This window comes from Condylura cristata, unplaced genomic scaffold, assembly GCF_000260355.1.
Source record: "Condylura cristata isolate star-nosed mole 26May11 unplaced genomic scaffold, ConCri1.0 scaffold00027, whole genome shotgun sequence".
Taxonomy (NCBI): domain Eukaryota; kingdom Metazoa; phylum Chordata; class Mammalia; order Eulipotyphla; family Talpidae; genus Condylura; species Condylura cristata.
This window is the reverse complement of record NW_004567128.1, coordinates 5344567-5416655: the sequence shown is the minus strand read 5'-3', so window position 1 is coordinate 5416655 and position 72089 is coordinate 5344567. Positions and strand designations below refer to the sequence as shown.

The 72089-nt window shown below is 43.9% G+C and overlaps 2 protein-coding genes across 2 annotated transcripts; both read right to left on the bottom strand.

Moving 5' to 3' along the window:
- Nucleotides 1-15801: 15801 nt before the first annotated feature.
- LOC101627346 (melanoma-associated antigen B2) lies at nt 15802-16863 on the bottom strand. The gene has a single exon (XM_004690073.1). The coding sequence runs from the start codon at nt 16861-16863 to the stop codon at nt 15802-15804; it is 1062 nt and encodes a 353-aa protein (XP_004690130.1).
- A 9859-nt stretch (nt 16864-26722) lies between these two features.
- GRPR (gastrin-releasing peptide receptor) lies at nt 26723-52336 on the bottom strand. Its single transcript, XM_004689881.2, has 3 exons — nt 51926-52336; nt 29343-29694; nt 26723-27416 (listed from the first exon to the last, which is right to left on the bottom strand). The coding sequence occupies exons 1-3, from the start codon at nt 52333-52335 to the stop codon at nt 27027-27029; spliced, it is 1152 nt and encodes a 383-aa protein (XP_004689938.1). The 5' UTR covers nt 52336; the 3' UTR covers nt 26723-27026.
- Nucleotides 52337-72089: the final 19753 nt, after the last annotated feature.

The following is a 72089-nucleotide window of genomic DNA, read 5'->3' as shown; positions in this document are numbered from 1 at the left end:
GAATACCTAAGCATATCAATTATTCATGGACAACGGCTTTGCTTTGTGTCATCTTACTCCAGAGGAAGGCATTCCAAGATAAACTTGAAGTCTCACTCTAATACCATTCAGATTAGGTACCTCAGTGGCAAGAGGAGGAAAATTTATATTTTTAAAAAGCTGTTTTGAAATTTCATTAGCATGTGGAATTTATCTTGCTTTTAGCTTTTCCTCTATGGAAAAATGAAACTTGTTCATAGTCTCAAGTTGATACTACAGTTGAGAGTCTAAATTGGAGCATTATTGTAATTTGTAAACCATAACCCCCTTGTCAGCACTTAAGTTCCTTCCAAGGGACTTCTTGCTACTGCAGTAAGATGATGTTCCTACCTCTTCCTTGGGTTGTTCTCCAACCTACTCAATGTGTTTCTTTTGCATTAGTACTCAGGTGACATAGGGGAAGTACAGGCAGTGATATCTAAGACACTGAGTAAAGTTGTCAAGATTGCTTTGGTTCTTACTTGGACCTATGACAACAGGAACCACTTTTTTAAACCGTGAAACATTGACTAGAGAAGGAACACAAACTGCTCCAAGCCAGACGTTGGAAACTCACACATGTATGTACATACACATGTGCCATGCGCATGCACACACACATAAACCCTGGTGATCATCAAATCATGCTATTGCAAAACACAGTTTCTGGCCGGGATGCTTGAGTAGGTCACCATTTTCTCGCAGATTTGGCATCCCAATACTGTGGTTAGAGCTCATAAGCGTGGTTTATAATATAATCTTCTCCAAATTTATATTGGTGAAACCAAGTGACCAGAAAAATATGAGTTAATTTGGGGGCTATAATCCAATATTGGAATGTTAATGGCATTTAAGAACCTCTAATCCTTCCAAATGAGGTCATATCAGAGCTAATAGAGCATCTTGAAAAGATCCCGGGAGGCAGGTCTCTGGGTACCTGTGTACAAACCAGACAGCTTCCACTGGGTGGACTTTCCATTTCAGCTTTGGAGACAAACAAATAATTATCATTTTTGGAATTATAACACTCAAGCTTTCTGAGGTTTTAAAAATGTTTGAATATATTTGATGGGGCTAACTCATGTTTCAGTTCTCAAACATCAAAAATCTATGCTGGTTTTTCTTGTAATCAAATCCACTTTGCTGTTTTTTTCAGAAATATGAAATAAACATTAAATAAAGTGCACCAATCCTAAGTGTGCAACTTGATGAATTTTTATGACCCAGGTGAAGATAGTGTTCCCACTATCTGGGAAGCCCATCCAGGGCCCCTCCCCAGTGAGCTACTATTCCGATAGCAGTTGTCATGAGTTGTGCTTGGGTGTGAAATTCATAGCATGGACGTGATACTGCATGTGCTCATGTGGGTCCGGCTTCTGTCACTTCTCATGGTTAGTGAACCATTCATGTCACTGCACGGTGTCAGTTCATTCCTTGCTCACGGTTGGGAGAAACCCATTAGGAGAATACACCAAGATCAGTGCATCTTCTCCTCTCGATAGGCAGTTGGGTGTTTCGGGTTTGGGCTATTATGAATAAAACTACTATAGACAAGTATGCACATATAAAATGCATATGTGCTCATATGGGGGCTACACTCAGGAGTAACTTGCTGAGTAAGAGACGATGGCTAGCAGAAGTAGATGCTGTCCATGTTTCAACGTGGTTTTATCAACTTACATTCCCATCAACAGCGTATAGAAAAGTCTAGCTGCTCCTCAGCCTTGCCACCACTCTGCATCATCTATCTTAGTGATTTGGGCCCGCGCTACAGAACTTTGGAACTGGGCAGCTTTTCTCAGATGAAGCCAATGTCTCCAGCAAGAGCTGGAAGTGCCCCAAATGTCCCTCAGACCTCACAGTTAGTTTACTCCAGCTGAATTCCAGCTGCCTGTGGTGTGCATGTCTGCTTAAGTGGAAGGCCACTCTGCTCACGTATAGGACAGGCTGGACGCTCTTCCAGGAGCGGCTGATAGCTGTCAAGATTTAGTGTAAGTGGCCAGACTCCCTGGCTCCTTCAGTTAATGAATCTGAGGCAGGGTTTACACCCGTTCTCTGGGCCCCTAGGATTACGCTCTAGTTGCTCACAGCTGGCTTAATCCCACATTCTTTCTTGGCTTCACATCTCTCTCCATTTTGCCTCACTCTCCTCCCACGTTATCAGCCTCTCCCAAATACACAAATGCGCTTGGGTCCTTCTCTAAGATTCTGAGCAAAGATACGGCTGCATAGATGGACAAGCTCTTGGAGAAAATCAAATATTTGGCCTCACGCTGCTTGCTGACCAAGCTGCTCCGAAGGGAGGAAGATCAGTCATTAGGAGGGGTTAATCTCTGCTGGTTCATTCTATTAACCCAACTCCGAGTTTGCTGACAAGGACTCACTTGCCCTGCAATCCCTGGTCCTGCTGTGGAGAGGGACGTGCTGTCAGCCCAGACAGCGGCAGCTGCTGCTGAAGTGGAAAATCATGCAGCGTCATCAATCAATGCCTCACACATGCTCTTAGCTGAAGGGCAATTAGAGCTCCTCAGGATGAAAACTAATATAAGACTGTGGATGGATGGGTTATTGAGGGGACTATCAAACCACCCCGCTGTAAGAGGTGACCAGAGGCGGCGGGAGTGCCCCTGCCGGTGCCAGGCAACAGCTAGTGGGGGGCAGCCTTCTGACTCAGGCTGGGAAGGCGCGCTTGGACTGACAGGAAGATTAGTCATGTTTACTACTTCCTCTCCTCTGGGTCAGCCCATCCACACTCTCCGCACATAGGGTGCAGCTACTCCTATGATCGGCCCTGTTTTCCTTTCAGAACAAGGAAACTGAATCCCTTCAAGGTAGTCGCAATCATTGCTGCTCATTTTCCTTTGGCTCCTCACAATGTCTTCCTCCTCCCTTAGGCTCTGTCTCCCCCTGAGCCATGCCTCATGTCACTATCCCTGCCTCTATTGCCTTTGGGTTCTCTTCCCTTCCTTTCTTCCTGCCCCTGCCTCTCCTTACATCCTTGTTCGATCTGCTCTTTCCCCTTCCAAACCTCTCTCCTTGTTCTGGTCCTCATTTCAGCACTCACAGTAGTTCCCTATATTCTGACAGTGTCTCAGCTGGTTCCTTCATTGTATCCTTGCTACTTGCTATATCCCCCAGGGACAAGCAGCTCTGGGCAAATTCTTCTGTCATTTGTGGCCAGTAACCCAACCCATAATCTGTTAGATTCACTTTCAAGTACAATTCCCTCTTGGGCTTTAAAGACTGACTACTCAAGTCTCCCATCCAGATAGTCTCTATTGAAATCCCACTCTTTGCTAATCAGTTACCTGGGGTTGTAGAGTAGTACAAAGTTCTGCCTCCTTCCAGAAATAGGTGCTCAATGTTGTCGCTTCTATTTGCTGAGAGAGGCAGGAGAAAAAGTGGCAAAGGGCAAAAGTTAGCTGAAAGGCAAGAGGTACTGTTCATTGGTGCCTGGGCCTGTGGCTAGCAGCAGCAGTTGTGGGTGGCCCTGAGAGGGGAGAGGGCTGGTCAGCAGTCTGACAAAATGCATCAGAGGAGCCATGGGCTGAACCTGCCTGGATCTGAGGCATCCCTGATGATATCTCAGGGCTGAGACCCGAAGCCCCCATGTAACTCCTGGCTCTGGATCGTCAACCCAAGGGCACCAAAAATCGGGGGGGGTGGGGGGGAGGGGAGGGCAGCCAGAGGAGAGTGGAAATAGTCTTGCAAACTGAAATTGCAAAGAAAGTTTAAGAAATGATATGCTAAGATAGACCATTGGCAAAATCACCAATCAACGCACAAATTCATTCAAGATGAAATTAGAATAAACAACAGTTTTAGAAAAGACTTGCCCATTACTATGCCTAAGATGAGAGGTTATAAAAAGAAAACTTCGGCCCTCCCTGGTGGCGCAGCGGGTTAAAGCACAGCACTGAGAATCTAAAGCCACTTCCGCATGAGTTCGACTCCCGCCTGCCCCGGAGGTGACCGCATGGCGTGGCAGACCTCTCCTGACCCGCCCACTGCTCCCCTCAGCAGTGTACTTCGTTGATCTGCCTGATCTGCTCCCCACTCTGTTTCTGAAGCCTCTCACCACCCCTGAGCCTCTGGCCTGCACCCCAGTTCTGTATGCACAAATAAATAAATCTTTAAAAAAAAAAAAAAGAAAACTTCAAGAAAAGAACAAGAAATTATAAAACAGACTTGAGAGAACAAGAATAGGTAGATATGAAAAGAACCAACTTCAAATGAAAAATATACTTAACTGGAATTACAGACTCAGTAGGCAAGGTGCACTGAAATTGAGACACATTTGAATAGCGAATTTATGAACTGGAAAACAGTTTGGAATAATTCTAAGTATCCAGAAGGGGAAGTGCCAGGGGTGGGGGAAGAACAAGGAGGGAAGGAAGCACAAGGACTATGGAGTTAGACTACTGGTGAGTTGGCGGGGGATGCATGAAGGTGGCAATGCCTGATGGGGGACCCTACTATTTCCTTTCACTCAGAAAACTAAATAAATTCATTAAAAAAGAATTCATCCAGAATATAGCACATAGACACTGATATCAATGTCAAAGAACAGGTATCCTGGAGGAAGCTTAAGAAACACACGAACACCATGCAAATCTCATGATGAAATAAGGAGGGAGACATTGAAGAAGGCATAGTTAAGGAAAATTTTTGGTAAATAAAGAGACTTGGGTCTTTAGAACAAAGTTGCTTTTGAGAATGAGCAAGATAAATAGCTCTAGGCCCACTTTCCATGGCATGTAGTGGAAATGGAAAATGAGGAACAGCAAGGATAAATAGCATCTCTCTTAACAGCTACCAAACAGATATGACAGATATAATGAAACAATTAGGGAGTAGTCTTCTGATTAAAAGTAGTTGCAATAACAGAATGGAGCAACATATTCAAGCTAGAAATTTATGTGCATATAAATTCCTATTCAGAAGTGAAGGGAAAATAAAAATATTTTCAGATTTTACAAAGGCTGAATTTATGACTTACAGACTGTCACTGAAAGAAATATTGAAGTAAATACTTCAGCGAGGAGAGAAATGAAAGCAAAGGGAATAGTTAAGATGAGCATAGTAGCAAGGAACAAATAGATTGGTAACATATGTCAGTAAGTTTAATTAATGACAAAAGCAACCATTTCTATAAACAAAAGTGAAATTGAATCTCAAAGCAGCAATAAAATGATGGTGCTGTTCAATGCATCATCAGAACATACTAGCATCTTTGCCTCGAGAAAGAAGATAAATAAAACTGAATCATTTTAGCTTAGGAAATTTTATATCTAAATGTGTTTCTGAAAGTTGATGAGTAACCCAACTCTGATATAGAAAAACATAAGTCCTAATACAAAATAATAAACATTAATTATTAATTATTTAAATTAATTTCGTTCATCCAGTAAAAGACTAACAGACTGAATTAAAAGCAAAAACCAAACCTGCTACCTTTAATTTATCAGAAAAACTCCTGAAATAAGAACACACATAAAGGTGTAAAAGATGTTTGGCCTCCCTGGTGGCACAAGGGGTTAAGTTAGCACTATGAAGCTATCACCAGCCACTGTGGCCTGAATTCGATTCCCAGTCAGGGAGGTGACCCACAGGGTGCAGCAGACATCTCCTGTCTCCTGCTGATCCCCTCAGCAGTGTATCTCAGTAGATCCACCTGTTCTGTACCCCACTCTGTCTCTGGTGAATCCTCTCATCCCCTCCTACTCTGGCCTACACCCCAGCGTCTACGCCAAAAAAAAAAAATCACAACTATTAATTTGTGTTATTGTGTAACACAAATTCTGAATATTTTATATAAAATATACATATATACATACAGATTAAGCATATATACAAATACAAGGACAGATTTTTTTTAATAACCTTGTTTACTTGTTCACAATACAGAATTTCTCCCTTAGATGTGATCACCAGTTTTCTCAGCACCAAAGCATCCCAGCACACCCCCACCCTCCAACAGGCTCTCCTCCCCCCTGTTCTCTACTCTCCCCTGCCCCCCTTTCCTCCGGCATAGCTTTCAAGGGTCAGTGCTAGAAAAGATTGTTCAAAAGAGAGCTTAGCATCAATCTTAAAGGGAATCCTGCTCTTTGTCAGGTCAAGACTTGGATCTATATTACTGGATTCACTGTGTTTTCAGGTGGCATTTCTGTCCAGGGAAGCATTTGATATTTTACAAAAACCTGAAGGAATAGTGAGCCAAATTTCTTCACTTTGTAAGTCCCAATATCATGTACTTACCATGTGGTTTTTCTCCCAGGAAATGGATTTTTACAGTTACTGAGAAAATGAATAACTCGTGACAAAGACGTTACTTGTTTACATCAATATTAAAGATGTTTCTGGATTGAGAGGCATTACACATAATAGGTGACTGGCTGAATGGGAGATTTTTGCAACATCAGAAACTAGTGTCACAAGATCACTAGTCACAATAAACAAGAAAATGATGCAAATGAACAAGAGGAAAGGAAGGAACACTAGGAAGTGTAGTAATTTATATGAAAAGGCAAGTCACAGAAAGAGAATTCTAAATGGCTAACAAGTAATTGTATTAAAGTAAAAACGAACATCAACTAACAACTATAACCAGAGACATTCTATGGGGGAGGAAAGGGGAACAGGTTCAAAACTGGGGTAGGAAGAGCACACGGGACTATGATGATGGCACATGTGGTTGTGGGAAGTCCATGGGAATTACAACTGAGATGCAAAAATGTATAAAATGAAGAAAGATGTGAATATATATATAATGACATATATATATATATATATATATATGACAAATACATATATATATATATGACAAAAATGAAAAAAAATTATGTGGTTAATATTACAGGGTTGACAAGTGTGAGGGCCTGGTCAAGGGGGGCACATATAAGGGCAGAGAGTATGCTTCCTCACCTCTTCACAAACACTTGGCAGTTTTTCACTTTTTAGGGGGGGGCAATAAAATGAGAATAAGTATACTGCTGTTTTCTTTTGCATTCCCTGATTACCAGTGAAGTTAACTCTTCTTGTTAGCCATTTAGAACCATCAGTATTTTTCCCTTTCTTTCTGGCTTATTTGACTAAGCGTGATCCCTTCCAGCTACATCCATGTCGCCACAAATGGCATGAGTTTATCTTTTTTGATTGCTGAGTAATATTCCATTGTGTATATGTACCACATCTTCTTGATCCAGTCATCTATTTTGCTTTCCTACAGAATGTGGGGAGTAAGAGTCTTGAAGAAGTCACTGTTCCAGGTCTTGCAAGATTGAAAACCCAGTCACCGAGAAACCTTTCTCTCCAAAATGTGAGTTTTTAGCCATCGATCCACTGAAGCTAATGTTGGTGCCCTTGGGTATTTGCATTTATCAAAACAAATCTTTACAGCAGTGGAATGACCTATTACCTAGCCCTCTGGGTGTGCAGAGTGTGGATATTATTTTGTCTGATGATTCATTTTTGGACCAATATTTAAAGCATTCCATAAACACAGAGTGAGGCTGAAGACCCAGCAAGCCCAGAGTTCTCTGAGTGATTACTCTGGCAGGCAAGAGGGGATGTCATAATTTACAAAGTCACCAACTGCAAAAACATCTAGATCTCCAATGAATATAATTACAAGTTATTATTTTTAAATCAAAGCATCTTCTGCCTTGGGTTCCAGTGATGTCACACAGCCTGTTTGTTCCCCGGGCTGCTGCTTTAGGAGCCAGTGCCCAGATACTGTGCGACAACTTGAAAGGAGCTGTTACTGATCTGCCTACCACATCAGGCATGCAGGCACAGAGCCAATGCTTGCTACTGATGCCTGTTCTGGGCAGTGCCTGGGAAGGAGGGGGCGAGCTAGCAATAGCAGAACTATAGTTTTTGATGCAAAATTTCATAGCTTTGAGATACCCAGCCAGCTCCTCAATCCAGGTTGCTGATTTGAATAACCAGCCATGGGTAAATGAAAGGGTGCCTCGGCAGGTATTTTAAAAATAAAGATACCTGTACCTTCACCTTGGTGTCTCTGGGGGTGACCTCGGGTCTATGGATAAACTAGCTCTGGGAAAATGGAAAGACAGGGAGGAAAGCACACTTGATTATTATTTTTTTAAATAACAGCTTTAGAGAGATATAATGGACAGACATTCATCAAGTTCACAGTTTTAAAAACCACAGCATGTGGTTTTTAGTATATTCACATAGTTATGCAACTTTTTACCAGGATCTAATTTTAGAACATCTTCATCACCCCTACCCCCCACCAAATCCCTGTAGTCATTATCATTCTGGATACAAGTCCCATGTTAGAACTATGATTGCAAGTATTTTTTCATTCTGTCAGTGGTCTTTTCAATTTCTGGATGTTGTCTTTAAAACATGAACGTTTTTAATTTTGACAGTCTAACATCTATTTTTGTTCTTGTTGCCATGCTTTTGATATCATATCTACAAAACTGTTGTCTGATTCAAGACCAAAATGTTTTCTTATGCATTTCATAGTGTTGTCTCATGTTTATGTCCAGGATCCCCTTTGAGTTAATTTTCACATATGGTGTGAATCAGTGTACAAAGTCTGTCTTTCATATGTGGATATCCAGTTGACCCTGAGCAGTTTGTTGGAGACGATTCTTTCCCCCATAAATGTTCTTGGAGTCTTTGCTGAAAATTAACTGACCACAAATGTAATTATTAATTTCTGGATTCTTGATTCTGTCCATTGATTTATGTGTTTATCCATATCACACTGTCTTGATTACTATAGCTTTGTAGTACATTTTGAAATCAAGAAACATGAGATCCTGGAAAATATCTGTAGGTGGTAGCACCCCAATTCCAGCTGTTTACCACTCCACTGAGTAAAATGTCCACAGTGATGCTGTCTCCAGATAAGTCAAAATTCTGAGGTTCATATTTTACTGGATGGTTCCATCACTGCCTGCAAGCACAGCTCAGGTTTGGCTTCATAATGAAAAGATATATTTTCAGAGAACTTTCTTGCCCAAATAAGAGTCTGCACATCCCAAAACTTCTTTCCTCCTTCCCACTTTTTATGCCTTTTGATTTATTTCTCTGGTCTAATTGTTCAGATTAATATTTTTAAAAAATTAATAATGGCAATAAAAAGTCTTGTCCTCGTTTTAATAGAAATACTTCTTGCATTTCCACATGGTTTTTTGGTTATATTTTATCATGATAAGGAAGTAAATTAATTTTCATTTTATTAATAATTAATTTAAAATCATGAATAGATACTGAAGGCCTTCTCAGATTCTATAAAAAGTATTATATGTCTTATTCCTTTGATTTGTTAACCTTCCAACTGCCAGCTTACTTAATCTTCCAAATAAGTTTTTATAGTCCCACATATATAAGGAAGCATCCGACAGCACCATCTTTAAGGGGGTCCCTTCCAGCCCCCCCCCCCCACCACCACCACTCTTGCCTATTTCTAATCCTCATTTCAACTGCCAGTATAAACAGGAAGTCCACAGGCTGCTGCAAGACTCCCATCCTCTAGGATAGAGAGTTCCTGAGAAAGACTCCCTCTGTCACTGGATCTTTATCATCTTCTGGAGTTCTGCTTTCTGACATCCATAGTCCCTGGGTGCCCATCATCCTCTCATACTACCACCCACTTGTTTCCTGTGGGGTGGAGGGTTGGGATGCTTATTTGTAGACTATTTGCTCTTCCGAGGGAAAGTAGGCAACTTGTGGCACCTTCAGACTGTGTTTCCTATAATTCCCCCAAGTGGATCTAAGGTGGGGCTAGCCACAAGGAAAAAACTGATTGAGGTAAAAAGGCGCAAGTTAAGCAGCAGCTTTGTGTTCAGACTGCACGCTGTGGCATCCTGGGCAAGCTGTCACCCATCTGCTGGCTCATCTTGACAGCATAGGGCACAGCCTGGATGCGCAGATCATCCAGCTCACACCAGCTCGGTCCTTGGAGGCTCTGGAACACATGCATGCGCAGTGTGTTCCAGCTAGGATTCACTGTGTGCACAGCTCACAGGCACAAAGCCAGGACCTGGCTGACTTGGCTGACCTGCAGTGACTTCTGGGCCAGCACTAGATGTCGAGGAAATTGCTTCCCCCCCACACCCGCCATAGCCCAATAATAAACCCACCCCCTCTGTGACACATCATCCTCTGCTTTCCTGCTGAACCCTGATAGACTCAGATTTTTATTTTACTTGTTCTCATTAATGGTCTCAGGAAGTCCATGGGTACAATATACTTTGGTATAGAATCACTGAAGCTGAAATTTCATGTTCTTTGTGTCATAAATTAAACATCAACATGAAAATGTGATACAGTCACCTCGCAGAGAATGTTTCTCGAGGGCTAGTGATCATTTCTGCTGATGGAAAGTGGTCTCCTGAATGGAAGCTCCTGAAATTGGTGGTGAGGTATATAGATTCAGCAGCTCTAATAATCAGGTTTTAGTTAAATTACTACATGGCTGTCCTGGGAAACTCTTGGTCAGATTTCCACTTGTGGGAGTTTAAATTGTCTTGAATTGCCCTGTTTGTCTTAACACTCAATATACAATTAGTGCTTTTTCCACTCTTGTGGGAAACAAATTGAACTGGAGCTCGGAAGTTGTTCCATTGGTACTTAGCAAAGTCACACTGCGTCCGTGTCCCCAAAGACTGTTTCCATGCACTGCGGTGAATGAAACAGGGATGGTTCCAATGGCCCCGTGAAAGGTTTCTTTCAGCCCAGAGAAGGCACCAGCTGGCCGTGGGGATGTTGTTGCATTAGAGGGACTTAGCAGTTGCACTTTCCTCTCATGAGATAATAGCATCGCATTTGGCTGGCAATGTGCCCATACTTTCTGCCATGACACTCAGAGGAAATCATCCTCTATGAACAAAGCACTCTGTGTTCACCATTCCCAGCGTGTCTCAGCCCAGCCACTAAAGACATTTGGGGCTGGGTAATTTGTTGTAGACACCACTACCAGATTTGTCCCAGGGAACAAAATCACCCTCCGGTGGAGAACCATTGACATTCTGATTCAGACACGCTTGAACATGGGTTGGGGGGAGAAGACATCTCACAAATGGAGGCCTAAAGCTCCCGTGGGCACTATCTGAATACGACTTAAGGTTGCTTGGGGAAGAAAATAAAGAGGCAGTAGGAGCTGCATGGGGGTCCCCAGGCCAAATCAGTGCTGTAATCTTTCTATTGTCATATGAGATGGGCCAGGGTGGAATAGGATGCCATCTTTGTTAAATTCTAAAATACATAAGATTTCTGTTTCTCTATTTTAGCAAAATGAGTAAATTTGAGCCTAAGGGTTGCTGATTATATTCATTGGTTGGTAGGTGTCTCCATAGAAAATAACCAATTGCAAAGTAATTATTCAAAATTAACCCCTTTGAGCTTGGATTTCCAGTAGTAGGTAAGGCAAACAAGATGGACCCTTTGCTGAAAAAAAATTGAAAATACTTGATTAAAAAATTATGAAAAGATCTGATACCTGATTTTAAAAGAAGGAATATGTAGGTAATAGGCTAAATAAAGATGGAAACCCAGAGAGGTAAGTAGGGCAGGCTTAGGCATTGAGAATGCTGTCCACACCGAAGTGAACTTGAATTTCAGTGTCACACTGTTATGTGGCATGGGTTCAGAAGAAATCAAGGGCCTGCCTAAGAGGAAGAGCCTAAGCAAAAGCCTTTGTCATAACACTGCGAGCTGAAAGGCTAGAGTCGGGCCATTAATGAACGACATTGTCAGCCTCTTTGCACTGAGAAGAGAGGAAAAAGACTCCTGGAACAGGCAATCCCAAGCTTTCTCTTTAGAGCTTGGGCAGGCACAAATTCATATTTCTTGGGTGCTCAACAAAATCTGAATCAATAATCCAGGGGTTTTAGAGAAGATCAGTAACTGTGGTTGGTGCCCACGTTGGATAGACTGGGGCAAATGCCAATTCTCTCTACAAGGAACTCTGTTACAAAAGTCCAAGAATAACAGTAGATAAAATTGTGAGGAATACAAGCAATAGGAAAAAATAATTATGAGAAAAAAATGCAAGGGAAATGAAAAAAAAAACAAACCATGAATGAGAATTACAGAACATGTAAGATCAAGAAGGGGCAGATTAATGTAGATTCCACATATTAGTCACAGAAAATAAAATAGTTAATGATTACTACACTTACAGAAATAACAGATAACTTTAAAAACATGTGCACAGGCAAGATTTTGAAAAATTGGCAAGCATATTTGAGGTAGATAATATGACTCAAAGGAAATTAGACCCAGTTGGAGAAAAGACTCATGAATTGGAAAATTTACCTGAAGAAATTAACCAGAAAGAAAACTAGGGAGATAAAAAAGAGGGGTTAAAAGACATGGAGAACAGCACAGGCTAATATACACCTACTCAGAATTAAAGATGGCAAAGACAGAACAAACAGGCAAGGTAATATCTGAATATATAATAACGTTAGATGACAGGATATAATTCATATTAATTCAATATGAATTTGTAGTTCATGTCCATGGGATATGTTCAGTCTAGAACATAAATACAAAATATTAAAGAAGAAATGCTGACTCTAATCCAGTAACACCAGGCTGTTTTAGTGTTTAGAAATCAATAAACAAGGGAACATTACCATACCATATGTTAACTCAGTAGAAGCATATAAAACATTTGAAACAAATTGGCATCTTTTGTAAAATAAAAAAAGTACTCTCCAACCTTTGGAAAACAGAATAGGAAGGAACTAGCTTAACTTGATAAGGGCAGTCATTAGGTTAAAATAAATGAAATCTCTGTTTTTTGTAAGTAAAAATGGCCATATGACATCGATTTTTATCTCTTTCAAACTGATACAAAAAGCTCCTGCAAATATAATCTATGGAGACATTCTCCCTGTCTGGGTTCAGGTTCAAGGCTAGGAGTCACACATCACTTCCATTCGACACTGTGGAATGGAACATCACAGCAGTGATGTCCTGGTTGGTGCTGCGGTAGGGCAAGGAGACGAAATGGAACTGGAACGGAAGAAACTATCATTCTTAGGGATGTGATTATGTTTATACAAAAGCCTAAACCACATGCATATAAATGAAAGTTAGCATGAGAGTGTATTATAATAAGATTACTTACTTATATCTACATTGTATACAAATTCCTTTTTATCCATTAAAAATGGAAGGGAGGCCCTCCCTGGTGTCTCAACAGTAAAGTGTAGCACTTGAAGCTACTGCAGCCACTGCAGTGCAAGTTCGTTCCCTAGCCAGGGAGGTGATTCATAGGGTGCAGCACACCTCTCCTGACTGCCCACTGCTCCCCTCAGCAGTGTACTTCGTTATTCTGCCTATTCCCCTCCCCACTCTGTCTCTGGTGAATCCTCTCACACCCCACACCTCTGGCTTGTGCCCCAGTTTTGTATGCATAAATAAATAAATCTTTTTTAAAAATGGAAGGGAATGGGATGCTCACATCAAATAGCTTCAAGAATATATGCACCTCAAGTCAAACCTAACAAACAATGTGGAGTAAATGGTAAAACTTTAGTGCAAATGATTGGATTTAACTCATTAGAGTTATACCACATTTCACGATTGGAAGACACAATATTATCAAAGTATAAAGTCTTCTCAAATTTATCTATAGTTTACTTTGTAGCAATCAAAATTCCAACATCTTCGGAAATTGGCCAGCCGATCCTAGATTTTATGTGGTAGAATATGAAAAGCCAAGAAGAGAATAGAAACTTGGAGGAAGGGATTTACCCCTTCCCTCACCCCCCATAGCAGGGCTCACTATAAAGCCACATAAATACGTGGAACGGGCTTTGTGACTTGATGTCATCCCTGCTCTGGGGAGTATGTCCAGAAGGTGAGGAGCAGGGGGCTCTTCTTCCTGGGGTGGCTCACAAGCTCCTGTCCTCACCATGGCGTGGCAACCTTCTTGCAGGTGTGGAGCTGACATGTCTGATCTCTGGAGCTGATGGCTATGATTAGGACCAGCAATCAGGAAGGCAGCAGGAGAGTCAGTGATGGGGCGCTGTGGGGGGCCTACGCCCTATCCCTGTACGATCCCTGTACGGTGCTGAACCTGGTCCTTACCAACTACAGATCCCCTAAGAGGAAGAAAAGGGACCCCTCAGGGCCCCCACCCGTCAGGCTGACAACTCAGGGGGGGCCTTTTCTGTGGTGGCTTCCTCAGGAATTCCTCTTCTGGGTAGCATTCATCAGCCTTCAAACAAGGACCTCCTCTTGCCTCCCATCAGGGGGCTTGGGACATTCCATATGTGGGTACCTTGTCTAGGGCTCCCAGTATTGACAACAGGAATGGGGGTCTGATGACTACCCCGCCTTTTGGAGAGGTCCCTAGTTAGGACCTGGGTTCCTCACCTGAACCCCACTTAGGACCCGGGTCTCCTCTCTCAGCAGCACTGTGTCCACCCATTCACCAGAGGTCGTCCCCTCCCTGGGAGTCGCAGGTACATGGCTGCTGCTCTGCCCACTCTCTTGGCCTGATGAGTTCCCTTGGTGAACAGTAGACTGATCTCCTAGGGCACACTTGGGGTGTCCACCCAGGCACCTGACCAGCCCTGCAATTTCACCTTCTACTTCCCCAAGCCTGCCTGTGCTCTTTAGACCAAGGTCCTCACCATCCAGGAGCCCCAAGGTCAAAGGCGGGGCATGTCTGTCAGCCAAGGCTGCACCGGACCCAAGGGCAGGGCTGTTTGGGCTCCACTGACCTGTGTCAAAGCCACTGGCACCATTAGCTTCCCTCCAGGTCCCCGCTGCCCAGAATACTTGGGCTGACTCAGCTGTCATATCTGGCTGCTCTGTCTCAGGCCTCCCAAGGCTGAAAGTTCTGGGAAGACCTCTGATTTGGGGCAATTTTCCCTCACTAGTATTCAGAGGTCTTCAGTGGACAAGTTTGGGTGAGAACTCATAGCCCTTCCCCAAGGCCCTAGTCCCCACCCTGCCAACTCCCTAGGCCAGACTGAAGGGGTCCTAGCTGGGTACCCTGCCCCAGGCAGCTTCTGCTCTCTGAGGCCCATCCTCTGAGGACTGGTCCCATCTCCCGTCAAAGCCCCTCTAGCCTCAGCGCAGTCCACTTACCCTTCTCGGCAGAGGGACTAGCAATCTCCCCGCTGCCGGTCACAGGGCATCTGCACAGAGCTCTGGAATCTCTGTGCCCCTCATGCCTCCCTCTACCATCCTGCATTGAAGCATATTGCACGGTTTCTCATACGACAGCTTCCCTGGGGCTCTAACACCGTGTTGGCAGTGACTGGATCTTGTGTACAGCTCCCCACAAAGCCTTCCCAAGAGCAGATGCTCAACTGATGTTTGCAGAGTAATATAGTGAATGAGAGTTCTATTTATGATTTAATTTCTTTCACATTCTTGAATAAGACAAGCAAATCCAGATAGTATCTCCTTTAATTTTATTTTGAGAAAGACAGAATAAGGAAAGTAAAAAATTCACCACTTTGACACCATCTCCATCTCAACTTTTAAACGTTTTTCCACGTTTAAAAGAATACCTCTATCTATCTCAATGCACATTTTCTTGCACTGGAACACACTAAAAGATAGGAGAATTTTCCGTTTGGTAAATTGCAAAACTAGTATCGCAAACTTGATAAACAGCAACAAACATGTTAGCCATGTGATACACAATGAAGAATTGAATAAACCTGAAAAGGAGCACGTGAACAATGTGGAAAGACTAGGCGACTAAGCTACCTGTAACTACGGGCAATGCACGGGAGCTATGTATTGCGTGCTCTCAGCCCCGTGGCCCCACTACTTAGAAGGTGGAGAGCCCTTCTCAACCTCAAGGTGAGGGCTCCGCCTTGGGCTTCTCTCGGGCTGGGCCTCAGTGGAGTTGCCAACATTGGCCTGGGCGCTGGTGGTGGCCGGAGCAGAGCCTGCTCCTGCCTGGGCTCGTGCCTCCTCATCTCTCAGAGCTGCCTCATAGCGGGACTGGAAGGAAGTGGGAACCGTATTACTGACTTTGGCCAAAAACTCCAGGACTTTCATTTTGCTGGTTTCAGCGTAGGCTCTCGGGCCCCACAGGAACTCATAACGTGGGGGGTTGCTGCCGGGCACCTGGCGGTATTCTAGGTACTGCTCTTGCACCAAATCTTGGGTGATGAGCTTTCTAGGCTCCCCAAAGATGAAGTGCCGCCTCCCTTCATAGATCCCCAAGACATTCAGGAACTTCCACAGCTCTTCCTCCGTGATGCGGTCGCCACTCATGAAGATCATGCCCAGGAGGGGCAGCAGAAGCCCATTCTTGGGCAGGCCCAGGTCGGCGCTATCCGCATCCTCCCTGTGGGGAAGCGCCATCTTGCTGATGAGCACATAGGTGTGACCAGCGGGGTCGCCCTCCTTCAGGTCGATGCCAAAGACCAGCTCCAGGCGGGCGCAGGTTCTCCGCAGGATCTCAGGGAAGTGCTCCTTGTACTTCTTCTTGATCACTTTCAGCATCTCCTCCTGGGTGATGGGCTCCTTCACCTTGTACTTCCGCAGCAGATACTGCACCAAGATGCCCGCCTTCCTTGTCAGAGGATCTTTGAGGGAGCAGGGGGAGGCAGCTGAGGCCCCCAGGCACTCGTCCTCATCGGAACTCGAGGAGGAGCTTGATGCGGCAGCAGGACTGGGAGACAGGGCTTTCAGTGACTCCTGGTGAGCGCCCGCAGCAGTGGGACTGGGGCCAGGGTCCCCAGAAACAGGCAAGGAAGAAGAGGGGAACTCTTCTTCCATAGCTTCAATGGCCTGAGCCTCCGGGACACCTTGGTGTTCGCTCCTAGCCTGGCGGCGCTTCTCACGGGCGCGCTGCTTACTCTTCTGGCCGCGAGGCATGGCTGTGGGCACCTGTAGGAGGAGGAAGAGGAAACGTGAGCCCCTTCAGCAGGGAGGTGCCATCCCTGGAGCTGGGGGAGGCCCCTCTGTGGTGTCCTCGCGCTGCTGAGGGCCAGCTGGGCTCTGGCTCACTTGCTCAGCCTGCCCCCAGGACTTCGAGGACGAACTAGGAATTTGCCTTTGGCTGCAGCCTGTTGGTGTCTGCCCAGACCTCTTCCTTCTGAAAGAGGCCCTCCCTCTCTGTTCCTCTGAAAAACAGGCCCCTCACTCCCGTCATGCCCAAAACTGAGGCATCACCTCATCCTAACTGGGCTTTCAGGGCTGACAACAGCTCAATGGAGGTGCGACTTTACACAGCCTGCTCTCTTCTGGCTGGCTGTTTCCCTCATTCCTTAGCGGAGATGTTCCCTCTCACCCCTAACAGGGCTGGGGCTCCTCTCTGCTCACTGGGGGCAGCCAGTCCTCAAACAAAGTTCCTCACCCACCCAAATCCTATGAGCTGGGCACCTGGATCTGTCAGCTCTGCCCTGGGCTTCCCAGTGATTCAGGGTGGTGTAACACTCTTCACTGGGGGTTGCTTGTCCCTATTTCCTCTCTCAGGATCCCGTCCACATCGGGGTGGAGACTACAATACCCTCCACATGCGTCCTTGCTCAATGCGATCTCAAAGCTTCAAGTTCAGGGTAGGCCATATCCTGCCAAGGCTGTTTGCAGCCCTGCAAGGACTGAGAACAGGGGTGGCACTCCATGGGGTCCCCCAGTTCTCCATTCAGTCATTAGCACTGTCCTTTCCCAGAGTTCTGACCTTGACCTGGTCAGGACTTCCGACGCCTCACTACTGAGCTAAGGCAACAAAGCCAACATCAAGGTCCTCACCTCCCTGAATCGAGAAGGGAAGCTGGGCCATGCCTGGCGTTGCGACACAGAGCTGCAAGCAGGGGTAGGGCTCTGGTTAGCCCATCTTTGGGGGAGAGGTGCCCTCATTACCACTCAGAGTCATCACCATGAACTCCCATTAGCGTCCATGTCTCCTCCCCACCCCCGCAGAATTGGGTCCACTTCAGACCAAAAGGCCATCCTCTCTCTGGCACCCTCCAAGCCCCACGCTTCAGCCAGAACCTCCTAGACTTGCAGGGTGGGGGGAGATCCCTGGAGGCACTCTTGGTTATGTGTCAGCCGCCCTCACATCTGTACCCTCACGCCTACCAGCTCTAAGCCCCTTTGTCCGCTGACAAAAGCGGAAGCCCCTCAGACCACGTCCTCACTTTCCATTTTCCTGAGGACGGAGGCCAAGGCGAACCACCTCTGGCCACGGCTGTAAAGAGGGCTCCAGGGCTCACGGCAAGACCGACTGCCTGGGACCCCCTTTCGATAGGACCAGGAACCATCAACCTCACACCCAAGCCCCACTTCCGTTGGTCGCGGAGGGGGGTGGGACTGGGGGGGGATGGGGCCTCGCACCCCACCCGGCCCGCCGGGCACCCCCGCCAACAGCAGGAGGAAGTTCGCCTTGCCGCCGGCCTCTCGCGCCCCTCCACATAGCCACAGAGCTGGCGCGGGGTCACAGCTCCGGCCGTGGGCCGGACGGCACGACCTCCAGCCAAGCCATGGTGCCTCCAACTGGAGGTAACCGGCCACGGTGCCTGGGCCTCCTGGAGCGGACAGAACTTGGGTGGGCTCTCGGGGCAGACAGGGTATCAGGACTCGGGGACCAGGGTCCTCACCTCAATACCTAAACAGCCCTAGACGTCCACGCCCCACTGACCGCTGGCCGCTCCACTTGGACCAAGCTTCCCGAAACTTCTGAGGAGGAAATCACAGGGAACCACCCACCACCAAGGCTGCGGGGTTTCCGACGGTGGCTCGCAGGAGTGGGTCTACGGCATCCCGGCGATGCCAATCTGCGCCCAGTCCGCCTCCTTTTACTGACTCGCGTCCGCCCACCTCACACATGCCCGCGTGCCTGGGAAAGTGGGCGTACCACCTCCGACACAGCCGCCTTGGACTCCCAGGCCCGACTGCAGGGCCGGACTCTGGGTGACCTCCTCTGGACAGATCCCCTTCTCACCTCCAATTAGGGCGTAAACTCGCACCCCCCTCCAAGTAATGGGTGCTTCCTTTACACCCCAACCTCTCTTCTGTCACCCTCTGGGCAGAAATGAGAAGGACTAGTTCAAATTTCCAAAAGAACTATGGAAATGGGGACCCTCTGGGCTGGTGGAAGTCCGGCATATCTGGGTCCACACCTCCATTCCTGTTATTCTGGGTCTCTTTCTCTGCAGAATTGGAGCCCAACACCACTAAACCAAGGTCTTCCTCTCCCGGAGACCCCGAGGGCAGATATGCATAAATAACCACCCCCACCTCCACACCCCCCCCCCAGGATTTCTCAACTTGACAATTCTGCTGGGCTCTCCCAGGTCCCAGGAGGGGGACACAGCAGTGCCTCCTGTGCTCAGTGTGGGTAGCACCTTCATTCCTCCCCCGAATTCATCACCTAGAGTACCTGTCTGCATGCTCAGATGGAGCCCACCACCTCCCTGGGCTGCAGAATTAGAAGCCAGGGCAGGCTAAATCCAGCACAACTGTGCCAGAGGTGCAGGGGCAGAGGGGGGCTGGGTCCCGTTGTTCTGAGTTCTTGGTTAGTCTTTACTCAGGGTCCTCACCTTGAAGTTTGTGAGAGGCAGGCACTCCTCTGTGGAGTGATCCTGAGACCTGGGTACTTCAGCTTTTCATGCCCTTGGTGTTTCACAGATTTCAGTCTGCCCGTCTTCCCACTCAATCTAGGGAAAGTAGGGGTAGGGCATTCACTTCAGGCTCCATTAGGAATTGCCACTTTTTAGTTCTTTAAAGCACAGACATTTATGTGCCATGTATTTGTAGTGAGCATGGGCTGTACATATCATACATTAAGGGGGTAGGGGGCATAGCAGGGGAAGTAGTGAGACATCTGGGGGGCAGAGAATCTACTCCCAAGATGATCCCCACACTCAGCCCCCTCCCCACCTTGGCGTGGTTGTTGGTGTGCAACTCAAGGGGTCTGCTGACTGCCTGGTAAGAATGCCTGGGGGCCTCTCTCCAAAGGTACAGGAAGCTTGGAAAGGCCCCGCTTGCAACCAATTGTGTCGTTTCTTTGCAGCTATCCTAGGGTTGTTCCAGAATGCACAGCCTTTCAAAATGTGTGTCCAAGAGAGCAATTTGGAATAACTGTCAAAATTATAAAAGCATATGCTCTTTGTTTCTGCAATTCCATATTTAGAATTTTTTTCAAGAGCAACACTTCCTCATGATTGAAATTATATACGCTATTCATTGCAACATGGTTCAGAATGCCAAAATATTGCAAACCTAAATGTGCATCAGTGGGGATCTGAATAGATACCTTGGGAGGTACAAGAAAGAATGAGGAAGGACCTTATGTGATGATATAGAAAATCTCCAAGACAGGACATGTGGTGTGTAAGCAAAGGCAGAACAACGCAGGCGCGCCACCATTTCTACCACATGGCGGTGAGTGCGGGAAGACATACATTCATTGTTACTATCACATGCACGAAAATGTCCAGTAGCTCCATGCAGAAGAAACTTCTAACAATGGTCACCCCCCTACTAGCGGGGGAAGGGGAGTGATGGATGTTGAGAACTCTGAGGACAGGGGTCAGGGTAGCCTATGACTTTTCACTGACTACCTTTCTATGGTTTTGATTTTCAACCAGGAGAATGGCTTTCTTATTCAAAAGTTGAATGCATATTTTAAAATTTTAATGAAACAAAACTCGATGGTGTTTTGAGGACTCACCTAGGGTGTTTGCAGTAAAATGCAGATTTGTAGGCCACACCCCCAGATTCCATCAAGCAGGCATCAGCAAGCTGCATTTTGCAACAAGGAGCATGGGCCATGTTGGTGTAGGTGGGCCCAGGAACCGCGGAACTGGGGGATAGCTGGCTCCAAACTCTGTTCACCCAACAGCTGTGTGTGTGTGTTCTAATTTCTTCAATTTGTATCTTGTAACCATTCAACGGTGATTTAGAGGCTACCACAAACTGAATATTATAATTTCAAAGAATTATAGCATGTATGCTGTGGTCATTCAAATTATCAGCATCATTCCTAAATCTCTGAATAATGGCTTCTTTTTTTCCTCTCTTTTTAAAAAATGTTTAAATGCAGTACTTTTACATCTTTGTTAATTTTGGGGCGATATGGGGTTTCCCCCCTCAGGTGTGGTCATCATTGTTCTCCCACCACCAAAGCACTATTAATCCTCCACCATAGCCCATTGTACCCTTACCCCCCAAGCCGCAGTTTTCACACACCCCCTCCCGCCTGCCCCCTGCGTGCCTCCTGCCTATGCTTAGCTTTCAAGGTTTGTCTCTCACCCTTTGGTTTTTCTATATTCCACATATAAGTGAAACCAACAGCTGTATTTTTATTGAACATAAAATAGAGGCATCTGTCTACTTCATAAATTATACTTTATTATATTAAGACGTAAGACACACCTCTTAGCCTCCATGACTTGAACATTCCGCTTAGTACACTGGATTTGACATAAAGTCATATAGACCATGTATAATGTGATCGAAGCCCTTGGAACATTTCTTGAAAAGAAGACAATCAGCAAACACACCTCATTGATAGAATTTTACACGGTCACACAGTTAAGTTTGCAATTTGAAAGGATCTGAATCGCTCACATTAATATTGTGAATTTCTTATAAATAATTCATCAGTCTAAGCAGGCTAGGCAAAGCCAAGCCATGACATTATTTATACTAAGTACCACACCTGGAACTTGTTCTGAGTTATTTAACACAGAGCACATTTTTAATGCAATAAATATTTACAGTTAATAGCAACAAGTACAATAATAATTTATAAACTGCGAGTCTACTATTTAAAACAAAACAGAAAATGACATTAAAGGAGTTAGTGCCATGTATTTTTACATCTCAGTGAGCTCACTGTTTCAACAAATTTTCCCTGCCGACTTGGATACAACAAAGGTCCTGTCTGAATTAGTTATGCCCAGATTAGAGAGATCTTTAAAGAAAATCAGTTTTACTTTCTTTATGTTGTGCATTATCAATATCATTAAATCCATTTCAATAGCTAAAATTGAAGCAAAATGATGAAAAATTTCAGATTCACAACAGGCCCAAATTACCTAATGTTTTTTGAACACTAAAGTCCTGAGTTTCAAACTTGTCCGGGAATTAATGAGGTGTTGAAGGTGTGAGGTTTCACGTCCATTAAATGATCCTTTGAAAAGATCATAAAATTAGGTGAGTCATTCTGTGTCATTCTATGACTCTGGGAATGAATTTTAAAATTTAAATTTGGGGGGAATAATCCTATGTTCTAGAAACATAAGGGTAGCGAGTTGGTGGTGTAAGTCCATTCCTGAGCTCATTACCTGGCCCCACAGTTGGGGAGCTACTTCTCTATTCATGGCTACATGTGTATTCATGTCTTCCTTCTCCAGGCACTGGGAAACCATCCTCTGCTAGAACTCTTTCCAGGGCACCAAGTTGCAAATGTGTTGAATCTCTGGGGGCAACTGAACCAAGGGATTTCCCTGCCAGCCCACTCTGTGTTTGCCCTTTGGCCCTACCACTAGTTCCGGCCTTCGGAGAAAATCTAGCATCAGGAATATACTGTTAGCACCTTAAACTTGATTTCTCACCCGGGCTGTCTTCGGGAAGCTATGCCGAGTGCTGGAACGAGTGTGGACTCAGCGTCCAGGCCCACACTCTGCCTTTCAGTGGTGCCCTGTGGCCTTGGGATGGGGACATAATCTTCCTGAGCCTCAGCTACGGCCTCTGAGTATTTCTCCCGTGCCCACATCGATGTCCAGAGATGTGCTCAGTACTGCCTCTGGCTGTCACTGGGACTTGGTGAAGTGAATTGCTTCCTTGCCAACACTTCCAGAGTCACTGACTCCTTTCATGTTTCAGACAAGCATGCTGTGTGGGGAGCGGGCCTCTCTCATCTGGGCCTTGCTTTATGCTGTGTTCCTGCCGACGGGCCTCCCCCAGGCCAACCAACAAGGACCCTTTCATGTCCTCATGCCAGGTTAAACAGACTGACATTGGGGGCGACAGACTACGCTGCAAACTGGGGGACCAGTGATCAGCTCTCCCATTCAGTATCACGGAACAGGCCAGGAGTATCGAGGAAGTCACATTAAGTTGAACCACTCAAAATCCCCTTTATAGGTCAAGCCTGGCCCAGTGTGGGCAGTTTCCTCTGTGTCAGCCTCAGAGTCCCTGGGCCCTTTAATTGAACGGGAGCTGGTCACTAGTAAATGAAGCTGACATTTGCAAATGTCCATGGTAAGGCGGCTTTCAGGCCAGCAGGGAAGGGTTGGATCAGATGAATTTACAAGTGCTTTATAGGCCATGAACACTCAGAGCATGCAAAGTATGTTCTGAAATTAATCATGAACATGCAATATTTTAAACCAGGGCTCTTAAATTTATGTGTGCAACAGTGGAAACCTTAAAAACAAAAAAGATCAATTCCACTAAATGCAGTTCTAAAGGGAAGTCTCACGAGAGAAAGTGTCTTCAGCATGGTACTTGTTGACTGCTCTGGATATGTCCAGCTAGAGTTCATGCTCAGCCCTCACATAAACAAGGGCATCAGTCAAGGCCAAGGTTATGGTAGGACATTAGAGTCTTGTTTGTGTTGAGTTTGGGGGCTGGGGGCCGATGTGGGTGCTGAGGAATGATGCTCCAGATAGAGAATAAAGTAGGTCTTATTAAGGCTTGGTTTCACTGCAGAGATGACACAAAGCCTGGGCCCAGAAAGGTGAAGAATTCCTTTGATTTCAGCTGTTAATCCATTTGATGAAAATTCACTGAAAAATTAGAAAAAGGTGAAAATGTTCCGGTTTCTCCCAGCAATCCAGAGTGAGTCCTAGTTGCCCCCTGACAACGGCTGCTTCCTGCTGTGAGTGTGACGTGCACAGGTGGCAAGTAAGCTTGCCTCCCTCCCAGCTCACCCCAGTGCCCTTTGGGCAACTCAGTCAGGTTCCCAGGATGCGGATTTCTAATTTGGCTTCTGGGAAAAGTGACTTAGCCATCATTGAGTATAGAGATTGAAGATGTCACTGAACTTGTAGTCCCCAAACAAAAGTGATGCCTCTTACTGAAAGCCACTTGGTGCATGAATAGAGTACAAAGTCGGATTACCAACTGCCGCTTTGGGCATATTGAAGACATCATTACGTAAGTGTGCACATGTCCCATGGACGAGTTTATCCATTTCTGTTCAGTGTGTATTTTCATCACTAGCTGAGTTTGGTTCAAGTGAAGCAGACTCTAAACTGTTTATTTACCTAAGGTTGTCCATCTTTCCAGATGAAACCGAATTGCTTTGGGGTAAAGAGAAACCCAGGGCTTGGTATGAAGCAAAAGGTCAGGTTCTGGGCCCTCCCTGGTGGCTCAGCGGGTTAAAGCATAGCACTAAGAAGATAAAGCCACTTCAACTTGATTTCAATCCCTGCCCCAGAGGTGACCCACATGGTGCGGCAGGTCTTTCCTGACCCGCCTGCTGCTCCTCTCAGCAGTGTACTCCATCCATCTGCCTGTTCTGCTCCCCACTCTGTCTCTGGTGAATCCTCTCACCACCCCTGCACCTCTGGCCTGTACCCCAGTTCTGTGTGCACAATAAATCCTAAAAAAAAGAAAGGTCAGGTTCTGTGGGGGAGTGAGAGCGGCCAGAAGATCAGGGTTGAGCCATCCATATTTTTTGGGAATCATCAGATCAACCAGAGGCAGAGGCCTTGTAGGCACCATGCTAGGAGGATCATCTCGCTGTGGAACATCACTCCCTGCCAGTGGCAGCCGTTGGTGGAAAGAGTGCTTTGTTTATTGCTTAATCTATCACTGTTGAGCTGCCTGCCTCGGGGAGGCTCAATTTAAGATAGATTGAAAGGTAGTGTCTGTCAATTGAATAAACACAGATGGCTTTCCATAGCAAAAATTGATTTTTTTTTCCCTCACCAAAGACATAAGCACTAAACATGATTACCTTTGGAAGCCAGGCGTGAAATGTCTGCACTCCGGCCCCCTGCCACACTTGGGCCTAATGGAGAGGTGACATCACGTGGGGACTCGGGTCTCTCTCACCCAAGTGATTTTAGGTTTTTGAGGTGGGGAAAAAATAAAACTTCCCTAGAGAAGGGCCCAATTCAGTTCATCCCAGCGAGTTTTGAGTCAGTCAGTGGATTTACCAATTCCAGGTCACTGACTGCCAAAGACCTCCTCTGGACTGTTCATTTAGGAGTGTCAAAGAGATGATAAGCTTGATCTAAGGATGCACAGCTAGGCCTAGATGTCAGTCTTCTCACAATTTGTCCAGAAGCCATGACCGAGAGTAGACATAATCTATCCACTGTGCTGCCATTAAGGTGAGTCCTACCTCCCAAATGTCTCTGGAAGCAGGGAGTCAGAGGTACTTGAATGGGTCGTGCTAGGTGCTAATAACACCATACTCTGTAGCAACTAACTAGGCCTGGAGTTGTGAAGAAATCTAAGGGTGACACAGTGGAGCAGATGTTGAAGGGAACAGGCTCACGAAGGTTGAGGAAGGGCATCATGAGGTGACGGGGGTGGGGATATTTTCTTAGGTGTGTTTCAAAGCACAACAAACAAATAGGGTGTCAGTCATACAAATGATTCCAAGGAGCCTCTCGAAGTGACAGGATGGCCCATGTCCTTCCAGACAACTGAAGGTGATGTGCATGTAGGGGGTGGGGTATCTGAAGAGGAGTATGGCAGAGATAGCAGCTGTGGGCTAAGGGCTCCTAGCGCCCCAGGGGCATCATGAGGGCAGGGCGCACACATGCTGGAGAGACAGGACCAGTAGCTATGAGAGACTCAGGGGATGTTGGCAATAGCAGGGTCCTTCCCATCGTCCTCTCAATTTAGAGGTAAGAAAATGAGGCTAGGGAAGTGCAACTGAGAGCCAAGGTCACATAGTTGGAGACAGCAGTGGGGTGTCAAGCTAAAAATCTTGCTTCTGTCAGTCCCTCCATGTACCTTGCTCTACACACTGTCCATGGAACTAGGGGACCAACACACAAGCAGTGTGCATGCACCCAAGTGCGTGCACTGGCAGCAGTGACGAGGTTGCCCTCCAGCCAACTTGGCTGTAAACACAGATCTGTCCCCCATCTGCTCCTGGCTTCCAAAGCTCTGCAGCCATGAGCAGGTCCTCCCGTCAAGAGGTAAAAATCGCATAACACGATGTGTGCAAAAGAGAGCTGAGCTTTCTGCCACCTCTTGGTGGAGAAAACCACAGCTGCAATTGTCTTGGGGTGCACAGATACACACGAGGCACATTTGCAGAATTTGCGCTTCTCTGAAAGTGGGTAACACGTTCATTGTCTGTCAGAATTGGCATGTGCTGGCGTCAGGTCTGCTAAAAGCAAGACAGTCAAATTCTTTTACTTGGCAAAAGGAAACATTCAAGTCCAGAATTTTTCATCGAGTTATTGTTCAGAGTAGACAGCCACTCCTGGCTTGCCTACGTGTTTAGTTGTGGTTTTGAGTTAGAATTGCCAATTTCTCCTAAGGCCTCTGGAAAATCTTTAAAAAGTCAACCCTCAGGAATTTGTTTTAAATGGGGCTCCAGTGTTGTCAGTTTAGGGCTATCTTTCCTGACTGGGATGCTTTCAAAGGGTTGACTTTTCAGGTTCCATGTGTGAATAAAAGTTGTTCCTTGAACTCTGACGAGAAGTATTACTGAACAATGACTCCAATCACATTCTGAAAGCACTAGCTTCTGCTTTAGGAAATGACCAGGTGAAAGCTTTCACCAAGTGGACCGCAAGTGTATAATTTCTCTGTGAGACAGCATTGCTATGATTTAATTGGCCACACCTATACATTGCAGTTTGCTGCTTAAAACCATGATTTTCTATTTGGTCTCTTTTGTATAAAGGAATGTTCACTCTATTCACAAGTTGAAAAGGAAAAAGTAAAGCTTGTTGGGCATTTCACAATAATAGCGACCCATATGGGCCTCCTCAACGTGCTCACAGCACTCACGAGCCTTCTGACGGTCTTGGGAGGGTACAGAGATGACATATGTGAGGGTTCTTCAGCAGCCATAAAGCGAAGCCAGGGGTCCCAGTGGGTCAGGCTCAAGGGGTCTAGACAAAGCCCTCATGACAGATGTTGCCGTTGATGAGGCTGAAGGTGGCCACAGAGGGGTTGGTCGTCTTGAAGGACGTCATGCAGGTGGTGCTTCTGATGGTACCATGAGACCGGCTCAGCAGGCCGGGCCGGCAGCAGAGGAGCTGGCTGTTGAACTGTTTCCTGAAACTCTTGCTCAGCAGATAGAGGGCAAACGGGTTCACACAGGAGTTGGTGAAGGCCAGGAGGCGGGCGCAGATGCTGGTGACGAAGTGGAGCATGGAGGTGTCCACCTCAGAGTAGTGGTAAGAGCGGTACAGGTAGATGATGTGGTTAGGGAGCCAGCACACGGCGAAAAGGCCTACGAACACCAGCACGGTCTTGGCAAGTCGCTTCCGGGATTCGATCTAAGGAGTCACCCAGAAAGACAGGAACCGAGGGGTAGGGTGGGAGGAACGCAGAGAAAAACATTCAAAAACAGAGAAAAGATGGGAGGCAAGAATTGGGTAAATAGGTAAGTTCAGAAGGTTACAGGAAAGCTCAGTAGGAGGACAAGAGGAACAGAGAAGTGAGAGAAATGTAGCAGAACAGAAAAAAAGGGGAAAAGGTGAGGAACATAAACACGGAAAAGCCCGGGAGACCACAAGGTAAACCACAGTCAGAGCACACCACTGAGAGCGGCGCGCAGTGTTCATTATGTTCCTGACTGGATGGCAGACGGAACTCCTGCCTGGGCCTCTTTCTGCCCAGGAGAGCATAGGTGCAGCTTAGCAGCCACGTGCCTACAAGTCTTTCTGACTCCCTCTGATGCTCAAAAAGCCGCCAGGTTTGTTCTCTCTCTTGTTTTCGTTTACTGGCAAGTTCTTTCTGGACTTGACTCTATGGGAAGGGTTGTGGGCCAAGGGGGCTGAATACCAACTTGTGCTCCCAATTCCCTAGGCTACGTATGGTAGGATGACATCTTTCTTGTGAAGGAACCCGGGGCCCATCGATGTTCACTTTTGTGAGTAGGGAGGCCGTTTCATTGAGAAAGACCATTCTCTCCCCACAACTGAGTCAGAAGCCCCCCCCCCAAAAATGCCCTTGAAAGGGGGAAGCTCTTCATACCCTGGTTCCTATTGCTCCTACTCAAGGACTAGATGATGGAGGTCCCAGCGGCAACTATGGGAGGGAGTGGGACATGTGGAGGGCATCTTGTGCTTTGGCACTGCCGGGCACACGTGCTCTCATAATTTTCCAAGAGCCTCCCAGCACGGAGGCTACTAATGTCCTGCCTGTGAGAACGGAAGCCCAGAGAGGGTAAGTCATCAGGCTCAAATCAACATGAGCAAATGACTTCTTCTTCTTTTTTTAAGATTTATTTATTTATTTTGTGCATACAGAACTGGGGTACAGGCCAGAGGCTCAGGGGCGGTGAGAGGCTTCACCAGAGACAGAGCGGGGAGCAGAACAGGCAGATCGACGAAGTACACTGCTGAGGGGAGCAGCAGGCAGGCCAGGAGAGGTCTGCCATGCCATGTGGTCACCTCCAGGGCAGGCGGGAATCGAACTCATGCGGAAGTGGCTTTAGCTTCTTAGTGCTGTGCTTTAACCGCTGCACCACCAGGGAGGGCCACAAATGACTTCTTTTTCTTCTGCTGGCCTCATCTTCCTACCCCTGTGTTGTCCCCACGTGGTGACCTTCTTCCCACATCCAACATGTGATTGGGGTTTAAAGAAATCATGCCCCTATGAGCCTCAATATTTTAGTTTTTAAACACCAACAATAATTTCCCAGCGATTTCTGCAAAAGAAATCCATACTTCAAATCTCAGATTCTTAAGCTGTCCCTTGCTTAGGTGTTCAATAAGAAAACAAGATTACAAAGAACACCTGGGGGTGCCCTGGTGGTGCAAGGGGTTAAGTCTCTTCACTATGAAGTTATCTGCAGCATGAGTTCAATCCCGACCAGGGAGTGACTCACAGGGCACACAAATCTCTCCTGTCTCACCTATTCTGCTCCCCTCATCAGTGGATTTCAGTCAATCTGCCTCTTTTGCTCCCCACTCTGTCTCTGGTACATCCTCTTAGACCCCCCACCCCCTGTGCCTCTGGCCTGTATTTTAGTTTTTGCGTGCAAAAATAAATAAATCTTAAAAAAAAAAAAAAAAAAAGACCACTAGAATTCCTGAGCTTCTGCGGCTGCCAGCTTTCATTTGCCATATGGCTACAGATCATCCAATCCTCTAGTTGCAGAATTGGGTGGTGTGATCACCCACATACTGTGCTTGGTTCAAGAGAAATGCAAGGGGTCAGCTCCCCAAGGAATAAATGAGTCAATCCCAAGCACCTACCTGCTTCTTGACGTGGATATTCCCTTCCACAGGCAGATTGTAAGCGCTCTGGATCAAATTTTTGGCAATAAAGTAGTAGTAGACAGAGATGATTGACAATGGGATGATGTAGAAGACCAGGAAGGAAGCCATGGAGTGGATTCTGGGGTGCAGATCATTGGAGTGTGGGTACGGGGCACAGCTAATGAAGGTCTTGTTGGTGCTCTCCTCGTGGAAAGGATGTAGGTCAGAGAACACTGCTTCGGGGATGGCCAGCAGCATGGAGATGACCCAGATTAGGGCTGCCTTGAGGCAGATCTTCATCAGAGCATGGGAGGCCTGGATATCCATTGGCCTGACGATGGCTTTGTACCTGTGACAGGAAGGAGGGTGCATTCTTTGTGAGATGCCTGCCATTGTTATGGATTCCAGCCTACCCCATGGACCACACTGAGGAAGCCATGCCCCTGCATGCTGTGGGAAAGGCAATGCTCACTGTCAGCAAGTGCTGACTCTGACCTCACCCAGCCCAGACTGTGAAAGCCCACAGGGGGCCACCCCAGTACCTGCTTATTCTAGTCCTGGCACGAAGCTTGTCTTTCTCACTCTCTGACAGTTACCTCCTACCCACATGCTCTCTTGCCTTTAAGGATACTTCTTAGGAAAGCTGCAGCTTAGATCATAGAAATTCATGACAAAGCATGATTAAAGATGGACAACGGGGACTAAGAGACTGGCTTTTGGGCAGGCAAAGTCTTCATTTTACGTATTCAAGTACAGGTAAGGTTAGGAATCTTAAGTCATGGGTATTTACGCACGCCTCTTCTCTAAGAGCAACACTTCAGAGGGCATGCCTGCTGAAAAAGTTACACACCGGAGGGGGCATCCCCTCAACTGTCTGATTAATCTTCCCCACCCTCGTAGTCTGTTTCTGTTCCTCCTCTCTTGCAGGATTTAGAGCTTTCTGGTTTCTGTGTTACGTGTGGCCCTGTCCCCGGCAGAGAACTCTGAGAAACAGGCCCTGGGATGAAGTCAGAAGGACCAAAGGTTTAGTGGGAAGTAATACCGGGCAAAGGAAAAAGAGGAGGAAGCCGGGTTGGCGGAGGGAGCTACGAGGCCCACACACAGACCCCAGAGGCCCACAGCAGCGAAAGTAAGCAACCAGCTTGCTTGGCCTGGCAAAGCATGAGAGGCCTAGATAGTCATTGGCTTGCTTTGCCTGGCAGTTTCAGTTTTAGCACCGAAAGTTCCCTGTCCTGGGACATCTTGCAGGCCCCACAAACAGAGAGCTGGTTACACTACACCAGCCCTGAGGGAAGCTTGGGAGCAAACTAGGCCCTTGTATCGTCCACTTGGTTAGTCGTGGGCTGGAACCACCCAAAGAGAGTATGACCTCAATGATGACTTGGCCCAGGCCGTGGGCAGGCATGGCCCAAGAGAGGATGACCAGATGTGGGAAGGTGAGGTGGACCCTGAAGGAGCTGTCTGCTGAGGCTTCAGCTCAGCACAGTCCCCACAGTTGGACACTGAGTCTCTTTCAAAGGAAGCCCGAACAAGGCATCTCTGCGTCTGCAGGACTCACCCCACGATGGCTAGCAGAGTGGGCTGCACACCCATCTGTGCGTGTGCCCCTTTGAGAGGCCCTGGGCTTACAGCCTGGGAGGGGCAGCGCTGTGATGCACACACATTCTATAAAGCTTTGTTCAGTGGAACATGAGCAGCGGTGTGGCCACTGACAGGAGTTGGGACCGGCAAAGTTGATGGGCTCGCTGCAGGACGTGCTGTGTTGAAGCTGCGTTCTGCCTACCACATGCTGGCCCAGCCGCGATGTCAGAGAACTGGGAGCACTGACTTCTATGCCAATGAAACTGCCATTGAGTTGCCACTCGTGGCTGCACCCTAGCCCCTCAGATCACTCTCTTCTCCTCTCCAGGGAAGGGGCAGTGAGTTATTAAGTAGCAAGTCTGGGGGAAAGACCTGTGTGGACTGGACTCAGAGCAACTCCCATCCCCTGGCTGTCCCTGCCTACCAGGAACAACACACTGAGCCTAGGGTAGCTGAGAGTCTGCTCTGGGCCTATGTCACATTCTCCAAAGAGCTTTAGAGGCAATTATTTTTATTGCTGGTGGTCTGTTTTCTTTATCTAGATCTCTGTTCCCAACTCAGACAGGGTATCCCAGACCACCACAGTCTTGCTTCAGTGTACTTGCTTTTCCATTCACAATTTGTCTTAGTTTATTTTGAACAATTACAAAAACCATAAACATTTCAAAGGCCGTTCTATCTCCTTCTGGCACTTTCTCTAGAAACTAGTCATGTCGAATATTTTTAGTCCTAGTTTAAATGTAGGCAAGGAATTTGCACCTTTAATTAAAGGTACATTTTTAATTTACTGCATTTACTTTGATAAATTGCATTAAAATAATTTAAATTAAAAAAGCATACCTTAAAATAATTTAATGTCTAGGAAATAGTATAAAGTCTAGGATTTGCTGCAAATTACTCAGATATATTAACAGATCACTTTGCAATTAAAAAATCAGTGAACACACACAGCAAACAATTTTCAGTTGTGTAATATTCATGAGACATCAAAGGATGGAAGAAATCCCACATACTAAGTGCTTGCCTTATGCCACTCAGAGCATAGCATCTCATTCATGTTCTACATGATTCCACTCGGTAGGTGCTATTGTCCTCATTCTATAGATGCTCTTTCAGGAGAAAACTTTGGGGTAAACCCTCCCTTGAGGTAAAGAAACAGACCAGGAATTTCCCAAATGTGCACGCAGACCATAGCAAGCACTCCCTGGACAACTACTGCTTCTACCTCCTCTTCTGGAGCTCCCAGGCAGGGTACCACCACTGAATGGTTTTTGTTCAGGAGTGATGGCTAGTGGGACTGGGGTGATACTCCTCTAAGCCAATGAACTACTTAACCACTTACCAAGGAGTCTCTCTTTATAGAGGATATAGAGGGCATATATACAGGATATAGTTGGTCACTGAAAGATGCTAGAAATAGAAGATTCTGATATTGGGGAGTGGATCAGGGCAGCCATATTTTCACTATGTGGAAGAGGAAGAAACAGAGTAGGGAGATTGAGAGAAAGAGGAAGCACAAGGCCGCAGAAGAGAAGCTATGACTGGTGCTGAGGCCTGCAGAGGGTCATTGGCTCGAGGCTGTGAACTTTTGAATGTGTAAGCAATCTCCTGCTGTAACCTTATAGATCTCCCCTTCCCCCCCCCCCCCCCATTGGGTCTCTTTCCCAACAAAAGATCCTTATCTAGAGCCATTAGACAGATAATGGTCATTCAAAGTTATCATTAGATTAATTCTGGGACTTAACCCCTTATTTGCTAACCTCAGAAAGAGCTGTCAACTGTACTCAAGAGATAGACTAGTCTCTGTCCCGTTTCTCAATTCTCTTTCTTGTGTCCCAACTTCCTTCATACCCAATGCCAGTCTCCATTCATCTGAATTGCACACTTCAAATTTTAGCTTACATATTTAGTAAGAATAATTCTTCCAAATTTACTCTTCTGAAAAACCCAGGGCTCAAGATTATCATGTCCAATTTCTGAAAACACCTGTACTTGATTTTTTCTTCTGCAAACACTGGAAAGATCAAAAACGTTCTCTGCAACAAGATTCATGTGTCAAGGAGATTCTTGGCAAATACAAGTAACTGGCTCATACACCTGGAATGGAAACCTTTGCCTATAGAAAGCTGTGTCCTTATTTCAAATATGGGCAGTTTGCTTATTTAAGGGCCCTGAATTTCAGCCCTTATATGTCCTTTCACCTACTGAAGTCAATAGGAACTGGTGAACAATATTTTTAAGCATCCATTATAACCCTAGTGTAGACTACATGCAGTGGATGGAGGTAGAGGGAGAATAAAATTAACTAAATTGTCTCTAGGGTAATTGATACATTGTCTGCATTTAAATGAGAATCCTAAAACCTAATAAGATTCAACAAGACTATTAAACATTGGCTTTATTTTCTCCTGAGAATAGAACCAAGAACTTTTCTAAAGAAATGTAAGCCAATTATTAGCTGGCTTGTAAAATGGCTATAATCAAGAGCAATGGAATCTTATCTTCCTTTGAGCTATTGCCCTGCAAATGGAGAACTTGCTGGTGCTTGGTGCCTGTCCAACATTATCTTTAAGTATGAAAGAGATTACAGCTACCCCTTCTGGTCTCCTCTCTAAGCTCACTAACTCCCATGCTCTTTTTCATGCTTTCCTAATATAGTCCAGTTTCTCGGAGCTCTAACATGAACTTGGGAACAGAGAAATCTAACTGTTAAGGATAAGCAGAACAACAAGCTTGATGGTCTCAGGCAAATCACAGACTCTTTGCCCTTTAGTATTCTCATCCCTGGGCAAGAGATAATTCCATTGGTCTTCTATGTGGTAACTGACTCAGGAAAAGATGATAAAACCATTGACAGTGAGGTTTCAAGGGAACAGGATATTCATCTAGCCTCACAGTCTCCCTGCAGATTACTATCTACTTGCAAAAGGGATAATATACCTTTATTTTGGGGGAGATCTAGAGGTCACCCTTCAATCAAGAGGCCAAGCTCAGGGCCAACTTATCCATCAGAGCAGGACCAAGATCTGGGGCCCTTGATACTTTTAGGGGAAAATGCTTTAATTTCTTTTAAAGTTAGAAGAAAAAAAGTGAATTTAATCCACTGTGGATTATATTTGTCATACCAATAGAACCATAAAATATAATTCTTCATATTTCTTATGGAGAAAGGATGTCCTGAAGGTAAAGTGTCAAAGGTCCATGAAATTCTTCAGTGGCCCTGATCAAACTCAGAATCACCAACAGTGAGGAGGCGATCTGAGATCTGAGATCGCCTCCTGACCTCCTGATATGACGCAATGGGAAAAACATAACATAAGCATTCTGGCATGTTCGCAAGACAATTGGCTTGGACTTATCAATACAGTCAACACCATTGTTTTAGAAGAATTTAGGGGAGTTACTGTTCTACCTTAAAAGGAAATTAAAGATAGAACAAGTAATCTTTCTACAACACATTCATGTGTCAAACTGTGTTGTATTATCTTACACATATGCAATTTTACATGCTGATTATATTTTAATAAAATGGGAAAAGAAGAGAGAAAGATAATAACCAAACGCAATGCATACACCTTGATTTGATCCTGATTTGTACAAAATCTATAAACAACACATTGGAACAAGGGAGAACTTGATTATGGAATATATGGAGGGCTTAAGGACTTAATGTGAACTTCATTGGGTTGACCCTGGCATTGGAGTTATGCAGAACTGTGTTCTTGTGCTTAGGAAACACATTGAAATATTTAGGAGTGAAATATCAGGATGTCTGCACCTTACTTTTCAGAGTTCAGCAAAACAAAACAACACAAAACAAACAACTACAAAGAGTAAGAAGGAAATCTAGGCATTATTCATTGTTGAACGTGGGCGGTTAAGATATAGAAGTTCATTAATTGACTGGGGAGAAAACATACATTAAAATAGAGACTCTAAAAATGCTGAGCTCACAGTAAAATAACATTATGTTTAATAATATATTTTACTTCATTTTTATTAATAGGCAACCCTTTTATTATAGTGATAATGTAACAAATGTGTTCTATCTGATTAGCACCTATCAGAAAAGTGTCTTCTCTGTCATAGTCTTAGTGTTTTGGGGGCTTGTAGTTTTAATATCATGACAATCTGTGGGCTTTGTTTTGCTCTGTTTTGTTTTGTCAATAATATTTGTAAGCCCATTTGGGGAAGTTAGTTGAACTAAAATGAGATCACACACAAGCATACCTTGGTCTCAATGCCTCCTTGCCAGAAGTTGAGGGAACAGGGGAGAGTAAAGTGCCAGGGCTAAGCCATCTCCACGGTGGCACCCCCATTCCTGCTGCCCAAGCTACATATAGGTGACATTCTGGGGGCCCTCCCCAGTGGTGCAACGGGTTAAAGTGCAGCACCATGAAGCTAACTGCAGCCACTGCAGCACGAGTTCAATCCCTGGTCAGGGAGCTGATCCACAAGGTGTGGCAGACCACTCTTGTCTCCCCCACTGCTCCCCTCAGCAGTGTAATTTGTTGATCTGCCTGTTCTGCTCCCTACTCTGTCTCTGGCAAATCCTCTCACCACCCCTGCATCTCTTGCTTGTACCCCAGTTCTGTATGCATAAATAAATAAATCTTAAAAAAAAAATAAGTGACATTCTGTTGCGGACTCACTGAGAGACTGAGCCTTAACTTGGATGCTACATATTACTAACCTCTAATTCATTCCTTTAAAGTAACATCAACAGAAGCAAAAAATTTGATACTTTCCTCCCTTCTCCATTAGAACAGGTTGCACCTCTCCTGAAAGTTGTGAACCCCACATTGTAGTCCATTGTTGCAGAAAACTGTAGGGAGGCAAAAATCTGTCTTTTGACAAAAACTTAATCTCTGAGCAGAGCTCTGGCAGGTGTGTTTGCTAGTTACATGTAAACACTCTCTAAGGGCATGTATCAGGAAGGCTGGTCTCTTCAAGGGAGAAAGCTGAACTTAATCTGCAATAGCTTTGCCTACTGTGCCTTCTGCAGTTACCTCCTTAATTGACCTTCCCTGTTTCCTCTCCAAAGTTCTATCTTCGCTGACCTATTTAACATGGCGTTTAACGGGCTGGTCTCCCATATACACAGGAGGGATATGAGTTATTATTAAACTTCTTTTTGGTTTCTCTTATCTGATGCTTGTTTGCTAATTTGCCAGCCTACAAGAGCCCAAGAGGGATAAAGAATGATTTCCTTTGCACTCTGACAAGATACTTTCCAGAAATTTTAGTAAGGTTGTGGGGGGGGGGGGTGTTCTAAGGATCTGCTAAGAGACTTTCTTGCCTTAGGAGGGAGCCAGTTTTAGACTCAGGCCAAGGTAGAGGAGACTGATCCAAGACATGAAGGATAGTCACAATTTCCTTTTTCTTGTTCTTTATTTCTTCAGAGAGACCAAGACAGTCCTGCCCCTCATCCCCAAGTCAAATTCCGAAATCCCCTGTTTGAAAATCACAACTCTCCTCCATTGTGTTCTCACCTATAGGTATCCTCAGCTCTCCAGAGAGCATGCCCTGCTCTGAGAAGGGGAGTGCACAGCAGGCATTTGCTGTCTACTACAGACTGAAGTCGATGCGATCACCTTTCTATATGTCAAGTTCAACTGTAATTACAGAAGGAAGACTGTTTGCCAATAAAGGACTTTTTGTTTATTCCTGCAACAGATGGAGGAGACATTTGCAAGGCAGGGCTGCAGACGCTAGACCTCTACATATTTATTTTCTGTAAAGGGTTACTTTGCAACTGCCCTGTGGGAATTTCTTTCTTAAAACAGATTGCAGAATAATAAGATCAAGCCATACTTGGGTTTCAATGAGGTTGATTCTGTTAAAAGCAGCAATAATAACAGCTAAAACTTATTAGATATTGACTACGAATCAGGTAATTATGCAATGAGCTTTGTTTAAATGATTTTCTACTTCAGTTTTTTAAAAAATCCACTCTTTTTATTGAGATCACAGGGGTTGAAAACGTGATATAATTAAGGGTCACACCTCACCACCACTGGGGTAAACCATTCTCACACCAATCTATGTGGCAGGTGCTAATATTTTTGCTTTTTTACTGATGAGGATCCTGAGGTGAAGTGACTTAACCAAGACTGGCAGGAGCTGAGGCCAGGTGCTGTCCCCTAAGCCTAGCCCCAGGCCCACTGCTTCCTTTCATGATCCTCCTGCAGTTGACCAGGCCACATGGGGTTCCTGGTGTTGGAATTAGGAAGAAAACCAAAGAAATGAACAGACTGTCTGTTCCCCACCTGCTCCAGCTGTGAGGAAAGCATTGTTTCTAGGCAGACACAAAATCCCCGCTCTTCTTTAAAGAGCCTAAGTGATTTAAAGCCTCTCTCTGCCACATAGGCTCAGCAAGCTTTCCTGTGACCTAAGGGCCAGAGGGAATCTGGGCCCCTTGGTGTACCTTAAAACCTTAGGACCTAAAGGGGTTTATGTGTGGGACTTAGGAGCCGGGACTTATAGAAAGGATTCTAAATCACAGCCTGTACGGGATGATCGAATTCCAAAGCTAAGGACAGATCTTGTCAGGGTGCCCGTGAAAAGGGGTCCATGCATGGTGAAGTGGCGAGGCTGCCAGTGGGGGTGTGTAAAATGCCCAAGGGAAGAAGCAGGTAGACAGACACCCCGACAGATGCTGTTTCCAGGCCATCCCTCAAAACTGCTATGGAGGGAGGACATACATCCATATGGGCCCCAGCACCTACCAAGTCAAGTCTTCTCCAGGTAGTCAGTTAAGTGTATATATATACTGAAATGTCAGGGCCAAATTGTTGGGGCTAACAAAGAATTTCTAAATTATCTCAACAAAATGATTTATCTTATTGATAAATGTACTATCATTTTGTGTTTTTTCTTCTAAACACAGGAATCATTAAAGTTCAAAAATAGCAGCATGGCATATGAGTCATTATGAGTAATTATAAAAATGTAACAGCACTATATTTAAAAAAAACTTTCCTGAAAGGTTTGATAAATGGCGACCCAACTTTGTAGCTTGTTGAGTCCCCTAGCCCAGGGGGAAGTAACCCTGGCAAAGCTGGGGAGGTATGGCTGCCAGGGAGAGAGAGGGCCAGGTGGCAAGGGGAGCCCTCCAGCACTTTTGCAGAAGCATGCAGGCTGTTTCTGTTTACTTATGTAATTGAACCAAAACTTATATGTGCCTGGTGCAACCCTCAACACTTTTCAAGAGTGAACCCTTTGAGTCCCAATGCTAGAACATAGGAACAGCTGTTGTCAGCCTCTTACAGTTGAAGAAACCGTGGCACAGAGAAGTTACATAATTTGCCCGAGTCCACACAGCTAGCGAGTGATAGAACTAGGATGTGAGTGGATACCATCAGTTCCTGAGTTCACACTTTCAACCATGAGACTTTAATAACGCCTCCACTTTCCTCACCTGTGAAATGGAACCAAGGTAATCAACTTTACTTGTTGTGAGGAGGAGTGAAGTGAGGTGTTTCAAAAGCACTTGGAAACTACCACGCACTATTTAAATAAAAGGTTATTGCATTTCCTGAAAAAGAATGACTGTCTACTAGAATGTTAGCTGTTGAGATTTTGACAATAACCTTTTGGATCGTTATGAAAATAAGGAACTATCATGCTAATGGTATGCTTGTTCTTTTAGCTAGGAATCCTAACTTTTTTGAAGAAGTCAACACATATTATCTCATTAAAAAATTACAACAGTCTTATAATCTATTAAAAATAGAAACTCTTATCCTCATTTTACAGATCAGAAAACAGACCTGTAAAGTGATTTCCCCAAGGCCATGCCACTGACTGAAAATAAAAAAGAACCTGGGATCCCACTCAGACTTCTCTCCGAATTAATGCTTTTGAATGGACCCCCACTGTGGCTACTGCTTTAGTAAATATCACATCCAAAATATGAAAAAGAGAAAAAAAAATGAAAGGAGAATTATTGCTTAATGGATGTGGGATTTATCTTACAAATGCCCAGGCCCTGCTAGCCAGCAGGGGCATTCTGGATGCCAGCCACCCACTCTGGGCACCGTGTGCATTCAGCCCCAAGGAACCCCTGGGGCCCAAAGGGGCATCATCTTAGCCTTCATGCATTCTTCCTAGGATTAGCTCCAGTGTAACACATGGTACCCAAATGAAGCAAAGTACCTAATACACTTCCAAAAGGAATAGTCTAACAATAAAAAGCTGGTCTTAACCCCTACTTCTACATGGGCCTATACTTGGAACAAAAGAGGTCAAAAGGAGCATGAGCCCTGGACATTCAGTCACATTTTCTCTTGCTCCATTTCTGGAACTTACAAAGACTTGTGAATCCTGGGTCATGACACCATCAGGACAATGAGTTTCTTAAGAGTAGTTCTATGTCTTCTCCATTTTATGCCTACTTAGTGAAAACATATTGGGTTGTTGGAAAAGTCATGACGTATTTTGTCTGTTATTCAAGCAAAACTGCATCATGACTTTTCCAACAACCCAATAGAACTAAGACCAGAGACCATAAACAGTCTTTCCAATTTGTCTGGTTGTAAAGTCTTACTTTAAGACAATGGGTTCAAGATGCTCAAGATAACCTGTTCTTTCCTGCCGTGCTGCACACCAAACACTTCCATCAAGCCCATGTCATCCAAATCCCTGGACACCATCATATCAGCCTTTTCCCAAAGCATTTGTAAAACACTTCCTATGTCTCTAGCCATTTCTAGCCCAGAAGAAAGGCTGAGGTACTGAGGAAGGAGTCCAGCTCGAGCAAAATTTCCCCTTTTGACATTTGAAGGTAATTTACTTACACAAGCCTTTGATGAAAGGCTTTAGAGGAAGCAGCGCCATGATGGCAAAACACTACAAGGAGATAAGCCGACGTCTCTCCATCTTTACTTCCCCAATGAGCAACAGGAATCTGGAATCCAATAAAGCCTCACAACCCTCTCCTTTTCTTCACTTAAACCACTCCAGCATCACAGAGAATCTGAGCCATGCTGGAAAAGGCACAAGGTTTAAAGACACTGCCTTGACAACTCAAATTTCTGATGATCCCAAAAGCTGATGTGATGGTGCCTTGTGCCCTAAAGCATCATGCATGCACAAAGCCTCTAAACTGTTACCCTAGGAAGTCTGTCCTGGTGACTGGACAGGGGCCATGGAGTCCTCTAGGGGCCACTCCATTTACCCAGGAAACTCTTACTGCCAAATGACCGCTCTGCAAGCACTCACTTGCTCCCTCAGCAGAGACAGCAAACTCAGGCCTATAGCCAAACTTGCAAATTTTTCTAGGACCCATGAACTAAGAATCATTTTTAAATTTTAAATGGTTGGGGAAAAATAGAAAGAAATATCCCAAATCAGGTAACAATATAATATGTTGTGATGTGTGAAGTGATAAATTCAAATTTCAGTGTCCATCAGTAGGTTTTTCTGGAACACAGACATGCCCATTTGCTTACCTGCTGGAGGTTGCTTTCCTGCTATAGTCATAAGAGTTGAGTGGTTGCAACAGAGATTTTGTAACCTACAAAGCTGAAAATACTCTTTGGTCTTCTGCAGCACCTCTGGCTAGTGTGTGCTAAAGATGTGAATGTGACCAGCATTCTATTGGTTTCTGCCTGTCCACACTAAAGCAGTTGTTCTCTTTTAAACAGCCCTGCTTCCATTTCACACAGCATTGCCTGCGAGGCTTATAAATTTCTGATAATGAAGACAACAGGCCACTGACCTCTGCCATTGGTCTTCCAATATTAAGCACTCATTGCTCAGAATACTTAGTCAATTTCTCAGCACATTTAAGCCCTAATTTACTATCTTAAGCTTTGCTTGGTACCGTGGATATAAAAGTTTCTGGCTACTAAAGATTTAAACTCCATCTGGGGAAATGAGCTCTACCCAGGCAGTCTGGGTGGACTTAGAGAGCGAACGAATGATCTTGTAGGGGAGGAAAAATCATTTTCCCTCTTCTCTTCCAGGTCCTTGGCTGAGATCCGCTATGACAGAAGACAGATCAATAGAAGAAACACAAGGGTAATAACACGTACTCTTCCTGTATACATGGAGAGACCCAGGAAAACTGAGTAACTCCCCAAATTGCCTAGCTACCACTTAAATGCCACCTCAGTTTAGGACAAAAGATGTTGAGGGGTGATAATCAACCAAGCACAGTGATCTAGGGTAAGACTGTTATGTCAACTGTTACATGGGTGCCTTCTCCATTGATGATTTTAGTCCTCCTCCTCTTTCCTGGTATGGAAAGAGAAACATCTGACAAATGGAGATTTCTCATATCAATGTAAGTGTATCTTAGCAAAGGGAAATTGACTTAGCTTTCAGAAGTTCTCCTATTCTATTGTTTCTTAAAACTATCTAGCTTAACATAATCCCTATGTTACAGAGGTATATTTTGGGGGTGGCAGACACTTAAAACTACCACCAACAGTGAAAAAGTCTCACGCTGACCTATAGCTAATCTGTTTATATGTAGAGGCATAAAGAAATAAGTGAATCACGTGGACATATTATTTTCATGGAAAATTCTTGTCACATTCGAAATACATTTCTTTATAGGCCACATTTTACTGTTCCCCTATTTCTTTCCTATGCAACCTTCAGCCTTCAGCCATCATCCCTGGGCAACTGGCCTGAGAATGTTACAAAAAAAAAAAAGAAAAAAAGAAAAAAATAGTAATAGAATTTAAAGAATGTACCTTAGGAACATTTTGGCTTTCCCTCCTTGGAAGTTCGGCTCTGATCAATCACTTCCTAACTAAATGTCAGCCCTAGCTGCTGTATATTGGGCTGAGTCCTGGCCTAGTTTAATGATCCCACACACTTCAGTGTATCTACATGCTTGGCAGTGCCCACAGCTGCAGGCATCAGCCGAGACCCTGACTTTCTCCATTTGAAGTTGGCCAGAGCTCACATCTCTGACTCAAAATTGCTGAGATAATTTGTGTCTCTAATTGCTGTTCCCACAGATGGGCCTGAGTAGTCCTGTGCTCCTCTTGAGAGAAGTATGGATGTGGGTAGCTTGGAGAGCAGCAGATCAGGCTTCCAAGAGAGGTGGTGGCGGGCCTCCCACTTCTGAGCCTGGCTAACTAGCTTGTGCTGACCAACTCCCTGACATGAAAAGTTAGAAAATTTCTTTGAAAACATCAGAGACATGCCATGGAAATCAGTATTTGAGGGACCAAAACCCCGCAGAAAAGGAAAGAACATAGAGAGGAAGCTGTTATGCAGCATCATTTTCCCCTTAAAGCATTTACCAAATTTCAAGCAGCAATAGAGAAACAGAGATGTGCAGAGCTAGCTACTTGAATATGAAGGAGAAAAATAAATGAAGTTCAAGGTCCACCAAGGAGAGGAACTAAATACACCCCCCACACTTTCTCTTGAGATGCCCAAAGAGGTTCACCATAGTAGTAGGGGGAACTGCAGGACCAATACTCACAAAAACCAAGGCCAGCCTCCAATCTGCACAAATCCCAGTAGAATCAGATATTGCCATCTCTTAACTACCTCCAAAAAGTGAAAGCTAGTCTTGTCCAGAAGATCACAGAATCCTGAGGCTCAAAATATCTATAACTCCTCATATAGGAAATCAGGTATTCAAAGCTGCTGAGAGACAAAACAAAATGGACAAAACACTGAGAAATAAACATATAAAAGAAACAGATTTATGAAGGATCCATGGGTTAGGGTTACCACGGAGGGGTTTTTAAACATATTGGGACTGATTCAAGAAATTAGATGACAAGATAACACCAAATGGAAACTCTAGAATTGTAGTAAACAGTAGCTGAAATTAAGAATTAAGTGGAACGTCAGAAGTAGACTAAACACAGCTGGAGCAGATTAATGAGCTGAAAAGTGACCAGACAGAGGCACAATGAGGAAAATATAGAAAAGGAAGTAGGAAGTTGATGGGACACAGTGAAATGACATTGGTTTAAAATAGTTCTCAGTAACAGAGGACTGACCCAGTATAAAATTCTCTGCCTTGATAAAAGTAAAAACAACCAAAGGGGAGGAAAATCATGAAAAGCTTAAAGTGAACCTGTATTGTCATGTGTTGCTTCCTAGTGTGGTCACAGATTACACAGCGCAGGTCCAGATACGCTCTACCATTGCATCAGGTGTGTTGTAGTCTCTAGCTTCTTAGTTTGTGTAGTTTCACTCCACGAAGTTCACATGACCATGGAGTCATCCAATGAGACATTTCTCAGGAAGTATCCCCATTGTTAAGCGACATATGACTGTAGTCATTATACTTCTATGTAGACAGCACAAACAAAGAGAGGGGGCAAAAGGTGGGACAGAAGCAATAGTTGAAGTGGTAATGGTCGAGAACTCTCCAAAGCTGACTAAAATCTTCAAGTCAGACTTACCAAGTTGTTACTTTATGATGTCAATACATTTCACTATTTCTAACATGTTGATAATTGTTTCCCCAATACAGTGTGTTCTCAGTCAATACATTGCTTAAAAATATAAAGATGAAAGAAAAAGAAAGATTATGAATCTTACGCAGGAAGAATACAAATAAGGCACAGCTAAGTGCATCATAGTAATACTGCTGCAAGCCAAAGATAAAGAATTTCTAATCAATCAAAGCAATAAGCAATTTTAAAGGAGCAATAATAAAAGTGGTATCTATCTTTACAGAGGAAGTCAAAAGACAATGACACAACTTCAAAGTGTGAAAGAACTACCAGCCTAGAATTTTATGCCCAGTGAAAATATCTGTCTCCAAATTACATAGAATGAAGACGTTTTCAGATGAACAAAACCAGAAAATGAATTCCCATTAGACTTCCACTAAGTGAAGTAGTGAAAGCAGCCTTTGGGCTGAAGTCACAGGAATGCAGGGAGGAATGGAGAAGAACAAAAGATCAATGCACGGACGCATCTAACTACAACTGTAAAGCATGTGCAAATAACAATGTCTGCTGGATTTTAAAGTACATGGATCACTAAAATATAGAACATATAGCAACAACAGCAACCAAAGGCAGGAGGCAATGAAAGTGAAGACAGTGCGTCCTATTACACTTGCATTATCTGGAAAACAGGAAAATTCTAATTTTAGCAAATTCTAGTAAGGATACATGTTGTAAACGCCACAGCAACTCCTAAAAGAGTATCAAGAGTTTGTATAATTAACAAACTCATAGCAGGGCGGGGGTGATGAAAATAGAATTAAAAGTATTTCATTAATTTAAAAGAAGCCAAAAGGGAGGAGGAAAGGACAGTGAAACTAACAAAAACCCAATAATAAGAGAGTATTTTTATTGTCAAATCACAAATAGCAAATACATTTGTGTGAAGTCACACATTATGCACACTCACAAAAAACCAACATTGATGAAGATCACATGAAACTCACAGCAGACAGGGTCATGGGTGTCATCAAATGAGCAGTTAAGAGTACCCAATACAAAAGGAAACAGGAAATGTGAAACTTTACAACGAACAGAGGAAAGAAAGTTGGTAATAGCTCTCTTAGATAGCCCTGTATATTTGATAATGATCAAAAACATTTATATGACCTCAACAATGAGTTATGAAGTTGAAAGGAACTTTCTAACCTCTCATTAACAAGCCAGTTTCAATCAACCATGCCAGAAAGATGACTTAGCTTTCTAATTTCTCTCAAAACTATTGTCACTTTAAGAGGAGATAAATGAGTACAAAGCCAAAACATTTAAGCAAACAAGAGCTATGTGCCAGGCAGTTAATTAACAGATGTCAATATAATGTTACTTTTCTGGATTTTGCCATGTTTGTGGATTTTATCAATTTGTAGCTTACTGTGATTTCTAAATCTGTGGTTTCTCAGTATTTTAAAACATTCATTTCTTTAGCTAACATTTTTATTTATTTATTTATTTTTCAAAAAAGCACTCTCCAAACAGTCCCCCCAAACCCTGATAAGGTCTTGCTATCTAGGTTGGAACTACTGTTCTAGTGCAGTCACTGCTAATCATCAAGTGAAACGAACAGTTTGATTCAGGATCCATAATTCAGTTCATTCAGTAGGATGTGCCAGAATTCACTCACTCCTCTGTTCCTTCCTTATGCTTCTCTTCCTTCATACAATCAACAAACACGTATGAAGCATGTACTACATATCAGGGGCTGTTCCATTGTCAAAGGAGCATGTTTATGAGTGAGAGAGCCTCTCCCTTTGGGGGAATTTGTATTCCAGTGGTGGAAGACAGACAGTAGACAAATGCACAAAATAATTCTCAAGGAAATAATGCTGGGTGACATCTACCAAAGATATGTACCTCATACAAAAAGTATGTGTGACTGTTTCTAAGAGATTTATTCATAATCACTCCAAACTGAAAACAACTGTAAGGCCCATGAACTGAAGATTGGATGGAAAAGTTGTAGCATACCCATGCTGGGGAATAATACTCAGCGATAAAAAGGAACAGACTGCTGATACATGCGATGGCAGGAGTTGAACAAAGCCAGACTCGAACAACTAGACACCGTATGATGTCACTGATATGAAATTCTGGAAAAGATCAGTGGTTGCCAAGATCTGGGGGTAGAAGAAGTGGAGAGATTGCCGTGATACAGGAGAAAATGTGTGGGATGATGGAAATGTTCTGTGCTTGGAGTATGGTGGTGGTGTAGTTTACCAAAATTCATAGAAATGTGTGGCTAGAAGTTTACTGTGTGAAAGTTACATTTTGGTCAAGCTGAGAACAAGTCTATGATGGAATTATGTTACCATTTCCTTTAGATTGAGAGGCTGATGAGGACACCTCCTATTGAACATGATGCTTAAAATATCAAATGAACAGCAATTCCTTAAGAATCAGCAATTATCTGATACTAACCACCAGAATTTCAAAGACAACTGTCATAAATAAAAGCCTTGTTCTATAGTTGGGAGGTAGAAAAAGAGAAATGGAGACTTTTTTCTTTTAGTCTACAAAACATGTGTTTTAATTAAGAGAGAATTTATGCAAACCTCACAGACCAGGAGGGTCTACAAGTACAGAAATGCAAATTGAATCTATTTTCAAAGGATGTTATTGACAAGCAGTTCAAAAAAACCTCGCCAGGGAGCCCTTTCAGGCTCTGCTCTGTTTAATGATCAAATTTGGGTTTGGGGTGTTTTGTTTTTTTTTTCTGTCTCTATGCATATTAAGGTGCCAGATATGATACTTAATTAATCACACGAAAGTCTAAAATTTTCCAAGGTAATGTACGAGAGGCAAGGTCAAATTCCCTTGCGGCCTTCTCTCCGAGGTACTAGCAGTACAGGTTGGAAGAGTCTTGCTGGGAAAGCGCGCTCCCACCCTCCCAACCTTCTGCCTCTGCCTCTGAGCAGCTGCAGCGCATCCTCCCTGCGGAGAGATGCGTGTCAAGTCTCCTTCCCGAGGGGTAGCCACGGCCTCAGAAAAATTAGACTCTAGAGAACTATCGTGGGGTGGTGGCCCATGTAAACTGCTCAAACAGAGAGACGTTCTGGAAAAGATGCTTTGCAAGAAATGAAACTAAGTCCTCTCTTGTGAAAAAGTGCCAACTTCCTTTCGATCAGTGAAGCTGGCCTTCTACAGCAGTGGCAGAGTCTTTCGAACACTGATGGAGTGGCCTAAGAAGGAGACCACCTTGCCCTCTTCTCACCCACAAGTAGGCTCTTGGGCCAGCAGCTCCCACTGTCTGGAGAAGGAAAGTGGAATCAGACTCCCTTTTGATGGTTTCTGAAGAAACAGCCCCAGTTCTCTTAAGGAATTGACAAGCAGGGTCCTAGTCTGCCTCAGCTCTGAACTTGTGACAAAGCCAGATTCTATCTCCTTTTTCAACTGCTGTGTCAAACTCGGGTTTGAACACTGAGATGACTTCTATTTTCAGCTGCTGGACTTGATCATTTTGTTGGTGCTCAAACATCAATCAATCAATCTGTAGATCTCTTCCTCCTGCTAGATGTGAGGAGGGCCAGGGTGTGTAGAGGAACATGTTCTATGTTGTACTGTCCAGTAGAGTCACATGTGGCTACAAAGCGTTTGACATGTAACTGATGTGATGAGGGAAATGAATTTTGAGTTTTATTTTAAAACAAATTTAAATAACTACATATGGTAGTGGCTACCATGTTGGACCAAGCAGCTCTAGGTCTTAGGAAAGGCTGGAAATGACATTATAGGATATACTTCTTGCAATGAATTCAGAGAATCTGTACTTCAAGAATTTTGCACAAATGTGACATTTTCCTGTTTCTTCATACATTCATAATGGCAAGGGAGTGGGAAAGTTAGTTCATGGAATCGAAGAAGGATCATGTTACAATGAAATTGCTGTACAGATCGTCCTTAGGATCCATTCTGCCAGCTCCATTCCAGCAGAAGTAACACTAAATAATAATACTGAAGCAGCAACAATGTAATTGGGACACTTGCTATCAACATTAAATCCAACTTTAAACTAGAAAGAAAAACACAAACTCTTCTTACCCTTCTGTCGAGGGTCCAAGTCAGGTTTTAAATTCTATTAACATAATACTGAGGTACCAAGCACAGAAATGGGCCTCTAGTAGGAAAGATGAGCATATAATAAATATATCCATCCATCCAACCATTCACCCATCTATCCATCTATCTGCCCATCCATCCATCCATCTACTCATTATCCCATCCATGCATCTGCCCATCCCTCCTCCATGCAATAATGCACGCATGTATCCACCATCCTCCATCCTCCTTGTGTCCATCCATCTGCCCAATCATCCACTCATCCTTCTATCAATCCATCCATCCATCCACCCATCTATTTATTCTCTGAATCTATTTACTGATTCATAAAAAATAGCTTTTCTCTCATTTCCCCAAGTAAGGTGAACCTAATAGAAAGGAAAAGATAAGAAGCAGTTGACTGCATAATACATTCTTAAGAGTAAGTTTTCCATTGAGAAAAGGGGGAAGGGTGATAAGAATAAGAATAGTATGCATTAATTAAACATAATTTTAATTAGCCAATATTTATTGATCGTCCATTTAGTACAAGAAATCATGTGAGGCACTGTGAAAGAAATAATATTTAAGACACCTCCTCCTTTACCATTCTTAATAGTCTACTTAAAAAGTTAAAGCAGGCCCTCCCTGGTGGCGCAGCGGGCTAAAGCACAGCACTGAGAATCTAAAGCCACCTCCGCATGAGTTCGATTCCCGCCTGCCCCGGAGGTGACCACATGGCGCGGCAGACCTCTCCTGACCCGCCCGCTGCTCCCCTCAGCAGTGTACTTCGTCGATCTGCCTGTTCTGCTCCCCCCTCTGTCTCTGGCGAAGCCTCTCACCGCCCCTGAGCCTCTGGCCTGTACCCAGTTCTGTATGCACAAATAAATAAATCTTTAAAAAAAAAAAAAGTTAAAGCAATGAATATATGAGACTAAAATATATGTATATAAATGTGTGAAATACTTGAAAACAGCAAGATGAAAGATGTCACAAGGTAATTCATGCCTGAGATAATATAAGCCTCATGTTTAGAAAAGGGTCAGAGAATCTGGGTTAGAATGTTCCAACTAAGGGGGATTTGAGCCAGATTCTGTATGGGAAGCAAGATGACAGATAAAAATCGCAAGAGTTTCAAATTTGAAGGAACTTAGAGATACTTCAGCCCCACTCTTTATTTTAAAGGTGACTCAACTAAGATCAGAGAGCTAGGTGCCTTTGTCTGGCTCCCTATATGGGCAGCAATGGCAGCAGAGGCTAACAGGAGGGCTGCTCATGGCAGTCTCCAGCCTCCACATTCCCGGGGAGGGAGAGGCGTCTCCTTGCTAGAAGGGAGAAAGCATTCTGGAGAGTGGGCAGACACAGCATAGGCAAGGAAGCAGAGCTGAGAACTGTATATGAGGATATCAGTGTGCATGTACGTGGGGAAGAAAGCCAGAAGGGGGCTGGGAGCCCACTGTGAAGGGGCTTGAATGCAAACCTGCAATTTATCAGCTGTTGAAACCCAACATGCTGGTTTCTGGGATTGCCTTGAAGTCTCCTTTGACAAGGTGGCAGCAGTATTAACTTTTCTAGAAAAACGTCATTTACTTTTATATTAACAAAGGCCTCCTTCCTCACCTGGGGAGGGGAGGATTCAGAAGGGAATTTGGAAGAGTTTGGGTTTTGCTAGAAGATAGGGGGTGGGGGGGCGGGGGGTGGTGGTGCAGGGAAGGACGACCTTTGCTGCCTAGCCTTAGAAACCTTAATTCAGTAGACTTAGAATCTGGGTATTTTTAAAGCTCCCCAATGATCATGATGGCCACCCAGTTTGAAGCGTCTTTACCCTTCCACCAATCTACCCAATACCGACGACCACTGAGGAAAACTCTGACAGTATTTACTGAGTATATGCCCCGGATGGTCCAACATTTCCGCTTTCAGGCATACACCCAAGAGAAAGAAACAAATGCTGCCAAAAAACATGAATAAGACTTTCCAGAGCAGGTTAGGATCAATCTCAAACTGGAAACAACCATTGTCCACCAATTATTAGAATGGGTAAACTGAGGAATGTTCATACAATGAAATGCTACAAACAACTTAAAAAGAACAGACCCTGCTATAAGACTGGCTAGAATTTTAAAGCTTCAGTAATTTATGTGTAGTATCAAATAAAAAACCTCGAATCTGAGTGAATAACATTCTTCCGTAGACAGCAAAGTTTTCCATAAAACGCAAATGAAACAAACTGAAAAGCATAGGCCTTGGTGACGCGAACCAGCGAGGTGACGATCGCAGACATGAGGACAAGTGTCAGACATGTAACTGCATTTAGAGGAGGTTAGAGGAGGCAGAGACCATCTCTGGTGATTGAACCCTGTTTAAACCTGTTTTCCTGTCTCCGGGGGTGGGTGGTGACTGAAACGAGGTGGAAAGACCCTTCTGGGTGCTGGAACTGCTCTGGATCTCCATCTGCATGGCACTTGTGTTGTTCTATTGATATAGGTAAACCTACACTGAGCTGTGCACTTGTTCACTACCCCACATACCTTGTTGAGAAGCAAAGAAACAAATCTTGTGTATGTGCATTATATATATGGAATATATATATATTTGTCACACTCACCTCAGGAAGTTGTTCTGAGAATCCAACAGCTCTTAAAAAATGAAATCAATAAATAATCTTACCTTATTTAACTAGCTCAACACTTATTCCTGTTGAAATTGGTTAGATGCCCTACCTGTGATTCAGGTGATCCATCGGCTTTGTGTTAAGCCTTAGCAAAACACAAGTTAGTTATATGGAGCTTACTCTCATTTCTGAACTTGGGAAGGCCACGCAGTAACCCTTGGCTTACACAGAACAGTCTGGAGCCGCCAAAGGGGGCAACCCGCTTGCCAGAGCCCATTCTGATGCTCCAGAGACTTCGCCGCAGATGCACCCTTACATCCCGCACCCTCACTTTCCTCCCTGGTCCACGTCCCACCCCCGGGAGACAATAAACACCATCTGCACCGCCACACACACCAACCCAGAAATGGGGCTCATCTTCCCATCAGGAAAATTACTCTCATCCCGGCGCCCCTGGCCACTGGTAACAAGCACAGCCCGCTGCCAGCTCCCAAGTCGGCCAGTCCTGAACCCACCATCAGACGGCTGTGGCGCAGCCAGTGTGGGCCTGTGTGGGGTGGGCAGTGGACAGACCCTCCCAAGAGGGCAAGGTGCGAGCCTCCTTTCTGGGCTCATCTGTTTCAGTTTTTGAACTTGCCGTGGGTGCCAAGCAGTATACTTCAGGCAGCTAAGTATAAACACATGTCTGCAAACACTATCATTATTTGTCCGTTACTTGACAAGGCCAGATCACCTGGGAACTATTTGTTTCTACAAAATGAGAATCCAACACCAGGTGTATTAAAATGTGGGCCATTTTCTTCAGAGTATTAACTTTCAAGAGCTGCTTCTGTGCCTTTCTGGGTACACGCTGAAATTCTGACATATCTTTAACAGCATAACAACCAGTTGGTTTTAAAACAGGAATTTACATTGTCTGGTTTATTGCACACATTTTTCTTAATTTGATCATATGGCCTGTGATGTGTCTGAGACCCTAGTCATTACTGTATTCAGTTTCTAGAGCTCAGAGGAACAGAAGACTCGCTCAGTGGTTTGTGAACAACCTGCAGATATTTCCTGGCTGACTGATTCAGCAAGTGGCTTTTACTTGACAGATGCTTGATAAAGGTTTTTAAGAGTGAATAGATGTGAATTTCTCCTCAAAACAGTCACACAAGAAATGCATTTCACTAATTTGTGCATTTCCCAGAATAAAACATTGTACCAGGCTCCCTCCTTTCCCGCTGCCCCTAAAGCAGTCCCCCCACAGACAACGTATGTGGAAGTACATCAGAAAAACACTGAAATCAGAAATCAACCTTGAATAGAGCTTTCTTAAGGGGGGAAATAAAACAGCAAATAAGGCTAGATTTCACTTGAGATACTTAGAAAAACCAACATACAAACTGTTCAGTGACAGAAAGCCAAATACAAAATCAGCTGTGACAAAAGTTAAACTGTCTGAGGAAAATGAATTTCAAGGAAAAGCTGCCTATTTTCCCCTCTCAGTGATTCTGAAAGGATATTTTGCAGAAGAAATACAACGGGACTTTGCTGTCTGAAGGTTTTGATTTCTTTCTAAGAAGCTTTTGCCCAGAGTTTAAACTCTCGGGGTCATTGTTTTCCTCACCGGTCAATTCATTTTTCAGGGAGGGAGAAGTTAGAGAAAGGCCATGTTAATGTGATTGTCTCCAGAAAATGCACCTTAATCTCAGGTTTCCAGAGATGATTCTCTTCTCACTGTCTCCTTCTGTTGTGGACAATCTCCCCCTCTTAAACTAACTTGTCAACCCAAGAAGTCATCCCCAGAGCATAATCGTGCCTGCAGGGGAAGCTGCGTTTGAGTGAGATTCCCTCTGAGCCAACAGCTATGCTGGCCCGTTGTATAGCTCGGCACCCACCACCCTCAGAGAAGGCAACTTTGAAGCAGGACTTACCGGTCTGCTGAGAGAGCCGTGAGCGTGAAGACAGACACCCCCACGGAGGTAAGCTGAATAAAGGGGATCAGTTTGCACCCAATCCTGCCAAACAGCCACCTGTCAGCCAGGTACCTGCTGGCATCCACTGGGGCACATGTCACCAAGAGGAGCAGGTCTCCCAATGCCAGGCTGGAGATGAACAGGTTGGGCACATTTCGCATGGACTTCACAGTGCAGAAGATCTTGATCAGGGTGATGTTGCCAATGAGGCCGATTAGAATGATGAGCCCATACACCGCAGGGATGACATAGAGGACCCCCAGGTGGAACCAGTCGTCACTCATGGGGGGCTCCCCGCCAGGACTGGAGTCGTTGTAGGACACCCAGTGGTTCTCCTTCAAGTTTGGAAAAGAGTCATTTCCAGCCATCCTCTAGACCCTACCCCACCAGAAAAGCGCCTTTAGGTGCTCTTTCTTAACTTTTGACTTTTCAAATGGGTGAAGATGAGAAAAACCAAGGCTGGCTTCTTTTTTCATCAAAATCTTGCTTTCATCTTCTTTTACAAAAAGCTCCGAGTCCACAGACACTGTGGCATGTAACACTGTCACGGCTTCGATGCTGTGTTGTCCTGGTCTTCAATGGCCAGTCAGCTCATCTCCAAATTCACAAGTTGACAGCTTAGCCCCCAAAGGCTTAGAATCAAACTCACTCTCTATTGATTCTTTCTACCTCTACTCTAGCCTGAGTCCCCCAGACTGCTTTTGAACTAAGAACTAAGAACTTTTGACTTGCTATTTTCACACGGCATTTTCTGTCTTTCCTGACATTTAGAACCTGAAGGTTTAAAGTGGGTAGAAAAAAACTGCACTGAGTAAGCCTCAAATCCTATAGGCAGGACGCTTTGCACGTCACCAGCTTCCCCAGCAAACTGCAGCTCCGCTGAGCTGAGGCTGTGAGGAGGAACCGGGGCTACTTATAGACAGAGAATGCCAGCCCCCTGCTGGACGCTTCTATCACTGCCCAGTCTCCTGCTCTCCTCAGGAATGACCAGCGGCTGCAGTTCCGACATCTGTGCAGCTTAACAGACTTTGTCTTCAAGATGTAGCACCTTTGAATTATTTAACAAGTGATGCCTGCACCCTGTGAAGGCATTCCCAATCCTCCCCATATTATGCCCACGGACCCAGATGGGACTCCCCATTCCCTCATCTTTTCCGATCCATTTGAATGGCAAATCAAGGTTGCAATCAGATGGTAGGGTTGCCCTCTCAGCGTGAAATTCTCACAGATATACAGGGTGTCCCACTGCCCCTTTGGAGGGGACTGCTACTAGGGAGAAGCAGGCACAGGACACGTGCCTCAAGCTTCTGTAACTGACAGCTGGGAAAACCAGGAGCAGAAATACACACATGATGTTCCTGTAGATTTGCCAGGCCATTTTGCTCCGTTCACCAAGGAGAAAGTAAAGCAGGAGCCAGCCATAATCTTAACTCTTGAAGATCAGTCATCTTTTCCAGAAAACAGGTTTTTTTTCTCATTGGATCTAAAAATCATATGGGCTGGCATTTTGGTGTCGCTATTTGCAATTTACAATGGACACTTGCCTCATTTTATGGCAAATCTCCTCTTAAGTCTGGATGGGAGATGAATTGTAAGAGTAAAAGATAGAATATCAAGGTATCAGGGTGTAGGATGAAATAATAGAGATAACAGGATGGTGGGAAGGTTTTATTGAGGAAGCACTATTAGAATTGAGCTTAGAACTCCTGTGGAGTCAGCTCTTCCAGGTACATCACAGGAAGCTAGTTACAAAAAGGCATTGCAATGAAGGTGGGTGGGTCAGGATCCATAAGGAATACAGCAGCTCACAAGTATCACCATGCCAGGGCTTGCCAAGAAAGCCTCCAAATGTGTTGTCATGGAAATTTCCAGAGGCAGTTTACACACTAGGATGGCTGCCATGCTCCTTCCATAAACATAAAGGACTGTGCTCCTCTCCACCAGCAGTAGAGTTGATGCTGTATGCTTCGGTAGGGGTGAGCTTCGCATGGGGGTGAGTACTACCACCATAATGAATTAATTGCTCATTGAGCCCAGTGGAGTCGACTAGTGGCTAGCAGTATCACTTGGTAATCCCCTACTTGAGCTCTGTGCTTAAATCTTGGCTACCTCATTTATTATGTTGGCAAGTCACAGAGGCAAGTTATGAGTTATCTTAAGTTTTAAGCTTCCCATCTGGCTTATTTCACTTCCAGCTCCACTCACTGCTGCAAATGACATTTGCATCATCTTTTTGATTGCTGAGTAGTAATCCACTGTGTGTATATACCACATCTTACATGAAGGGTTTTCACTTGGCTCTTGCAAATATTTCTGTTGTTCTATAGTCAATTAATGATTTTGATTCTCATAGTTGCTGTGATTTTCTTCACTGAGTATTTGTCTTCATCTCAATGATAATAATTGCTTTTGGCATTGGTTTTGTTGTCATCAGTGAGGGGTTAATCTTTCATGAATTATGTCAAGATGCAGAGAAAATCACAACTTACAGATCAGAAGAATTAACAAGTCATCCAACTGTCTAGATTTATCCTGAGGATACTGGTATCATCAGATAGTACCCGTCTATCATATATTAAACCTGGTTATCTTTGGGTCTCTGAACCTTCTGCAAGTTCCTTGAGTATCATTTAAATAGAAATAATCTCTAGTTTAAAAAAAAAAGGGGGGGGGGCCAGCAGTTTAGATCCCATCCTCCTCCCAGCATGAAGCAATTATCTTTCCTTCAGAGAAGACGACATTTGATCTTAACGGCTAAGTGATTGGTAGGAGCATTTGAACAGAGAAAATAGCATGTATGTAGGAAGAAAGTGGAGAGGAAAGAGCAGCATGGCACTGAGCAGGGGACAGCTGCCAGTCCAGATAGGTCACCCCTAGTCAAGGGCGGGGTGGGGAAGGACAGTTTGAGATGCAGCTAGAGACAGGTTTGGGTAAGACCGTGATGGATCTTGTTTTCTTGTTTAGAAGTTTGGTCCGGAGGCCCTGTATAAAGAAGATTCCTGGCTATTTTTCTCTCCATTTCTTTGAACACTCCTGTGTGTTGAGTCAGCTTCACTTCTTAAATCCAAATGGACCAGGACAGTTCTTCCCATGTCAGTGAAGCTGATACTGATACATGCTCCAGCCTTGTGGTTGGTGTTAGCAGAGTGTGCTGCATGGCACTATAGAGACTGTTCTAAAGGTCTTGGAGGAGGGAAGATACGTTAAGGTTAAGCACTTAGTATTTTCTGGGAGTTAGGAGGTCTTCAAAATCTAATTAGAGAATTTTGATGTCATTCAATTAATTGGCTATAATGACTCTTTCCTATGTCTCCTTCCAGCAGCTCACCAAATATATTCAAACACACTCGCTTAGTTTTTTACTTAGTGGTGAGCATGAGATGTCTCTGAGTAATAAAAAATGACATGAAACAAATACAATACAAAGTCCCTGTCCTCAGAGACTCCAGTTTCCGAATAAGCTTGGAATGCAACTCAGCACCCTTTATGTGTCAGGGCCGAGACATTGTTCCCACTTGTGTTTGTCAAGGAGGAGAAGGTGCATATTTGGGAGACGGTTGCTATGGGCTCTTGCTGCCTAAGTGTGGTCCTTGATGCAGCAACATAGGCATCACCTCAAATGTTGTTAGAAATACAGACTCTAGGCCCAGCTCAGACCTCCTGAGTCATACTCTGGAATTCTATCAAAATCTCCAGGCATAGGCCTTCCCTGGTGGCACAATGGGTTAAAGCACAGCATTATGAAGCTGTCCACAGCCACTGAAGCACAAGTTCAATCCCTGCCAGGGAGCTGACCCACATGGCGCAGCAGACCTCTCCTGTCTCCCCACTGCCCCCCTCAGCAGTGTACCTTGTCAATCTGCCTATTCTGCTCCCCCCTTTGTCTCTGGTGAATCCTCTCGCTGCCCCTGTACCTCTGGCCTGTACCTGAGCTCTGTATACATAAATAAACAAAATCTTAAAAAAAGATCCCCAGACCTGCATGTGCCTGTCAAAGTTTGAGATGTGTTCATGTGGGTATTAGGGAGATCTGGAAGAAAAGGTTAAAAAACCAAGCCAAGAACTGGGGACAGGTAGGAGACTGGAATCTCAGGTACAGAATGAAACCAGCTACTGGACCCACTTGGAGCTGAATGAAGAACTAGTGTATTGGTGCCTTTGATATCTGTGCTGATGATTGGGAATGGTCCCAGATTACATTGCAGGAAAGCTGTTCTTAAAACAGGGGCAGAGTCCCATTGTTAATGTAGAGAGTATAGGTAGTGGAGAAGCCCAAGTCCAAGAAGGTGGGCTCTTTCTTGGCTCATGAATCAGAAAATAAAGAGAGGGCAAGAAGGAGGCCATTCTGGGGGTGGGGGATAAATCTAGCATACTGAGTTCACGATATGAACAAGGGAGAGTGAGGAAGTCAATGGAATGGTAGCTCAAGTAGAGAGGTCGATATTAAGACTGGCTGAGACCTAGGATGCTGAGTGCCACATAGTTGAAAAAGGGAGAGAAAGGCTTACTGAGAATCAAATGAAGTCAGGCTTTGAGGAGAAGGTCATGCAGTAAAAGTCAGTGAGTATGGAGCATGATTTCAATATTCTAATTGTGACAGCACCATGTGGAAGCAGCTGAAAAGATTGCAGAAACCCTTGCTTGAGAAGAATCAGACATGCCAACATTTAGAGCTATAGCAGGAACAAATGAGACAGATGACTAGATCCAGGCCAGACACTGTAATTTTGGCATCATTTCAAGTTCCCTCTTCTTTCTGTAACATTCTGTGACTCCTCATGGAACTTGAAAACTTAAAGGGGAAATGGGGGAAGTCTTCTGAAAGAGTCAAGTTTTATTTAATGCCACTGAAGCTGCTGAAGTAAATCTATAGATGCCAAAAGAAAGTCTAGAATGGGAGACTGAGTTATCAGTAGACCCAAGGCTAAGAGAATGCCTAGTATGGGTCTTATAAAATAGACCCTAAAAGGGCGGCAGAGATATCCTATGGTTCTAAAATATAAACAATATAAACCAACATCACCTCAGTAAAAATATTTTAAAAATCAAATCAAAATGTGCCCAATAAATATTTACTTGTGTAGAGAATCAAAAATAAAATATATCAGTTCTTGGTATTTGTTCAAGACATGGATTTATCTGGTGGTTAAAGACTCGCCAGCACTTCCCCAGGGAAGTGTACCTCCCACAAGTCGTGAAGCAGGTTTGCCAGGCAAGGCCTTGCAGGTTTTCAAGGCAAGGCTCTGCTCAGGGAGTGAGAAGCCCTCTAGCTATTTATTTAATAGTAGTGCAAAACATGATTGATTGTATGACAATGGTGGGAGAAGCAGGGTCCAGGAGAAACAAAGGGTATTCATCTTATAGGGAGCAGGACTTCAAAGGGATCAAAGAGTAATCAATCTTATAGGGAACAGGGGAGGACATGTTGGCTGAATGTACAAGGAGAACTTCTCATGCAGGTGCATGGTGTAATTTTGAGCTACTCCCAGACCGTCTCAGACCCTGACCACACAATCATCAGTTAATGGTTACTTAGGCATGCCCGGCCACCTCAAGATGTGGGCCCATGTCTCACGGCAGTCATTCGGGAGTGCCTTCTCCAAATGGTTTACACACACAGGTGCATAGAGAGGCCATACACACAGGTGCAGGGGCTGAGGTGGAAGAAAGGCCACAAGAGATTTATTTTCCCTCCTTTTGGATGTGAGTTGTACTTAATGACTGGCTTCTAACAAATAGTATGTGGTAGCAGTAATAGTGTGTAACCTCCAAGATTCAATGAGAGAGAACATCACATTTTCTTCTACATACTCCCTCTTGGGTCCAAGCCACCATGTCATGAGGATATTCATATGATCCTATGGACAAGCGGATGTGGTGAGGACCTGAGGTCCGCTGTCCACAGCTTTGTGAGTCAATAATTTTAGAAGTGGATGCTCCAGCCCCAGTCTAGCTTTCAGATGACTGCAGACTCCACCACAGTCTTGATAAAACTTCCTAAGACACTAAAACACCAGACATCTCTCTTTCCAGTTCTTTCTTCCTCTCTCCTGGAAGATTCCAATCAGTGCTGCTCTAGATCCCCTGAAACACATCCCTGTATTATTTCTACATCTAATACTGTATTTCTGACAGGACAATGTGTTGCTGAGATGGATTGTCTCTGAAACATTTTATTTTGAAGTAACTTTAGGTTTATAGAAAGGTTGTATATTATTGTAATTGAATTATTATTACAATTATAGAGTTCCCACACAATATATAAAGTTCCCATATACCCTGTATCCAGCTTCCTCTACTATTAATGTCTACAAAACTTAGAAATTAACATACGTACAATACTAATATCTAAACCACAGAATTTATTCAGATTCCATCAATCTTTCTATACTGTCATTTTTTCTTCCTGGATCCAATCCAAGATACTACATGACATGTACTCATCATGACTCCTTAGTCTCCTTTTATCTGTGTCAGTTCTTAGACTTTCCTGCTTTTCATGACCTTGACATTTTTGAAGGGTACTGGTTAGGTATTTTGTCAGAATTCCTTCTGCTTGAGTTTGTCCAGCATCTTTTCATTATAAGACTGGGGATATAGATTTGGGAGATAGAAAACACATAACTGAGGTGTTTTTCTCTTCACATTATAGCAGACAGTGTGTTTTAGTTGCTATTGTAACAAAGTACAATGAATTTAGGGACTTAACACAACAGAAATGTATTCTTTGATAATTCTGAAAGCAAAATATCTGCAATGAGCCTTGGAGAGTGACAATCAAGGTGTTGGTAGGATTGACTCTTTCTGGAGGCTCCAAGGAGAACCATTCCTGGCTTCTTGTAGCTTCTGGAGGCTCCCAGCATTCCTTGGCTGGTGGCCACATCACTGTTTCCGTTATCACACTGCTTTCTCTTCTTCTATAGTTAACTCTCTCTTATATTTACTCTTGTGATTACACTAGGCCCACCCAGATAATCCCAAATAATCTCATCATCTCAACTGCATCTGAAAAATTCCTTTTGCCACATAAGATTTGCCATTTAATGTAGTCACAGGTTCCAGGGATTAAAAACTGAATATCACTGGAGACTATTATTCCACCTAGCCCAGGTTATAGGATGGAAACATGATTTATCAGTGGCACTGCTAACCTTGATCACTTAGTTTGGGTGGAGTCTGCCAGGATTCTCCACTGTAAAGTTCTTATCATAGGGAATAGATTCTTTTTAATTACTATAAACATGACTGTGCTCATATCTAAGTAAGTAACCATGGTGATATTATATAGGCATTCAACATCATTGATATTAAATGCCACTCATTGCCAGACCCAGTTATAGATGCTAGAAGTACAAAAAATCAACAAGCAATGGTCCTTACCCTCAAGAAGCTAATTGCCTAACTAGAGTAACATTTTCAATTTTTTTAAAGAAATCTAGTTTATACTACTTACCACCACCAAGTTACAGAAACAACCTGTGTATATATATGCTCAATTATAAAAAAGATGAAATCTTGCCATTTGTGACAACATGGATGAGCTCTAAGGGGATTATGTTAAGTGCAAATAAATCCAGTGAAAGACAAACACTGGATGATGTCACTCATATGTGTAATATAAAGAAAGAAAGCAACAAAACAAAGCCTAGAAATCTGACTCCAGAACTGAGACTATCAAAGTGGGAGGGTGGGTGTGGGGAGCAATTATGGGAGGGGCCCAATGGTCCATGGTAGAGGACTATGGGTGCTTTGGGGGTAAGCATGGTATAGTAATGCACATCTGAAGATGTGTGAACTTATACTTCTAAATCATATACAGTGCTGTAAACCTCCATTACCAAAATAATAAAAGATTTAATTTTAAACAATAAAGGAAAGTAGTTCATAAGTAAACTTTTATCTCATTGTGTGAAGACCTTTAGTGTATAGTTGGTATAGTTTCAGGTCATGTGAAAATGTAAAGTAATTTTCTCATAGTTTCTGAAGTATGAGCAGACTTTTGTGACTCTACCACTTTTATACACTCTCTTGGATTTTCTTCTCAAAAGTGGAGTATTATCTCACAGGTAAACCAATAAAAATGCCATTGGATTTCTCATGGGAAAGGCTGGCTTTTACTTTGTTTGCAGCTGACTTTACGAGACATAAACAGCTGGGGTGCCCCCTCAAGCTCTGGGTGCCCATGGAACTAAAGTCAATGTCCACACCTCACATTACACCCTTTTTCTTGGCCTGTAAAATAATACATGTTCTTCTCTAAGGAAGATGTTAAGAAACAGGATTACCCGTAGATTTTTCTCCAGATACCACAATGGCACTTCAAACTAAAAGTGGTTACATGGGAACTCTCACTCAATATGAAAACTCTGTTATTTTTACTGGTTGAAGGAGGCTCACCTTAAATTAACTCCAAGTCATGTCTGAAATACATATCGCATACCAGGTTCTTCAAGTCAAATATTCTTGAAATGGAACAAGTGAGAAACACAGAGGGAATTTATCATTCATATACTGCAGATTTCAAGCTTTCCCTTGCCCTGCCACAATATATCAGTGATAGAATCTTATTAAAATTGCTTATTAGCTCCCTGTCTCTGATAAAATTACTTTTAAACTCTCTGCTTACATTTTTCTTGATACATAAAAGGAATTGAAATAACATTAAGGTTTTCTATCTCTGTCTCACAGATATTGGGAGAGTCAAGTAAGATAACACATATGAAGGTATTTAAAAAGCTATAAAATCCTAAACAATTTCAAGTTACTGAGTGGTAAAGTATTGCTAATATTTGAAGTGTGGCAATTGTATTGTAGTTCTATTTATAAAAGTCCTTATCTTTTCTAAAGAAGATGTGGTATACAATGGACTCTGGTGGAGGATTATGGGTGCCCTGGTGGTGGGTTTGGTATTGTAACATGTGTCTGACATGGCATGATCCTATACCTCTCCATCATACACAATGCTGTAAACCAATAGTATCTCAATTAAAAAACAATATAATCAAAACGAAAGACAAAAATAAGACATGCACAAAAATAAGACATATGTAATACTATTTAGCGATGACAAAGGTGTAATTACTCATTCTCAAAAACATATGGAGCTGGAGCAGATTATGCTAAGTGAAATAAGTCAAAAGGAGAAAGACAAATACTGGATGATGTCACTCACATGTGTAATATAAAGAAAGGAAAGAACTAAACAAAAACAAACTCTAAAAATCCGACTGCGGATGGCGACTACCAGAGTGGAAGGGTATGGGGAACAAATGGAGGGGAGGCCTATTGTACTATTGGGAAGACCATGGGGGCTTTGACATATATTTGAAGATGTGTGAACGTGTATACCTAAAACATAAACAAAAAGTGCAAGCCAATATTACCTCAATAAAATAACTGATTTTTTTCCAAAAAAACTTTATCTTTTCAAGTAGTCAGCCAACTTTTTCCTCAAGAACTAAATTTGTGGGCCATGGGGCCTCCATCCAGGAAAGCAGCCAATAGACAATAGGTAGATGAATGGGCATGACTGTGTGCCAATAAGCTGTATTTGAAAAACAGGAGATTGATCCATTGGTCAGAGTTTGCCAAGCTCTGTTTCAGAGAAACTTACTCACTAGACAGAGTTTGCTTCAAAATCATCTGGAAAGTGGAGAAGTGGACTGGAGCAAAAATACACCAGGAGTGGCCATGATTGGGTCATTGTTGAAGGCAGGAGATGGTCTTTGGGGGCCAGGCTGTGCATCTGTCTACTTTGTATGTTTTAAATTCTCCACTATGAAAAGCTTTTACAGTGTCAAAAATGTATTACAATATGATTCATAATGCCAACCAAGTAACTCAGCACGTATCTTTGAGGCTTTGGCTAGAAGAGGTATTTTGGAGCTTTCCAGAAGGGTAACAGCATTATTCTGGCCATGCAAATATGCATTTCCTCTGCTCAACGTCAACCTTGAGGTTCAAAGAGGAAATGTGATGGGGCACAGGCCTGGGCTGGACTAGGCGTCAGCGTGGCTCTCGGCTGTCCACCTGTCAGTCTGGGAAGAGGGCTCCCAGATGCAGTGGGGAGATGGACTGATATATATATATATTTTATCATTTCTCTCTCATCCTTTCTTATTCTTCACTGTGGACATATTAGTGTATTTCCCATTCCGTTTGTGTCCCACAGAAGCCAAATTGTAAGATCAATATTTAGAGCAGAACCTACTTGAAGAGTCGGCTGCTAGCACGGCCGTTGGTTGGAGAGGGCAGAACTGGCTGAACTGGCCTCCAGCCTCCCTAGATGAATAACTCAGGCTCGAGTGATTGTTCTAGACCCTTATACAGAAGTTCTAGAGAAGGACTTCTTATACATCAGTAACTGCCTGATGGCGCATGTAAGCTCTGCTGAAAGCTGTGACCAGCGTGTACCTCCCAGCTTCTCTTAGCCAGTTTTCTCCTCCTTTTCCTTTAAATTGCTGGACAGCTAGTAGAGCAGGATCTCGGGGAGTTGGGGGGAGACCAGAGGAATCAACAATAGAAAGAGCCAACTTTGATCCCAGATGATGGATTCCTTACAAATGCCTTATGATACAGGGCGATTTACATTCTCTCCTCCATGAGAACACGTGCTCTGGGGAGAGGCCTGACTCGACATGACAAATAAGTAAGGTCGGCCCATTGTTTCTGCCACCAGCCTCTTGGGGACAAGGGCAGAGCTAGAGAGACAACCTTGTCTCAGAGTCCCACAGAGAAATGAACTAATAGGGAAGAAGGGAAGCAGCCTACTAAAATGAAAGGAGAAACAGGGGCTAAATGATAATTAGGAAGCTGAAAGACAAGTGGAAACAAAGCACAGCGTCCAGCAGCTGTGGTTTCTAGTTCTTTCTCGGGGACAGTGTTCTGGGTTTTTTGTTTTTCTGTGTTTTCCTTGGTTGCCTCTGGGGAAATAAACAGGACGCTCAGTTCCTGTCTCATGTCTACAGTCACATTTCTTTAATATCAAGTGCAAGACAGACTAGAGAGAAGAAACCCACTGGCTCCCTGCGGGATAGGACTGCAACTGTGCTTGCTTTTTCAATAAACAAGATGAAACATCTTCATGGAAATCTGAAGCAAATCATGCACATTTTGCTGAGAACAACGCTAGGCCTCAGGTGACTCAACAACAGCAAACATGCCCCCATTTCTGATGGTTTTGCTGAGCCCAGGGGCTACTGGGGTGATCAGAGCCTGGCTTGGTATTTGTTTTCTGCTCTCCTCTGCGTACCTGCCCCCACCACCACCCGATGCTAGCCCCGCCTCTGCATAGGCAGCAGCAGCAGGTGAGGACAGCACCTTACACTGGCAACAGATCACTGTTCTGTTGGGGCCAGAAAGAAAGAACTCAAAGTCATCTCCCCCAGACAGCACTCCCTGCCATGATGAGCTCCCCTCTTGATGATTGTGATTGACAGTAGTCTTGCTCTTGATGAGGGGAATTGATTCCTAAAGCACATTCTCTTTCCTGAATCAAAAGCCTGGAAATGTGGGAACTCTGCTTTGAGAAGAAATTGGCCAGAGGGCCCCCCCCCCCCGGCGGTGAGGCTGACTTAAGGGTGATGTCTCACTAGGTTGAGAGCCACGAAGCCTGGTCTTCAAGCATCCAAAGGACAAAAGATTAGAGCAAGAGTAATGCTGAACAGGTTACGGTAGATGCTGTTGTTCATGGTCTTCCCAAGCATTTTCTCTGAGACTCTGACTTCAATGGTCAGGGGAACAGAACTCAACTAACAACATTTAAAAAGCTTCAATTAAAAAAGTCATTGAGGGCCCTCCCTGGTGGTGTAGCAGGTTAAAGCACAGCACTAAGAAGCTAAAGCCACTTCTACATGAGTTTGATTCCCGCCTGCCCCAGAGGAGATCCACATGGTGAGGCAGACCTCTCCTCATCCGCCCGCTGCTCCTCTCAGCAGTGTACTTCATCCAGCTGCCTGTTCTGCTCCCCTCTCTGTCTCTGGTGAATCCTCTCACCCTCCACATCTCTGGCCTGTACCCCAGTTCCATTTGAATAAATAAATAAATCTTAAAAAAAAAAAGTCATTGAGGTGAAAACGACCAGATCGGAAAAAGATGAAGAAAGATCCAGAAGCAACACAAACCACTCTGGAAGAAAAATGTATTTTACCCTTTCTCAGAAACTAGAACATACAAAAAGCAGGACTAAAGGGTAACCTTAGACATAGCTGCCACGGGCCAAACCTGCACCTGTTCCACTCTTAAATTCTCATCCTGAACCCTGGGCCTTTCCAGAGTACTTGATGGAAAGAATACGCACAGGGGCTAACACTAGCACTTGGTGCGCCTTCATCATGTGCCAGGCACTATTCTCAGTCTTTTCTTTGGATGTTCAACTCTCTTAGGTGGGTAGTATTATTAGTCCCATTTTTAAGATGAGGAAACCAAGGTCCAAAGAGATCTCATAATTCTCTCATAATTCATCTAAAAGTACACAGTCAATGTTAAAGGCAGATTTCCCATGCAGGCAATCCGGCTCAGTGTCCATATTCTTAATACCATTCTAGTTCCATGGGCTTTCTGTGTAAGAATTATGGCTATCAGGCCCTCCCTGGTGCTGCAGTGGGTTAAAGCGCAGCACTGCTAGCGAACCGCAGCCACTTCACTGTGAGTTCGATCCCTGGTCCCAAAGGTGACTCACATGGCGCAGAAGACCTCTCCTGACCCGCCCCCCTGTTCCCCTCAGCAGTGTACTTCATCTATCTGCCTGTTCTGCACCCCACTCTGTCTCTGGTGAATCCTCTCACCAACCCTGTGCCTCTGGTCTGCACCCCAATTCTGTATGCATAAATCAATAAAATCTTTAAAAAAAAAAGAATTATGGCTATCAAAACAAATAAACAACATGGTATAAAAATAAAGAGTTCTTGCTATCCGGAATCGAATATTCTTTAGACTTCAACAGAACTCCCCCACTTTGTAGTTGAGAAAACTGTGTCCTAAGAGGTTAGAAGATAGTCATAGTCAGCTAATGGAGAGTGCAAGAGGGGGTCAGAAGCCAACCTCCTGCGAGCTCACTGTGTCTATTCTTCCAGCTCTCATCCAGGGTACTCTCTGCAGAGACATTTCATTAGAGAGACCCTGGTGTCCTTGGAGATGCACTTTGCAGGTGTTCCTTGAAGAAAGACCGTGTGGCTTAGCTACACTCATGCAGCGAGCTGAGAACCACCAACGGTGATTGCCTTCAGAGTCTATCTGAACTTTCAGGCTGAGGACAAGCTGCTCCCAGGCAATGCCCAGCCAAAGTCCCAGCATAGAGCAAACACTAGGACCTGGCTGTTTCTGCCCAATGGGGAAGTCTTCTAATGGCAACGCTTTGCTCCTGAGTCCCCAATGGACTGATGGAGACTGTGGGACTGACACGGCCCCAGGATCTCCCTAGCTAATCCTGCTTTCCCCCAACCCCCATCTTTCTCAGGCTTCACAACCCTGCTATGTCTCTTTCCCACCTCAATCTGTTTCTGTGTCGGCTTTCCCAGGACTGACCTGGAGCGGGAACCAAGGCTCCTTTGATACTACTAACACTGAAAGCAGAAGAAAATCAAATTCAAGGCCAATGCTTTGAACACCACCACTTCGCCTTGTCTGTCTTTCTTACAAGTGTGCCTTGGAGTATTAAGGTACAACTTTGTGTTTTCAACAGTCTCTTTCATGAAGGTGATTCTCTAGGTAACATCCCCCCTTAACAATTTTCTAAAACAATTAAGAATGTAATGGATTTAGCCGCAAAGAAGTGCTTGTTCTCCTTTAAATAGACTCTTTCCCCACCCTATAATTTTTTTTGCTTAAAGATTTATTTATTTATGAATACATAACTGGGGTATAGGCCAGAGGTGCAGGGGCAGTGAGAGGATTCACCAGAGACAGAATGGGGAACAGAACAGGCAGATCAACAAAGTACACTGCTGAGGGGAGCAGTGGACAGGTCAGGAGAGGTCTGTCGCACCACGTGGATCATCTCCGGGGCAGGGATCGAACTCATGTTGAAGTGGCTTTAGCTTCTTAGTGCTGTACTTTAACCCACTGCGCCATCAGGGAGGACACCACCCTATAATTTTTTAAATGTGCTGCTTGAATGTCCCGATGCCTTTCACTTTCTCCTCAGGGCACCAAATTTCCCATGGTTTCATGTCAAGCTATCTAGTGGCATGTCGATGCCACTATAAAGACTTCCTGGAGTTCCCCCAGGTGAATTTTCCTTAGCATTATTGCCATTTTATATACACAGATATACATCACAGCCCCCCACCACCATCGTCCTCATTATCAAGATTGCTATCCATTGACTATTACCCAATGCCAGAGCTACATCTCAGTTATCCATTTGATCCTTACCACTGCACAGTGAGGGAGGTAATATTATTCCACCCATTTCACAGCTGAGGAGTCAAAGGCACAGGGAGATTAATGTCCTATCTAGAAAGGATGGGACTAGGATTCCAACTGTGTAACCCATCTCTTAAGGACGATGCTATGAAATACCAATTGTGGGCCCTGTTCGGTCCTTTGCAGACATGGAGGGCAAGTGGGGGGCCAGACTCTGCTTCCGCCGATATTACACTTAATTCTGTACATGTCCCCAGCCCTCTTGTATTTTCTCTCTTGTCTAGTCTTTGATTCCCTGAACTATAGAGTGGAAAAATGGGGCTGTTGTGGCTTCTGGGTTCAATTTGTTGCTGTTAGTAGGGTCTGCAGATTCAGGAGTAGAGGACAAACCCAGGCCAATTTTTCTCACTGAAAACCTTGGTATGGGAACAACATGGCTTCTTGGTTCTCATCACTGGTGTCTGTGTCCTGTCCCAGAGCGGAGCCCGGAGCCCGGGTCTGAGCCACATGGGTGGTTCATAATAATGCAGCTTTCAGTCTTGTTTCCCCCAACTCACAAGGTAGTTGTGGGAATTAAATGATACACAGTGATGCTCCGTAAACACTAGTTTCCTTTTCCCCAGATGATTATAGAATTTTGTGCATGGTATTCACACTGAACCCCGTGAACCCCATTAGCGTCTTTGAGCCATGTTTGTATTAAATTAGCTAATTTCCATCTTTTATGGGAAGACTTGATTTTTCTTTGTAAGCACACTGCCTTTATATAACTAGTGTAAAATACATTCTACATAATAAAAATTATGCCATAATCTATGCTTCTTTTTTAGACAGACAAATTGAATGATTTGATAAGGAAGCTGACATGTACATCTTTTTGGTGAGGAGGAGAAATTGTGTTCTAGTTCACGACATGGAGAGAAGGGATATTAGAGCTCTAACAAGGCATGGAATGAAAAAAGGATTGTTAATTGAATGTAACCCCTGGGCAATTTATGTCTAAAATATGAGGGAAAAATGGGTTTTAAAACTGCCGTAACATTTATTCATACATCCACTCACTCATCCGTGTGCTTCTTCCTCTGCCAGTCTATCCATCTGTTTCCCACCCATCTTCCAGCCATACCACTATCTTTCCACCCAGCTCTCATTTCTATATTTTACTACCAAGCCAGACGTCTTCCCATGCACCCATCTTCCTCTCACCCATCCATTCCTGTAGTAACATGGAGTTTCTTGCAAACCTATAAAAGAAACCCTTCCTACAAGATGGAAACTTTGCATTTAATACGGGGAAAAAGAGAATAAGAAAGGCTCCCAAGAGTTACCATAAGTCTACACATTTCTGAAGCCTGAGAATTCATATCAGACAAAAGAAAAAGACATACTGCTTCAATGGAAGAAACAGAATTTACTTTGAAGACTCTAGAAGAATTAGTAGGATACCATAAACTGAGGAGAAAATATATTTTACACAAAGAAGACAAGTTGTCACTCTGGAAGTGGTGAAATTTGCTTTAGCAGATCATGGTGACTGAGGAATAACTCTAAAAGGTATGGGGGAGGTCACTGAAGGTCTGCGATAATGGTCTGGGGAAATTTGGTGTTTTCCCGGTAGGAGTGTGAAGACGCTGAGGTTCTGAAGTAGTAGACCAAAGCAGTCAACTATTGGTGTGTGTGTTTTAATAAAACTTTATTTGCAAAAACCCCTGTCTAACATCATTGCAATGGATTGATTCATCCTATTTGCAATCAAGGTGTCATTTCACCAAATGTTGACATGCCAACTATTTTTAATTAATTCCAACTTTCAATTAGCTATTTAATAGCTAAAATATAACAAACCAGAGGCTCCAAACATTCATTTCACAGTACTCCATCTCTGTAACTTTTCTCATGGAACCCCTAGGTTAAATGTAATGCTCAACAATTCCAAGTAGTAAAGTCCAAATACCTAATTAAATATTATTTTTACTCTAACAACTCTCTCTTTCTCTCTCTCTCTCTCTCCACTTAATCCTCACAATGAGGTAATTAGTATTATTATATCCCCATTTTTCAGACAAAGAAATTGAGGCCTCATCACTAGAAAATAACTTTCAATTAGCCATGCACAGTTTGGAAAGCCATACTTAGTGTAACGTGTTCTTATGTATGGAAAACAGATTTGTTTGTTTTTTATCTTTTGGGTTGGTGAATACAGAGAGAAGCTAGTAGCAATTTTCAATTTTCAGCATAAAAGAATAGCCCTGGGACAGATGAGTCTCAGAAGCTTTTTTTGGTTGAAATGTGCGAGAACCCAAGGTAGTTCCCTGTGGCAAACTGCGCTAGGAAGCCAGGTCAGCCAAAGGGGGAGTTCTGGTTTTGTTTGTGTAGCCAGGGGGAAGTAGAGTCCAGACCCCACTAATGGAAAGGAAAGCTGAAATTGAAATTCTCATTTCATCTAAAGCTTTAGGGCCATGTTAAGCATTTCTCTCAGTGAGGGTGGGGGTGTTTCATCATGCATTCTCAGCAAAATTGAATGGCTTTGCCATTTTTCAATTCTACTTAGCTATGCCACATGAAATTTAGAAGTTTCCCATAAATTGCATCTTAGAAACCAGTAAAAAATGTCAAGCAGTAATTTCTAAGAAAAAAAATAAGTACAAAGCAAGTCACTAAAAATGTCTATTCTTTATCAATTTCCCTTTTCTAATGGAAATAACTCACTCACACCTTTGTAGCACACTATTTTGGGCAATAATATTTTTTTATATTAATCTGAGAGTTTAATCCCTCAAACCAAATATATGAAGACAATCTTAGCTTAAGCCTAAATTCTATTTTAAAGATCTCTAGTGAACTTATATCCATGAATTGATTTGCATAAACACCCTTGATTAAAAAAAAAAAAAGAGGAAACTGCTCTATCACCTAGGGAAGACTTAAAAATGGGCCTTGAACACTTCTCCAAAGAGGAAATGCAGATGGCCAACAAACATATGAAAAAATGTTCAACATCACTCGTAATAAGGGAGATGCAAATTAAAACCACAATGAGATACCACCTCACCCCAGTGAGAATGGCACATCTTCAAACAACTAGCAACAACAAATGTTGGCGAGGATGTGGAAAAAAAGGAACTTTCCTGCACTGCTGGTGGGGATGCAAACTAGTACAACCACTGTGGAAAACTGTGTGGAGGTTCCTCAAACTGCTAAGCATGGAGCTTCCCTACGACCCAGCCATCCCACTCCTAGGTATCTATCTACCCAAAAGATACAAAAACACTGATTGAAAAAGATACCTGCACCCCCATGTTTATTGCTGATTTATTTACAATTGGAAAAACATGGAAGCAGCCCAAATGCCCAAAAGTAGATGACTGGATTAAAAAGATGTGGTACATATGTACAATGGAATATTACTCAACAACCAAAAAAGAGAAACACATGTCTTTTGCAGCAGCTTGGATGGAGCTGGAAAAGATCATGCTTAGTGAGATAAGCCAGAAAGAGAAAGAAAAATACCGGATGGTTTCACTCATAGCAGGAGTATAATGGACCAGGCGAGAAGGTAACAAAAATAATGAACAACCATATACCAGAGACATTTTGTGGGGGTGGTGTGTGGAACGGGATTAAAAATGGGGGAGTGGGGAGGGAAGTGCACGGGATTATGGTGATGGCACAGGGGTGACTTGGTGATGGGAAACCCATGGGGATTACAATTGAGATGGAAGAAAATGTACAAAACGATGTACAAATAAACTGTTATAAAATAAATAAATAAATAAATAATTTTTTTTTAAAAATGGCCCTTGACTGGAGGTCTCTGGGCCGGCCTTATGTACTCATGTCTGAACTCTGGAGAAATAGGATAACAAGAAAAACTTAGAAACCCATTTTCATGAGAAATTCTGAGTATGCTGGTCCAGACCACATTATACCTGTGGACCAAGAAAAGAAAATTCTACATTTTTGCTTTGTTGAAAAATGCCTACCTCCACCATGCTAGAGCCATCTCGAGAGGCTGGAATTATTGGAACAATGACTCTTGTTCAATGTGAAGAATTTTGAGACAAGAAACAAAGGAATGTCTGCAAAGCCCGGACAAGCGCTGTCACGTCTTCGAGTTGCAGGAAGAAAAGGGGATGAGATAACAGCCCCACTGCGCCCTCTGTCTGCAGGGGCATTTTTTTGGGAAGAGAGTCAACTAACAGTCTTTAATCTTCCCAGACAGCTGTGACTGAGTTAGCTGTGTAAGATCAAGGGATGGATTTGAAGTTACGGACAGGACTTCTCCCTTATCAATGAACTAAGTTTGTTAGACAACAGCTTCCTTTGGTTCACTGAAAATGTTAGAAATTAACTAGAGGTCTTCTTTCCTTTGTTAAGAAAGAACAATTACGCATTCTGTGTAGGTAAGAAAGAACAATTACGCATTCTGTGTAGGTAACTTAGCTATATAACTCAAAGCCCCAAACTGAGGGCAGGGATGAGTCACACCAGGAAATCTGATACTGGTCTTCCAGGTCAGGGTCCTAAGTGTAGGTGTAAATAACCTCTCTAATAAATTTCCTTTTACTACACATTGAGTTCATGCCTTAGCTCTGCTGAAAACAGTGACTAAAGGCTGTAGGGCTGTAGTCACCTTGGCACCTTGAGACATTCCAGTTCCAAGCAACACCAAGTAACAGATATGTTCAAGAGTGAGAGGATGAAAAGGTTTGTCTTAAGCCATCAGAGAAGGGCTTTTGAGCAGTAGTGACATCTGAACTTTTCTCTTTCAACCTGACCACGTCTGTACCCACAGACTAAAGAAACTTGGGATGACACTGAGTGACAGCAGAACCAAATGGAATAGGCATTGATGTGTCATATGACTTTGCAGATAATAATTGTAGGAATCTGTGAATGGCTTTTAGTTATGTGGATGGAAAATAGTAGATCTAGATGAAATACATGCAACTAGTTGTGTGGTGTTATGGCATCTTGGAGATTTACATTTGCCAGAGAGTCATTTTAAATTTATGCCTCTCATATACCCTACCACGTACCTGCTTGGTTAATGGGAAATGCCTTGGACGGGCTAACGGTGGTGGGTTGGTGTGGGGATGAGGAGACCTGAATTCTACACTTTTTTTTTTTAATCTGATTTTTTTTGGGAAGATTTATTTATTTGTGCATACAGAACTGGGGTACAGGCCAGAGACTCAGGGGTGGCCAAAGACTTCACCAGAGACAGAGTGGGGAGTAGAACAGGCAGATCGACGAAGTACACTGCTGAGGGGAGCAGCGGGTGGGTCAGGAGAGGTCTGCCACACCATGTGGTCACCTCCGGGGCAGGCGGGAATCGAACTCATGCAGAAGTGGTTTCAGCTTCTTAGTGCAATGCTTTAACCCGCTGCGCCACCAGGGAGGGCCTGAATTCTACTCTTAATTGAGCCATTAAGCACCTTCTTGGATTCAGGAAAGTATTCCATGGCTGACTGAGTGACTAGCCCTAATTCTTCATGCCATTTTTAATTCACACCCTTGGCAGGGACTCACTGTGAACAAAAAGTCCCTGCCCCTTGAATTTGGACTTGGCCATGTGACTTTTCTTTTCCAAGTCTAAGCCATAAAATCCATATCCACTTGCTCTCTTATGTCTCCACCATCACCTTAAGTAAAATCTATTCCAAATGGTCTACTGGTTCAAGGAACATGAGTGTCATGTGGAGAAACCTGAGGATCTAAAATGTAAACAGAACTGCCTTGGCCATGAAAGCCTAGA

What these genes read in the sequence shown, in the direction of transcription:
- LOC101627346 (XM_004690073.1), bottom strand. Translation starts at nt 16,863, where the DNA reads ATGCCTCGCGGCCAGAAGAGTAAGCAGCGCGCCCGTGAGAAGCGCCGC.
- GRPR (XM_004689881.2), bottom strand. Translation starts at nt 52,335, where the DNA reads ATGGCTGGAAATGACTCTTTTCCAAACTTGAAGGAGAACCACTGGGTG. An exon ending in ACGGCTCTCTCAGCAGACCG is followed by an intron (nt 29,695 to 51,925) that starts GTAAGTCCTGCT and finishes TTCCTGTCACAG; the next exon opens with GTACAAAGCCATCGTCAGGC. An exon ending in ATATCCACGTCAAGAAGCAG is followed by an intron (nt 27,417 to 29,342) that starts GTAGGTGCTTGG and finishes GTGACTCCTTAG; the next exon opens with ATCGAATCCCGGAAGCGACT.